The sequence below is a fragment of the Carettochelys insculpta genome, chromosome 12 (genome assembly GCF_033958435.1).
Source record: "Carettochelys insculpta isolate YL-2023 chromosome 12, ASM3395843v1, whole genome shotgun sequence".
NCBI classification, from domain to species: Eukaryota; Metazoa; Chordata; order Testudines; family Carettochelyidae; genus Carettochelys; species Carettochelys insculpta.
In genome coordinates, this window is record NC_134148.1 from 22,959,123 (window position 1) to 23,031,211 (window position 72,089).

The following is a 72,089-nucleotide window of genomic DNA, read 5'->3' on the forward strand; positions in this document are numbered from 1 at the left end:
ATTGGCATATTGTGATCAAGGCTGTTCCCCACTCTGGCACTTGGAGTGCAGAAGACGGGGCCCACAGGAGACTTTAAAATACCCTGCGAATAAAAGCTTTTGTTTAAAAACACTCCCCAAAGTCACAGATTCCCTGGCCTTGGATTGGTACCATGGCCACCATCCAGGTGCAAAACCCCCTTTGAGAAACATTTGGGAATTCCTTCCTGTGGGATACCCTCATGCTCCTCAATCCTCCCTCTGGAGAGACCTTGAAAAAACCTTTTTTTTCTTAATAGCTGGCCTTCAGTCTCAGGCACACACACAGAACAGCTTGCCTTCTGGGATACAGATATTAGGGCATGGTCTTGAAATGGGATTTTTATAAAGAAAACAAAACATACTTGCGGGAACATTGCTTGGTTGCTAGATGTTACAGAGCAAAGGAAAAAAGAAAGATTAAAACACAGAGAACTGCTTCTCTGGAAAGCTACAGTGTAAAGCTACATCTACACTGGAAGGTTTTGTCAACAAAATGGGTGTTTATCTACAAAACCTGGGGAGTGTCCAGATTCCCAAGGCAGTCTGTTGACAGTAAATCAATAGAACATGGCACTTTTGTCACCATTCTTATCCTGCTTCCCATTACGCATAACTCCGCAATCAACAGAGATTTGTTGACAGAAAGCCGGTCTGGACGGTCCAGGGGGCCCTCTGTTGACAGAAGAAAGTCACTGCTTGCAGTTCAAAAACCCACACTCTGTTTTAATTGGCTGTCCTGGCTTCCTACCAACTTGCTTCCTGCTTCCCTAGCATTGCTGAAGACTCTCTAGGACTCACTGCCTGCGGTTTTAACCCTTACAAGCAATTTAGTCAACTGAATGGCTGGAATGTTCAGAAAATATGTTCATTCATCACAACCATATAGAACAAATTCCTCTGGGATATTTAGGACAAGATTCTTTAGTAAAGTTACTGGAGCTACACCAATTTTCAGCAGCTGAGATCTGGCCCATATCCTGTAAGTAAATTATAGATGCAGTTGCAGTGTTTTCTGGTCAGTTATACTTTCGCTATAAATGGCCTTGTCCTGCTTCCACTGAAGTTGGTTGAGATTTTGCTATTAACTTTAATGGGCATGGTATAGATGCCTAAGGAATAAGCAAACTCACTTGTGACTTAAAAACAACAAGAAAGTGAAAACAAAAATCCACCCCCGTACCATGGTTTGACAGTCAGCTTGATAACAGAGTTGTCTTGAGCAACCTTGGTGCTGATTTTTATCAGCTGTATAACTTGTGTACAAGAATTAGTCTGCCTAAAAGTAATTGTTGTATCTTAAATGAGTCATTGTTCTAAGCACAGAGATATTGCACCTATTCAGCTAAAAAAGAAATATCTATTAATAAACGAGAATTAACTGAAAACAGTTAGCAACTACTTCTCCATTCTCTTAAATTGTCTAATTTAAAATAACCTTACAGTCTGTCTTAAATAGGCTGGGACTTAAGCAGATGGTCTCCTAATTTTATTAATCTTCTTTTAACGTCCCAGTCCTGGGCTCCTGCTGGATCTCCACATAGATGGAGATAAGTCATTACATGGTTATCTCAAAATCTTAGCAAAATGTATTTGAGTTCAGGAGGGAGTAACATATGGATTGACTTATTCCTTCTCAACTATTAGGGAACAGCCAGCATGGATTTGTAAAGAACAAATCATGTCAAACTAATCTGATAGCTTTCTTTGATAGGACAACGAGCCTTGTGGATAGGGGAGAAGCGGTAGATGTGGTACACCTAGACTTTAGTAAAGCATTTGATATGGTCTCGCATTATATTCTTATAAAAAAACTAGGCAAATACAATTTAGATGAGGCTACTATAAGGTGGGTGCATAACTGGCTGGATAACTGTAGCCAGAGAGTAGTTCTTAATGGTTCTCAATCCTGCTGGAAAAGTATAACAAGTGGGGTTCCGTAGGGGTCTGTGTTAGGACCAGTTCTGTTCAATATCTTCATCAATGATTTAGATATTGGCATAGAAAGTACGCTTATTACGTTTGCAGATGATATGAAGCTGGGAGGGGTTACAACTGCTTTGGAGGATAGGGTCATAATTCAAAATGATCTGGATAAATTGGAGAAATGGTCTGAGGTAAACAGTATGAAGTTTAATAAGGACAAATGCAAAGTGCTCCACTTGGGAAGGAACAATCAGTTTCATACATACAGAATGGGGAGAGACTGTCTGGGAATGACTACTGCAGAAAGGGATCTTGGGGTTATAGTGGACCACAAGCTAAATATGAGTCAACAGTGTGATGCTGTTGCAAAAAAAAGCAAACATGATTCTGGGATGCATTAACTGGTGTGTTGTGAACAAGACACGAGAAGTCATTCTTCCGCTCTACTCTGCACTGGTTAGGCCTCACCTGGAGTATTGTGTCCAGTTCTGGGCACCACAGTTCAAGAAAGATAAGGAGAAATTAGAGAGGGTCCAGAAAAGAGCGACAAGAATGATTAAAGGTCCAGAGAATGTGACCTATGAAGAAAGGCTGAAATATTTGGGCTTATTTATTTTGGAAAAGAGAAGATTGAGGGGAGACATGATAGTGGTTTTCAGGTATCTAAAAGGGTATCATAAGGAGGAGGGACAAAACTTGCTCTTCTTGGCCTCTGAGGATAGAACAAGAGGCAATGGACTTAAACTGCAGCAAGGGAGGTTTGGGTTGGACATTAGGAAAAAGTTCTTAACTGTCAGGGCAGTCAAACAGTGGAACAAATTGCCAAGGGAGGTTGTGGAATCTCCATTGCTGGAGATATTTAAGAACAGGTTAGATAGATGTCTGTCAGGGATGGTTTAGACAGTACTTGGTCCTGCCATTGGGGCAGGAGGCTGGACTCAATGGCCTCTTGAGGTCCCTTCCGGTCCTAGTGTTCTATGATTCTATGATTTTCTTTCACTGTGTTTTCTTGGGATAATATCTGATATCCAATCAAGTGGCTTGGAATTGTGTTTGGTTTATAATCACTTGCACAAGCACCTTCATTATGCATTTGGCCGTGCTTCAACTCTAGATCAATAGTTGGATATATGTGCTACTTGAAAACCTGTAGCATAAATTCACTGAAATTCTTCATTATAGATGTGCTGTCTAGATCCAGCTGTTGATTGGTGCTATGCCTTAAGGTTATCAGCACATTGTATTTGGCACAATTAATTCATTTTCATTTCTGTACTTGCTACCATGCCATGGCTAAAAAGCATTGCAATGGAGGCAGAGTATACTTCAAAGGTCATTTAACTGTTTGGCCATGTCTACACTTGGCCAAAATTTTGAAAGGCCATAATAATGGCCAAAACGGAGAATACTAATGAGGTGCTGAAATGAATATTCAGTGCCTCATTTGCATGCTGCCAGCCATGGCACCTTGAAAGTGCTGCATTTTGATCGCACACAGCTCGTCTTTTCGAAAGGACCCTGCAAACATCAAAATCCCCTTAGTCCTATCAGCTATCCAGCCAGATTTCCTGGACTCCTTTTCCCCTCACATTAGCCTCCCAGATAATCATGCCCCTCAGTTCTTTAATGGAGTCAAAGTTCTTTTCTGAAGTTCAGGGTCAGCTGATAGGAATAAGAGGATTTCGATGTTTGTGGAGTCCTTTTGAAAAGGGCCCTGTGTAGACGAGCCATGTGCAATTGAAATGTGGCATCAGCATGCTAATGAGGTGCTGAATATTGATTTCAGAGCCTCATTAGTATTCTCCGATTTGGCCGTTAGCACGGCCCTTTCGAAATTTTGGCCAAGTGTACACACGGCCTTTCAGAAAAGCTCCTTTTAAGGTTTTAAGTTTTCAGTGTACACAGTTTTAAGTCCTGAACAAGAATGAGTGAGCTAACAGGTTTGGGTAAAATAAGAGCCCACTTGAATGTGAGACCAATCTTTGAACTGCACCAGAATCATAGAAGCATAGAAGATTAGGATTAGAAGAGGTGGTCATCTAGTCCAGCTCCTTGCCCTAAGCAGGACCAAGCCCAGCTAATCATCTGAGTCAGGGTTTTGTCAAGCTGGGCCTTAAAAACCTCTGAGGATGGAGATTCTACTGCCTCTCTAAATAACCTATTCCAGTACTTAACCACCCTCCTAGTGAAAGAGTTTTTCCTAACATCAAAACGAGAGCTCCAGCACAGTTGATTCAGGCAGTTGCTCTTTGTTTTGTTATCCGCCACCACTAAAAACCACTCCATCCTCTTTGGAAACCCCCTTCAAGTAGTTGAAGGCTGCTATCAAATTCCTCCCCTCGGTCTTCTTTTTATACTGATTAAGCCCATTTCCCTCACCCTCTCCTTATAACTCCCTACATTTGTCTTTTTCCAGTCATCCAGGATGTCCCCCAGTCACCATGAGTTTTCAAAGATAATAGCCAAGGACCCTGGAATCACATCAGCTGGCTATGTCAGAGCCCTCAGATACATTAGATCAAGCCCAATAGACTTGGCAATATCCAGCTTTTTAAAATATTCCTAAACCTGTTTTTTTCACCACTGAGGGCTGCTTGCCTTCTCCCCATACTGTGCTGCCCAGTGCAGAAGTCTGGGAGCTGACCTTGCCTCTGAAGACTGACGCAAAAAGCATTGACTACTTTAACTTTTTCCCACCTCATCTGTTACTAGGTTGCCTTCCCCAATCAGTAAGGCTCCCACACTTTCCCTGAGTGTCTCCTTGCTGCTAAAATAATGGTAGAAACCCCTCTTATTACCCTTTGCATCCTTGCAATTCCAGTTGCATGTCGGTCTTCCTGATTACATTCCTGCATGCTCAAGAAACATTTTTATACTCGTCCCTAGTCATCTGCCCAAGGTTTCACTTCTTGTAGGCTTCATTTTTTGTGTTTAAGCTCAGTGAAGATTTCTCTGTTAAGCCAAGCTGGTCACCTGCCATATTTGCTATTTTTTGTGCACATTGGGACATTTTTTCCTGTGCTCTCAACAAGGCTCCTTTAAAATACAGCCAGATTTCCTGGACTGCTTTTCCACTCACATTAGCCTCCCAGATGATCATGCTCCTCAGTTCTTTAAGGGAGTCAAAGTGCTTTTCTGAAGTTCAGGGTCCATATTCTGCTGCTCTTCTTTCTCCCTTTTGTCAGGACCTTGAATTTGGCTATCTCATGGTCAATGATGCCCAAGTTGCCACCTCCTTCTACTTTCCCTATCAAGTCTTCCTTTTTTATGAGCAGCAAGTCAAGAGGAGCATGGCCCCTAGTTCGTTTCTCCAGCATCTGCACCAGGAAGTTTTCCCCAGGTCTCTCCAGAAACTTCCTGGATTATCTGTGCACTCCTGTATTGCTGTACTAGCAGATGTCAGGATAATTGAAGGCCTCAAAGACCCAAGGCCTGTGATCTGGAAACTTCTGTTAGTTGTCCAGAGAAAGCCTCCTCTACCTCATTCTCTTGGTCTGGTGGTCTATAGCAGATGCCTACCACAATATCACCCTTGTTGCCCACACCTCTGTCTTAAGCCAGACTCAATATTTCTTTCTTACATACTATGCGACTCCACCTTTTCTCCCTACATCATTTTATACCCATCTATGACAGCGCTCCAGTCATGTGTCTTATCCCACCAAGCCTCTGTTATTCCAATTACATCATAGCTCCTTGACTATGCCAGGACTTCCAATTCCTCCTGCTTGTTTCCCAGGCTTCTCACTTTCATGTACAGGCACCTCAGATAACTAGCCAACAGTCCCATTTTCTTCACATGAATCAGCCCTCTCCTCCTTCTGTTTCCTCCAGGTATCACATTTCTCCACTCACCTCAGGGTTTGGGTATCCATTCCCTAGCAAATCTAGTTTAAAGCTCTCCTCACTTGGTTAGCAATCCTGTCTGCAAGGATTCTCTTCCCCCTCTTCATTAGGTGAATCCCACCTCTTCCCAGTAATCCTTCCTGGAACACCATCACATGGGCAAAGAAACCAAAGTCCTCTCTAACACCACCTGCATGACCACATCTTTACTTCTACAATTCAATGGTCTGTACCTGGGCCTTTTTATTTAATGGGGAGGATGGACGGGAATCTTTGAGATCTGGAAATATTCAATCATAATTTTTTTTAAAGAGGGGCTCGAACCAACCCCCAAATCTGAAAGTTGTTCCAATATGCCAGAGTTTGTAGTCCACCAACTTGTAAGTTCCAGGGCTGTTCTTTAAACACACTGGACTTCAGACTATACATGCTTTGGAATGTTTTATGACTCTTTTGAGATTTACATGTCACCAATACTGAATTCACAAATTCCAATATGAAAATAATGGACACAGAATTCAGCATACAAGTGTTTGTGTTCTCTGTCTACTCTAGTGGACTTTGTATAGAAGTGGGACCAAGCTTCACATTAATGATATGAGAGGAACTTCCAAAAGTTGAAGAGTGTTCTGATCTGGGATTGTAGCTCAGTCCAAAACAGAATTCAGAGTAACAACAGCATCTAGCTCTGGTTTTGAACATGCCTAAAGTTCGTGAATTTCTCCCAGCTCATCTCTAGTTCATTGTACATAAATGAATGTACATAGTATTTGTGGCACGCTACCAAGTAGGAATAATTAAGCTCAGAGCTTACAATTAAACATTTTTAACTAAATTTATTTCAGAAGATTTTATGATTTCTTTCCTTCACTGAACAATGTAACTTTATTGCAATTTAAAATATAATGCATAGCTAGTGGTACAACCCATTGGAAATTGGCTCCATCCCTAAAGCAAAAAGATATCTGCTGTAATCTTCAGGTTATATGTTGATTTTATCTATCACTTTCCTAGGCTGCACATTCATCCTAATGCATTCTTTGACTGCTGCCATTCACAGCACATTCTTATGTAAACCGGGGAGGCTTTCATGGATACTGTTCAGCACGACTTCCCTGAAACTAGGAATGTGTTTGTCTCTGCATTAGTGTTCCCCCTAAACTTTATCATCCATGCATAGATTTTTTTTCCATCCATGCGTGGAATAATTTACGTGCACTGAAGCATGTGTGAATGTACACCACCAATAGGAACACACAGTCCCGCTGCGGTCGCTCTGCTAATCAGCAGGGCAGCCTTTGAATCTCTACTGAGTGGCTGCACAAGCACACATCTTACGGGGAATGCTGCTCTGCATGTATTTCTAAGGACTCGCCATGATAGGTATATCTTACTAATTTGGTATTGCTCACATTTTTCATCTTGTTGCACTCTGACAGGACACTAAAAAGTTTTTAAAAGCTACAGGAAAATAATTGCTACAAGGATAAAGTGGAACTAAAAAATCTATTTGCACTCAGTATGCACAGACACACGGGAGCTGGAAGTAATTAATGAAGCAAATGTGCCCATTCTAGGATTGATTTTATTGGAAGAGAAAATAGGAATAGGGGACAGGCTAAGTAGACAGTAAAACATCATATTCCATGCTGATAACTGGTTTAACAGGTTGCAGGATCAATTTCTAATATGGACTGTAAGTAGGTTTCATGTAGGCATTGCTTATCTGTTTGGCTGGTCAAATGGGAATGTCTTTAGCATTCAGTTTTAAATCCATGGAGGGTACAGTTTTATAAAGCCTTTATTTCAGAAGTGACCTGGGCACTTAGGTGTTCAAGTCCCATTGACTTTTAATGAGAGTTGAAAGACCGGAATGTGACCGAAAGAAAACCTGAATCAGACACCGCGACTTTGATGATTACATGTCTTACTTTGTTCTGTTCTAAAGCCTTGCCCACAATTTGTAAGATCAACTATAGTTCTTTGCTGGCCTGCCAATGGGAGGTGGGGAAAAGGGGCAATTGCCCCAGAACGTAGCGTTTCTAAGGGGCCTGGAGCTCCCGGCTGCAGCTCCTGCTACTGTGGCAGTGGCAGTGGCCAGAGCCTTAGGCCCCTTTGAATTGCCCCTGGAGTAAGGCTCTGTGCAGCTCTGAGTGCTGGGGATCATGGTCTGGGCAGTGATAAGGTCTGACTGCCCTTGGCCCTACCCCATCTGCACTCGACCCCACCCCTTTGGCCCTTGACTCCACCCCTTCCAGGGCTTGGTGCCAGCCCTTCCTCACCTTTCCCTGAGACATACAATGACTGTCAGCCCCATGGGTTTTATGGACTGCCAAGGGCTTAATTGCTTACAGAGATAATGAATGGGATTCTAGTTCCTCTCACATCTAGTTCAAATCCAGCCTATGCTGGTAGTGTATCAATGGCCATCTCCTGTTCGATTGATAGGTTAGTGAACTCGCTTCAGCTCTTGTTGGATACATGTCTACATCACAGAAACCACCAGGCTATTTGGCATTTCCCCTCCCTGCCCACTGTTTTTGTAGCATCTTCTTTGGCAGTATCATCAGAGGCCAACAACTGAATATGACTTTTGGATCAATTTCTGCACTTGCACAAGGGGTGTCCTACCCCTGGAAGGGACAGCCAGCAGCTTATGTACCACCAGTCTGAGTGACATCAGGGAGGATCCTGGGGTTGGAGCTATGTTTAAGCAGGAAAAGGAATCTAGAACAAGCCAGCAAGAAGGGAACAGCAGTGATACTTGCTGCTGTGGGTTGAAGGCCCTTGTGGCCCAGTCTGCCTTAGGCCTTAAATACTTTATTTTTTTACTATAAGTTTGATGCTCCGATTCAAGAATGAGGTAAGGGCCTTATGAACTGGCTTAAGATGTACCTTGCCTGACCTGCTGCAAAAGGGAATGGAAGAAACCAGTCTGCCTCCTCCTAGAACAAGACAAGGAATCTTCCTGGGTGGTGTAGCTTTGAGTATAGGTCTCCTCTCCTTAGACCTTGTGCAGTAGGTCTTGTCACTAACTTTCCTGGGTTTATTCTGTGAAGAATTATCTGCTCTAGAGGGAACTTTATGTGCTGAATTCAGAGAAATTGAACCCATTGGATTTGTGTTTACCTGACCACAGCAATCAGGCTCCAACCAGAGAGACCACTAATATATTTCTAAATGTAAGCTCATGTATCAGACCCTTAGCTGAGGGTTTCATTAACACTAGCAATCAAAATGGTCCTCAGCTATCCCAGCTTTAAGGACTATTGCAATAGCATGGCTGTCTAGAAGGTACAATATTGGGAGTAAACTGCTCACCGATATTGCAACACAGCTGTCTTTATCCCAAAATAGAACTTTCTTATTAGATTAGTGCATCCAGATCTTCTTGCCAGGGTCAAGTTGTAGGGCTGCAGCAGTGAAAGTTCCAGCTCTGCTGGCAGACTTTTGAAATAGCTGGTTTGGGAGGCTTGTAGGAAATATTTCTTTCTCACTTCATTACCATCATCATGGTTCCCAATTAATTTATGTGTGCTCTTCCTAGGGCTAAATCCTTCTTTCAGGATAGCCGTTGTCCCACGTGATAGGGGGTTGCAGAACGTTCCATAAGTTTTAGTATTTAGTGTCTCTTCTTTCCACTAGCTCATGTTAATGGTTACATACATTTTAATAGATAATCATAGAAAAACATATATTTGAAATATTTAACTTGTAATTCTAAAAACAAAACAAAAAGCCCCCACAGATTCCTTGTTGTGACAGTTCCTACAGAGCTTTTCAGAGTTGGCTGATTAAAAAAACGCACAAACGTCAAACTCAAAATCCAGAGAACTTCAATCAGCTCAAGTGCTTTCCCGGAGATACATCTTTCCTGCTGTAATGAAAAGGACTGTTTAGTGGCTGAGGCTTGGGAGTCCTGATGCCTTGGTTAGCTTTCTATTTCTACTACTGAATAAACTGTGAGCTTGGGGCAAGTTGCTTTACATTTCTGTATTTCAAACTACCAATCAGTAACATGAGCGTAACAAGTCACCTACCTCCTAGCAGCATTATGAATGATGTGTAATTAACATGAGCAAGGTGCTTTGAGATCCTTAGAGGAAAAAATATGAGTGGGGAAAGTAACACCTGTGCAGTGTAAATTTATCTTTATCTCATTATTCTTCTAGCAGAAGATGGACAGAAATGTATATCGATATGGGGAATATGATTTCATTTAATTTCCATAACTGAGCTGGTGATATTTCTTGTGAAATCTGTAAGCATCAAACCCAAGAAGATCCACATGCAGCTGCTTTAATATTAATTCAGTAGCTGGACTTAATCTTTTCACAAAATATAACTGTGTGCTTTGTTAAATGGAAGTAAATGCTAATTTGCTTAATGCAGTTAGCGCCTTACCTGATAGTGTAATAAGAGTGTCTTTAAACTCTCAGCGTGTTTCTTGTTTGTGATTGTGCCACACCAAAAGAAATGATTGTTACAGTATTTGCTGGCATGAATTAAGGTGAATTTAAAAACAAATGTACTCTCATGCAGTTTTGATCCATAACTGCCTGTCAGGAGACCCTTATGGCTGATGAGTGCAGAGGATGAATTAAATTCTGTTTACATATTCAGTTCAAGGTTTGTGTAAGTTTATAAGCATTAGTTTTAGGAGAGCTGGAAAATTAATGAGGGCAATAAGGGATGGTGATTCCTCAAATTCAGAACTCTGATATTTCAGAGGAATCATCCAAATCACATAGGTTTTCAATTTTTATATATTTCATACATATATATATATATATATATATATATATATATATATATATATATATACTAAAAATGAGTATCCAATGCAACCTATAAAATCAAAGGGAATTGAGTTAACGTTAATCATCAAATTAGTCTAATTATCAGTTTCAAAGGGATAGCCATGCTAGTCTGTATCTGCAAAAACCGTACAGAGTCCTGTGATACCTTAAAGCCTAAGGCTACATCTACACAAGAAGCCTCCATCGACAGAAGTCACTGTTGACAGGGATTTCTCTGCAAAACTTCTGTTGACAGATTACATCTATGCATAAAACCAAATTGAAACAGTGATCTGCTCTGTCGACAGAGAGCAGCCAGACTGCCCAGCCCTCTCTCGACAGAACGCAGAGCTTCCATTCAGTGAAACAGGGCTGTCCGGTGAACTGGGAAACCTGGAGCGTCTACATGGCTGTTTTTTCAATAGAACGTGGTCAAGAGAGGCATTATACCTGAACAGGGAGAAGTATAACGCTGCTGGCGGATGTGCTGGGTTTTGTCGACAAACTGTCAACAAAGCACATTTTACATGTAGGTGCGCTGTGGTTTTTCTCAACAAAAGCCCAGTTTTGCTGGGAAAAGCCTCCTGTGTAGATGTAGACTAACAGATTTATCTGGGCATAAGCTTTTCCAGGCAAAAAACCAATTCATCATGATGCCTCTGCCAAATAAATCTGTTGGTCTTTAAGGTGCCCCAGGATGCCTCATTCTATTTATCAGAAAAGTAGTCATGTAGCACTTCAGAGACTAACAGAATAATTTAATAGGTGGTGAGCTTTCACGGGGCAGACCCACTTCTTCAGATCCGTACATATCCCACGAAAGCTCATCACCTAATCAATTATTTTGTTAGTCTTTGAGGTGCTATACGACTGCTGGTTTGTTTTGTTAGGATACTGACTAACACGGCTACTTCTCTGGTACTATTCTACTTATCAGGTTAATCAAACCATGTCAGATAAATCAGCCATTCATTATAAATCATCGGTGTCCAAAATGCTGTCACCTTCGCTGCATGTGGGCAGCCGGATGCGGTGAATAGAGCTCAGAAGAGCAGCACATGTGAGGCAGCCCTCCCACCGCTCCGCGAAAGCACCCCGCCATTTGGTGGGAAAAAGCACATAGCAGCAGCAGCGTGGAGGCTTCTCCTGCAGCTGGCTGGAGCCAGGACAGTTTGTGTGGGTTGGCTGGGTGGTGTGGCTTAGCGGCTTGGGTGGCTGGCTGGCGCAGCTTGGGGTCTGAGTGGCTTGGGTGGCTGGGCAGCTCGTGCTGTGTGGCTCCAGCAGCAGCCCTAGTGAGTCACCGGCAGTTTGTGGGGAGGTGGTTGGGGTGCCTACCTGGGGGTGAGGGTGGAGAAGGGTGCCTGGCTTAGGGGGGCGGTGCCTGGCTTGGGGGAGGGTGACACTGGGGGCGGGGCTATGGTAAGTGGTGAATTTCTTTTGGACTCTTCTGTTATAAATGGTAATAATGTGAGAAGGCAGCAATCTTGTCTCATTGCCAGCTCCCCAGAAAACAGGGTATCATCAATCTCAGTGCCAAACCGCATTTGGGCACCTGCTGACAAGCTGGTACAAGAAGGATCAAATCACTCCTCAAAGCTAATACTGAGATTACAGATCTGATGCCAGTTGAGTAGCTTGCCCACGCCAAGGGTGGCTAGGTGATCACCAGCCTCTCCTGTCCCTGGCGCTCCTGCAATATAGAGTTACAATGAAACATGTCATTATCATTTGAGATGACAGATCTTGTTGTCTGAATATTGACTGTAACACGTTAAGGCAAACGTTTCTCAGGATTGAACATACTACTCCTAACCAAAGAAATGTGTGTGATCGTTGATAGAGAGTGAGGTTATTTAACCTAGGGCTGCCTTTCAAATGCCCACCTTTGCCTCTCCTCCCCCATTGGTGGGTCTGGCTGGATCCAAGCCAGCATGGAACTGCAGTGATGAAAAGATGACTGCAGCTACTGCCTCAGCAGCCCCACTGGGTAGGGAGGCAGGCAGAGCCATGTGGCGTGGGATCCTATTGCAAAGTGAAAATAGCACATGTTTGCTGCACACCTTCCTCACCTATAGAAAGCTCATATACCCTAAAAACTAACATATTTTCACTCCTTCCTAGGCAAATTCTCACTGACTTCATGCACGCTCTCACTGTAGGTCTGAGTGATAACTGAATAAAATCCCTAGGCTGTGGCCGTTGCATTTGAGCTTCAATAATCAATGGAGAGTGTGTTAATTGTTTAAGAAGTGCTCCCATTGCATGTATACATTTTCTGTTTGTGCCATCTGCTGGAGTGTGATTACAACACAGTGCTCACTCCGATATCATTTCAATTGCCTTTGTATTAAATAACATTTAATTACTATATAAATGAAGAGAAGATGGTAAATATGTGAATAATACATCCTCTAGTTTTATGAAAGCACCTTTTAAGGGAACTGCAGTACATTCAGGGTAGTCAAACAGTGGAATAAATTGCCAAGGAAGGTTGTGGAATCTCCATCACTGGAGATATTTAAGAACAGGTTAGATAGATGTCTGTCAGGGATGGTTTAGACAGTAGTTGGTCCTGCCATTGGGGCAGGGGGCTGGACTCGATGGCCTTTCGAGGTCCCTTCCACTCCTAGGCTACGTCTACACTAGCCAAAAACTTCGAAATGGCCATGCAAATGGCCATTTCGAAGTTTACTAATGAAGCGCTGAAATACATATTCAGTGCCTCATTAGCATGCAAGCAGCTGCGGCACTTCAAAATTGATGCGGCTCGCTGCTGCGCGGCTTGTCCAGATGGGGCTCCTTTTTGAAAGGACCCCAGCTACTTCGAAGTCCCCTTATTCCTACAAGCAGATGGGAATAAGGGGACTTCGAAGTAGGTGGGGTCCTTTTGAAAAGTAGCCCCGTCTGGACGAGCCACGCCAATTTCAAAGTGCCGCGGCTGCCCGCATGCTAATGAGGCACTGAATATGCATTTCAGCGCTTCATTAGTAAACTTCGAAATGGCCATTTGCATGGCCGTTTCGAAGTTTTTGGCTAGTGTAAACATGGCCCTAGTGCTCTATGATTGTATGCCTTTCCCTATTAATAAATGTCAATGCTGCACATATTTTTAAAATGTCAATTTCTATATGGCTGTGTCTACACTACAAAATAATGCACCCTCCCTTAATTTGAAGGCTTTCCCCTACTTCGCAGTTAAATGTCTACACACAAATGCTCCCTGCTTCAAAGTCAGGGACAGGAAATGATGCAGGCAGGGGGTCGCATGGCCAACAAGCCCTTTTGGGCTTGCAGCCAGCCAACCCCTTAAATGGCCCCTCCCAGCACCCACAGCCCACACGTGCTCAAGGCTGACAAGCTTAAGACAGCAGCAGCATGTACACAGGGGAAGAGCCGGAGACCAAGCCAGCTCCCTCACTTGCCGAGGATGATGCCCTCACGGTCCTGCTCAGCCTGCTGGCTGTGCTGCTCACCATGCAGCACCAGCGGCACGGGCGGCTCACTCACTTGGGACCCAGCCTTGAGGCCCTTGCTACCCTCATGCTGCCCCTCCCCTCTTCTCCGCCCACCAACCCAGGGCTGATGGGCCTACGCCACCAGCACCAAATGGTGGGACCGGCTGGTACTGGAGGACTGGGATGACGAGTGGTGGCTGAGGAATTTCAGGATGACCCAGCAGACATTGGAGGACCTCTGCCACTGGCTCGCCCCAGTCCTCCAGCACCGGGACACATGTATGCATCCAGCGCTCCTGGTGCAGAAGAGGGTGGCCATCACACTGTGGTGGCTGGCCACCCCTGACAGCTACAGATCCATTGGCCACCAATTTGGTGTGGGCAAGGCCACCGTCGGAGCAGTGCTGAAGGAGGTATAGCCAGCCTCCACCATGGACCCACTCCGGGGAGGGGCGGCCAGGAAGGGGGCAGGGGGCTCCTAGTGGGGGGGCATGGAGCCCCCAGTCTGGTGGTCATGGACATCTCCTCCCACCCCCTGCATACAGGTTGTCCAAGCCATCAACACAGTGCTCCTGCGATGTGTTGTGACCCTGGGGGACCTGGACGCTGCCCTTGCTGGGTTTGCAGACCTGGGCTTCTCCAACTGTTTTGGAGCCCTCGATGGGATGCATGTTGCGATCCGGGCTCCAGACCATAGTGGGGGCACCTACATAAACAGGAAGGGGTACCACTCAGTGGCACTCCAGGTCCAGGTGGACATGAGGGTCTGTTTCCTGGACATGTGTGTGGGGTGGCCAGGCAGGGCCCATGATGCCCAGGTGTTCTGGAATTCGTGGCTGGGACAATGGATGCAGGAGGGCACATACGTCCCCCAGCTTTGTCCACATATCTTCTCTGGAAATACCATCACTGGACCTAACCAGGTTACTCACAGAATCACGGGCACTTTCTCATGCTCCTCTACTAATATCATATATGCCATCATGTGCCAACAATGCCCAGATGCTTTGTATATTGGACAGACTTCTAAATCCCTTAGACAAAGGGTCAATGGGCACAAAACAGACATCAAAACACTCCCGATCCACAAACCAGTTAGTCAACATTTTAATGGAATGGGGCATTCTGTCAATGACCTCAAGGTATGTGTGTTACTGAAGAAGAATTATCGCACCATTCTGGAAAGCGAAGCAGCTGAGCTGGCTTTTATATTCAAATTCGGCACATTAACACATGGTTTAAATCGTGATGGGAACTTTCTGAGTCACTATAGGGGCTTGTCTGCATACTTGGCTCAATCTAATTCTTGACCTTCCCCCCCTCCCCTCCACTCTCTGATTTGCTCACCTTGATTATCTTTTTCTGATTTGTCCTCCTTGCTTACTGTTTTTGGTTCTCTGTGCCTTAAATATTGAGTCTGTTCTGGTCTGGCTATGGTCTGAAGAAGTGGGTCTGTCCCACCAAAGCTCACCTAATAAACTATTTTGCTAGTCTTTAAAGCGCTACTTGACTGTTTTTTTGTTTTGTTATTGTCTGAAATGCTGGCCTTGTTGAATCCAATGGGAGCTTTGCCACGGACCTCAGTGGCTACGTCTACACTAGCTAAAAACTTCAAAATGGCCACGCAAATGGCCATTTCGAAGTTTACTAATGAAGGGCTGAAATACATATTCAGCGCCTCATGCGGGCGGCCGCGGCACTTCAAAATTGATGCGGCTCTTCCAGGCAGGGCTCCTTTTAAAAAGGACCCCGGCTACTTCAAAGTCCCCTTATTCCCATCTGCTCATAGGAATAAGGGGACTTCGAAGTAGCCGGGGTCCTTTCAAAAAGGAGCCCCGTCCGGACGAGCCATGCGGCGGTGAGCCGCGTCAATTTCGAAGTGCCGCGGCCACCAGCATGCTAATGAGGTGCTGAATATGTATTTCAGTGCTTAATTAGTAAACTTCGAAATGGCCATTTGCATGGCCATTTCGAAGTTTTTGGCTAGTGTAGACTTGGCCAGTAGGACCAGGGCATAACACACACTTGACTTTATCTCGTGTAATTTGAGATTATGAAGTAAAACAGACAATTTAAGACTTTTTGTATGCATAGGACTTTTATTTGTACTTTGTCAAACATCTTTTCCATGTTAAAGGTCTGTTCATCTAAAATGACACCAACTCGTTAAACATTAACAATTTTTTAAATGGAATTGACACTAGTGACGTAGTTACTGCACAACAGTAGACCCAATGTCATTCTGAAGTTCAACAATCTTTTCACAACACCTGATAATGAAACAGCATTTAAATCCTGAACAATAGCAATGTAAAATAGTGTATCCATAGCTAAATCAACTAATTTGCTTACATCCACACTGCAGACTTCAAAAAGTATTTTTGCTATTTGAAAATGTTGTGAGGATGGAGAGAAAACTATGGGCCTGATCCTGTAAACAGACTTACTAATAGCCCTAGATATACCAACATCTGTCTTGATTACTGTTTTGGAGGATTGGGGCCCAGATTAGCTGTTGATGGGTTCAGTCCTGAAGTCCTTTCATAGGTACAATCCCCACTCATACCAATAGGAATAAAGACTGCAGGATCAAACCCACTGTTACAAAGTACATAAGGAAAAGCCAAATTCAAAATATTACTGGAAATTAATTTACAAGTTTCTTTACAAATAACAAAACAAAACTCTCTTCATTCAACTAACATTCCTTTTGTCATATGCCTAAATTCATGCCTACAAACTCTCAAATGAATTATTAAAGGAATCATTACCATTCATTTTCCAGTTATCTACATGGTTTCATGTAATCCTTTTTTTAAAAAATTTGATAGGTATAGTCAAATATAATACATTAATTTCATTACAGAAGAAAGCTTCCTCTATTAGAGAATATTAATGATTACTAAATAGAAAATCAAAAACGGAGATACCTCTAGAAAAGTAATTTCCTTCCTGTGTTTCTCTGAACAGAAAGTGAATTCATATGTAATTTGTTTTCAAAGAAAATGAAGGTGAAATGATTTTATACCTGTGTAAAATATGTGACCATCAGAATACTGAATTTTACATTTCGAGGAATCAGGCATATCAAGGGATACTGTTGACAGGAAGATACAAATTAGTAAATGATCAAATCAAAGAAGACATAATCAAGGAAAAATGTATTTCTTTTGCTTTTTAAATTTATATTCATGGAGGCATCTTAGTCTTCTAGAATGAAGGTACAGTGATCTAGGGGAACAGGCATGCATCTCCTAATTAACAATTCCTCAGTTCTAATCCTGGCTCTGCTACTGAAGTGCTATGTGGTCTTGGGCAAGACTCTTGACTTCTCTGTGCACAATTCTGATCTTAATAACTCCATAGGGGTCTATTTCAACTTGGGTGCGAAATTTTAGTCCCAGTGAAGTCAATGAAGTCCTAGTGACTCCTAATGAAGTCAAACTCCCAGTGACTTCAGTAGAGCCAAGAATTCACCCAGGCTGTGTCTACACAACAAAAATAACTTCAAAGTTGCTTACTTCGAAGTACATCTTCGAACTAAGCAACTTCGAAGATGAGCATCTACACACTCCCTACTTCCAAGTTAAACTTCGAAGTAGGGCACTACTCCATTTCTGGGAATGGAGTAAAGACTTCAAAGTTGGGCTTCCTACTTCAAAGTAAGGGAAAATGTGTGTAGACTCTCTGCTGGCTACTTCAAAGTAGTGCCTAACTTCGAAGTTAACTTCAGAGTTAATTCCTAGCGTAGACACACCCCATGCATTTCTTTTTTTCCCTATCTGTGAAATGTGACTACTACTACTACTTACTTTCCCCATGTGGCAATGACTTACTGGCTACGTCTACACGTGAAGCCTACATCGAAGTAGCCTATTTCGATGTGGTGACATCGAAATAGGCTATTTCGATGAATAACGTCTACACGTCCTCTAGGGCTGGCAACGTCGATGTTCAACATCGACGTTGCGCAGCACCACATCGAAATAGGTGCAGCGAGGGAACGTCTACACGTCACAGTAGCACACATCAAAATAAGGGTGCCAGGCACAGCTGCAGACAGGGTCACAGGGTGGACTCAACAGCCAGCCGCTCCCTTAAAGGGCCCCTCCCAGACACACTTGCACTAAACAGCACAAGATACACAGAGCCGACAACGAGTTGCAGACCCCGTGCATGCAGCATGAATCCCCCGCTGCAGCAGCAGCAGCCAGAAGCCCTGGGCTAAGGGCTGCTGCACACGGTGACCATAGAGCCCCGCAGGGGCTGGAGAGACAGCGTCTCTCAACCCCCCAGCTGATGGCTGCCATGGAGGACCCCACAATTTCGATGTTGCGGGACGCAGATCGTCTACACGGTCCCTACTTCGACGTTGAACGTCGAAGTAGGGTGCTATTCCGATCCCCTCATGAGGTTAGCGACTTCGACGTCTCGCCGCCTAACGTCGAAGTTAACTTCGAAATAGCGCCCGATGCGTGTAGCCGCGACGGGCGCTATTTTGAAGTTAGTGCCGCTACTTCGAAGTAGCGTGCACGTGTAGACACAGCTACTTAGAGTTTGTAAAGTGCTAAGTAACATTAACAGTACATTTAAGAGGTCCTGGGAAAGGAGATGGGATTTAGTCTCTCTTTGTCATGCTCATTTATGTACAGTATTTCATTTCTTAAGCTAGTCTTTATAATATTAAAACCATGAGTTTTCTGGACTATTTTTTCAACTTTAATTATAGTGTCAGATTTTTTTATATCCAGTTTTTAAGAAAGTTGAATAAAAGTTTGTTTGTTTGAAGTGATAATGAAAGAAAAATAGTCGAATTATGTAACATACATGGAATTAGCTAATTAGTAGCCTTTGAACTCTTCCTTCAGTTATAAAGTCAAGTGCCTGTCCAATTCACTGGCTGACACAATGACATTGAAAAGGTAATAGGAACATGTTGCTGTCTGCCAAGAAAGATATTAAAAAATTGCATAGGGGTTAAAGAGGTAAACAATAGCATTCTTTTCAAGCCTCTGTTTTCAAAATGTCATGAAAAATTAGATTTAATATTTTGTAGCAAGAGCAAGATGGAAAAAAGATTAATTTCTCCATTGTAGCTGCCTGTTTCTCCTGAGTGCTTTATTAAAAATGCTTTTGTTCATGCAGGGTGTGGGTCGGCACTTCTGTGCAGAAACCCAAAGAGAATAAAGCAGTTCCAGTGAAAATTGTTACAATATGCTTTCTGCAAGCTTTTGAATAACTTAGCTATTCTCCAGCAAGACTGTCAATACGTTAATGTTTTATCTCTTAACCTAGGAATATGAAATTACTTACAAACAATTTTCAACTAAACCAATCTATAGCCAAATTCTAATTTATGGGACCGGATTTTGTTGTTGCTTTCCTTGTACTCACTCTACACAGGTTTCTGCATCAGGATATCGGGTGTGCCTTAGTAGCATAAGGCAGAGAATGTAACTAGTGCATTACCACTTCCTTTTCTTTTTTTCTATCCAACCCTGTGAGTATGACTTTTCCCTACGCTCCTGGGTGATACAGGCACACAAATCCCAGTGGAAATCAATTATATTCCTGCTCCTATATCACTTAGGCTCTTTTGAGATTAAATCTTGTTTCCATGGGAGCTCAGTGAAAACGTTTTTCTGGTCCTTATATTTAAGACCACGTCAGCATTGGATGTCTCTTATTGCTTAAACAGTTAAATGATAGGAATATATAGGGGCTGCACTTCATGAAGGTGTAATACTTAGACAACATTCTAATGGTTATAAGGAAAGTACTTTGGAAAAGTCTTATCTAGCTAGCAATAGTAAATTTATCTGCTGCCATTTTGACCTTGGAGTTCCTTTGTAGCACCATTTTCCCTGGAAGATTGCTTTCTTTCTTTTCCTTCCATTTCTACTTGGTGCTTATGAAACCTCAGCTGGAGTACTATGACCAAGTCTGGTGCCAACATTCAGGGGTGGTGTGTGAGTAAAATTGGAGGGTAATCCAAAGAGGAGCAATAAAATGATAACCTTTACCCCAGGTCAGGTTTTAAAAGAACTTGGCATGTTTAGTCTTGGGAAAAGAAGACTAGGAGCGAGGGACTGGATAACAGTCCTCAATTATATGTAAGGCTGTAAAAAAGAGGATGGTGTTCTCCATCTCTACTGAAGGTAGGACAGAGAGTAACAGACTTAAAGAAGATCTAGGTTAGTTAAACTTTCTACCTATGGGGGTCGTTACGCTCAGGAATAGGTTTCCAAAGGACGTTTGGAACCTCAATTAATGGTTCTTAAGAGCAGATTGGACAAACACCTGTCAGGGATGGGCTAGGGTAACTTGGTCATTCCTTAGCATAGAGGACTGGGTTTGATGACCTCATGAGAGCCCTTCCAGCTCTACTTCTCTTTGATTTTATAAGTCTCCAAAATAGTCAACTTCTCTTCATAATCATTATTCACAACTAAATCTGTTTCATTACTCATGGCTGAAAAGTCTTGTTTGTTTCTGTGATTGTCTGTCATACTCTTACTTTAATATTCACAACTGCATAAATCTTGCTGTTGACAGAGCTATGAGGCAGCAAACTGTCTGGTTTGTTTCCTGTAAAAAGACATGAGCTGGAGTTATCTGGTGTGGATCTAAATTTGCTATTCACCTGAGAGTCATGTACAGGATTTAGATATTTATTTGTTCTAGGCACAGACTGACGTACTCAGTTTGACAATTTATGGGCAGATTAACTAAGCTGGAGGAAAGGGCTAAATAAGAATGCTTCTGGTTGGTTGGTTGATTGGCCTTTATCAATATCAACATATTTAATTTTGAGGGCTCCCTTCACTGGAATACTTGTGCATAAAAACTGGAATTTCCTTGTCTAACCACTGAGTCTCATTTAAACTCCAACCTATATGTTTATGGCTGTCGCTATTCACCCACTTGACTGATACCTGTCAGCTTTTGATGTAAAGAACCTTGGGTTGCTAGTTACAGGAATATGCAATGAAAGCTGCTTCTGCACCTAGCCACATTTTCAGCAGGAAATGTTGCTCTGCATACAGAACTCTTGTTAACTGACTTCCATGTCTGATTTCTGGAAGATCAAAAACTGGTTTTAGACCCATTCTTAAAGCAAATGCTGATAAAGGCATACCTAGGTCTGAAAATTCCCTTTACGTTTTTCTGTATACATTTCTGCTTACTGCTTCAGGATGTTTCCTGACTGATCAATCAATACCCAAATCTGTGATCAGTCAATCCCCAAATCTGAAGATGGAGCAGATGAATGAAGTCCATTTGTCACCATCAAGAGTGACCAGCATCTATATCTTGAGCCCACTTCTGTTCTCATTTACAGTAGTGTAGCCCTATTGAAGTCAATGGGAGAGCACCCAACATCTTGGAAGAGGAGTGGTGAGACCTGTGAGGGTATTTTGGAAGTGGTACTCCTTCCTGCTGTGGACTTTTTAGCAGGAATGACCCAAAATATCACCTTACAAGTCAGAATTTCATTGAAGGTAGAAGCTGTAGTTAAAATAGATAGGGGCCTCCTCTATGATGAGGCTTCCTAGATGCCATGTTAAGTACGTAATAAATAATAATTGAAATAGGATATGTTTTCATTGCAACAACTGAAGAGGCAGGAGAACTACTCCCCAAGCTAGGAGATATGAGGAAGCTTTTCCTCATCTTCTAGCAAGTGGAATTGGGAATGATGCTCCACCTTTCCCCTTATTTCCTGAGTGTGGGGCTCCATACTTTCTGACTTATGACTGGGTATATGAGTGGTGAAGATGCTTATGGAGCCTTTGTGGCTCTGACTTTGGAGTGAAAACCTACTGTAGTCATCTCAAATGCTAATCTATTTCTTGATATCTTTAGAATTTTATATAATCAATAAAATATATCTAAGCTAATAATTCTTTGATCTTCTCCCTTTAATATACCAGAAGGAAAAGCACTGCAGAGCAAAAAATTGTTTCAAATTTCTCATTGTGTAAACAATAGATTGGTAAACTGGCTCTATCCTAAATAATTCAGAAGAATTTAATAATTGTTATAGCTATAGGTTTCATACATGTCCCAGTGTTTCTCATACTTTACATGAACAGTAGGACTATTCATTAATGTCTCAGATTACTGGTATTTAGAGCTCTTATATAAACAGCTGATGGTGCTTCTTGTGGGGCCCAGCACTGACAAACCACCACCAACAACAACAACCCCTATTCCCCTGAAGTGAGTCCCAACCATCCCACACATACCTGCAGGCATGAAGCATTCAGGACTTGCACAGTGTAAAGAGCAACAGAAGTCTGCTTGAAGCGGATGGTTGGAAAAGTAATGACAGCATCTGCTTGCAACATTTCATCAGCTGAAGATAGTGCTTGTCTATACACTCAAACTTATTTATCAGTTTTAAATAGTGACCAGAGTCTGATTTTGCACAAGGGAACACCTAGAGCACCAAAGCATTAGGAGCAACAAAATGTTTAGTTCAGAACATGCGTGACTGTAGGTAGGAGGGATGGATGCTTCTCAGAATTTGATTAGAACAGCAGATGCCTTAGAGCTCTGAGACCACTAGTGGTGCATTGCTAACCATCCTGACACTCATCTATGTTTCTTCTTGGAAAGAAATACATCTCCAGCAAGGGCTGTCTTTCATTTGGGTGCATGGATAAGTCATTGCTTTTCTGGATGTGGTTCAGGCCTTTTCCTTTTGTTGTCTGTACTCTGTACCGTGTCAGAAAAGTCACCAGAATTGCCTTCATCATCACCATGGCCATAAACTTTCCTACACAGCTCCGAGGGCCAAAACCAAAGGGCTGAAAGTAGCGATAAGGAACCTGTGTGAAACCATGAGAAAGGCACATTGTAAAGCAAGTCGAACAATTTCCAACCTGGAATTCTCTACAGTATATTTTAGGGAGTTTGCATAGCCATCTGTCTGTTTGTTCAAAAACTTCTAAACAGTAAGAGCTAGGACTACCCAATCTGGCATATAGCTTCCAATCATCATGACTTAGAGCAAGGCAGGGGCTTGGTTGTGCCAGGAAAATGGGATGTGCCTGAAATGGGTTTGTTTCTCTTAACACCATTCAGAAAAGAGACAGAATTACCAGGCAGGTAACTGGGCTGGCTGGGATGCACTCCCGCATCTCCAGCTGGGAACGTCCCAGCCCTAAGCCTCACACACACAGGCATTCTTTAGGGAGGGGGAAGTGCTGCCCCATCTGATTCATACAGGAGCATTATTGGGGGAAGGACAGCATAGTGCTTTGAGCATTGGCCTGCTTAAACCCATGGTTGTGAGTTCAATCCTTGACAGGGCCATTTAGGGATATGGGGCAAAAAGATAAAAAACAGGATGGTGCTTGGTCCTGCCAAGAGGGTAGGGGACTGGACTTGATGCCCTCCTGAGGTCCCTTCCAGCTCTACGATATGTGTATTGTCATATATTTTATTTATATATTATTGGCTGTTGCCCTTTGTCAGGGAGCGAGGGGAAAGTGCAGATTGCTGCATTTTTTACTATGGCTGGGGGGTGCAGGGAGTAGAGAACCTGGACCTAGCCCAGCCTGGGGACATGCACCCCTCCCCCAGATGTGCCTGCTGGAGCTAAAATGGTCATGGAGAGGTGGTTCTCACCTGGCCCCAAGCTGCTGTTGTGAGAAAGGGCTGGGGAAGTCCTTTCTCCCCTGGAGTGTCTGCATGTTGAACCCCTCACTGCCAGCCCCAGTGCAATGATTTAAATGAAGCTTGTACATTTTGATTTTATTTTCCAAAAAACCCAAAAATTCATTGAGTTAATGGCCTCACCAATGCCAGGTAAATCTTCTAGTTAAGAATATAATTGCAATCTCATGGGAAAAAAAATTTTAGGCAGATTCTTTTCCGATGAAGTATTTTCTCATATGCAGACTTCCTAGCCTTAACGTCATTTATTGGATTTGTTTTTATCCTTTTTTTTTAAAAAAAATCAGGCAGGCAGGTAAATTCTGCCCATCAATGGTGGCCTGTAGATCCCATTGACTACAGTTGTCTTGCACAGGGCATGAATGAAGGACAGAGCAGGTCTAAATCACTGGAAATATATGTTTGGATTACAGAGATATCATCTCATCAGTCAACTTACTGATTGATGCAGGTTGCTGTTCATTTAGAACAATGTGTGTTATGTGGCACACAGAATGCATCAAATCAGACTTTATTGCTTATATTACATTAGTTATGAATCCCCAGAAAATTTCTTTACGTACTTGGTCAAAGGGGAATATTTTAACACAAAAATGAATTTAGGAAGCACTCAAAAAATCTCCTTTTTGGTGTGAATCTTCACATTGAGGAGTTCAACATTAATTTATGGCAAATAATCCCTTGTATTTTCTCAACTGTTTCTACAGAGATCACCACCATTAAACACGTTTCCTAAAACGTTCAATAAAAAATAGCACAAAGTGGGTGTTAAAATGAATCCTTCTGTTTACTTTTTTAAATATTATGTGTGAATGTTTTTGGAGGTATTTGTCAGGAACTAAGAAAAGGTTTGAAGAAGTGACAAAACAGTACCTGCACACAGCTGAGTATACAACAGGCACTACTAAAACTCTGGGATCACGTTAATACTAACTTTATTCTCAGACTTTAGGATTTGGCAGGTTAGTAGAACATGGGGGAGGAAGTTTGCATGGTAGGATCAGGTTGGGGAGGTACCTGTTGTGGGATAAAAGAGTATCAAGCTCTTTGAGATTTCACAGCTTTTGGCCCTGTACCTCTTGAAGTTAAAGAACTTGAGACTTGCTACAACCCACTAAAAGCTGATGATGAAAAACTGCTTTGAAAATTTCAAAGTTTATGACCTTTATCACTGAGTGCACCACAGTTATCTTCTGCTTACCTCCAGTTAATGTGATCAAAAGCAGAGGAACAAAAGAATTTTTGTTATAAGTAAACTGATCCTACCTCTATTTTGATACATTTTTACCACTTAAAACTGCTCTTAATAGATAATCTAATTTCTGGTTGTGGAAAACAGCCATTTAACTAACGACAAGCCAAAATTCCGCATGGGAGAAGATGGAAAACCCAAGGGAAACCCCATAATAGTGAAAGATGATTACAAATAGGCTGTGCTATTCATACATCACTGTTAACACTGGGCCCAATCCTGCCAGCTGCTGAAGAGTACAGGCCTGATGGTACTCCTTTTGTGTTTCTACTTAGACCTGTACTGAGGCACTTTCTAGAATGCGCCAAAATGGTTAGTAACATGTATGACTGAGCCAATGAGAAACTGGCTTGTGACTGGAAATGACTTAATCCAAGAAGAAGACCCATTTAGCATCTTAACTAGAAATAGGAATCTATCTCCTACCAGAAACAAGACAGAAAACTTACGTTCTTTTCAAAATGTTTAAGGGAAAACTCATTAGGCTTTGGGAAATATTCAAACTTATGCATCCGTCCAATGTTCAGAATGATATTTGTTCCTTTTTTCACAGGGTAGCCATCAATTACATCATCTTGTAAAGCCTTGCGCATGACCAAATCCACAACTGGCTGGTATCTCATACTCTCATAAATAAAATTCTCCACCACCTTTAAGTTTGGCATGTCATTGCTCTGTATGTCTCTGTCACCTTGGGGAAGAAAGCAAACAGGAGAAGTTGATTTTGCTATTCTGCAATTATCTGCATGCTATTTGAAGTGTTACACTTGATGCTAGCACAGTTTTGGTTTTGGAAGCACCTAAGTTCAGAAAAAATGTTGGCGTCGTTCATGGTACATGGCGACAAAAGGTCTATGGGTTCTCATGACGTTGTGTAGCTTCATATACTACAGAAGCCAGACATGCTGTTTACCTGTCTGGATGCTAAGTTACTAATCAAATGATCTGCCCCAAATCCAGATCTCCTCTGTCCCACATTCTGACTTTAATCATGCTGATGTCGAAGACAATGAAAAACTGCTTGAGTTCAATGGAGCAGGATCAGGGTGTTGTGCGAAATTGCTTTATTATAGCACAGAATTCTTAATTCATTGACATGTGGCACAGGCTGTGCATGTAAATTACACCTCCTGTGCACCTGTGAGGCCCTTTGCTGAATGATGGGGACACATACACAAGGAAGCTAACTGGCGTTTCCACTGTCTTTCTCTGAGGAGGTCACACTTGTTGGTGGGAGGGCAGAAAACAGGGCTAAATGTGAAAGATTCTCTAAACTGTGAGACTATGAGTGCTATGGATGTGTGATCTCAAAAGTGCACTAACATGTTGAGCACTAATTGGTCCTTATAGATGCTGCTAGGTCACGCTAGAAGTTCTCTAGTGGGCTTACATGTAGCACTATTTCAAGGTTTTCAAATGGTTAGATATTGCTGCACTGTGGAAAAACATCCATTTAAACAGACTTTAATTCCTGCTTGGAACCAGGATTTCCATCAGAGGTACCAACTCCACTTTTGGGCCATCCACTCTTAGACAAATCTACTTATTGCTCTATTTACATGACAGTAATGAGGCCCATATAAGGGTCACATATGAGATCCTTCCAAACACCTCCAGGATGCCTACTATGGCTGGTCAGAAAAAATGGCCAAAAATGATGAACTTGCAAACTGTAACTAAATACAGTTGAAACCTGTCATGGTGATGGTGTGATTAAAATGAAACTCCAGGCAGGTTTCTGATGGAAGCCAATGTGCCATAGGTTTCAAAACAAGCCTTTCAGGTAGATTTCCATCTGAAGCCTTCTTGGTTTCCTACAAGCTCATCTGTCTGGTTCCTCAGGAATCTGGGCTTCTAGGCTCCCGGCTCCTTGACAACTCATCTAAGAGCCAAGAATCCCTGATGCCCAGTATTTCAGCTTCTTGACAGCCCAGACTCCAGGTGCTCTGCTCTGGAATGGGTCACCAGGCAGACTGTCTCAGAGTGGGTGCTACCTGTACAGATGAGCAAGAGAATGTTTCATGGAAAGAATTAAAAATTTTGGGTTTCATTCTGAATCGTAATAAAACCAGACTTTGAAATCTCTCTCAACTTCCACAAAATTGGAGTAACCTTTTCCTCCCAAAACAAAAAGCAGTCAAGTAGCACTTTAAAGACTAGCAAAATGGTTTGTTAGGTAATAAACCTAACTAATTATTATAAATATTACCTAATAAACCATTTTGCTAGTCTTTAAAGTGCTACTTGTCTGCTTTTTGTTTTGATAGTGTATAGACTAGCACGGCTTCCTCTTTGTTACTTTTCCTCCCAGCTCTACTTGTACTCTCTGAGTGCATAGGAGAGTGAATCTAGCTCAAATTTTACAACTCACTTATGCTGAAATACTTTTTAAAAAGTTAGCTAACTGTTGAAACTATTTGTCATCTTTGTGCTCTTCCAGTACAGTTTGGTATCCTTTTCAGTGAATTTGAATAGTCTAAAAAGACACGGAATTTTCTGAGTTCCTGAAACTATTTGAAAGCTAAATTTTGGAGGAGTAAACTTTTGGTTAATTGCTCAAAGGAAACAATTATTTTTGAAAGTTTCCCTACTGACTTGACTCTATCTTTTGCTCTCATAAATGAGACTGCCTTTAAAACTACAGGTCTTTTTGAAAAATAGAACAAGGCAAGAATGGTTAGATCTTAATATGGGAGGAAAAACACTGTATTAGTAAAAGAAAAATAATTAAATTTAGCATCCAACCAAGGTGCACAGCACTGACTGGAGAAAGCACTGATGTGTATATTATAAGAGACCATTTACTTTAGTAAACTCAGCAGACTGATACATTGTGGCACATGTAGGATTTGCTGAGGCATTCTCTAGCTGATAGATAAGAGGCTGAGTTTTGGCATTAAATTATAGCTGACTGCTTCTTAGAACCCAAGTACAGTTGTGAGAAGAGGCTATTCAGCTACATATTAATAAGCTGTTCTTACTCTTGCATGGCCCGTGGGATTCAACACTGTGATATCATTGTGCTGATTTTAACACACAAGTCCAGAGTTTGCTGGATTCATTTGGGCTACAAGGCTCCTTGCCAATTAGAAAGACAGATACAGCCACATAAAGAAAATGAAGAGAGATACAGCTTGCTAGGTAGAGGAAAGAAAGGTGAGAGGTGCTGTTCAGTTAAAGTTCTGGAACAACCCTGAAAGTTGTCTCAAAATAGCTTTGTAAAAATATCATTTATTACAGATCTAAAACTTGACTTAAAAATTAATAGAAGAGCAGAGTGCCTAGAGATAAAGGTGGATGGAGGTGAATGCAATAAATATCTATACTGTTCAGGTTGGGGAGAGAAACTAAAGAAAGGTTAGTCTAGAAATTGAGGGTCTTCCATTCGTTGGCACCCACAGAGGGGACCAGAACATAGATCAGAGTTTTTAAAATTCTCAACATTCTCTTTAGCCATTAACCATTTGTGTTGGTATTGTCTCAACTTATTCTGAGTTGGTCACAACCTTCCATGACTGAGTTGCTCAAACTCGGGAAAACACATAAGCTCATGTTTAAATCCATATGTATTCAGTAAATATTTAGGCACCTACTTAAATCCCATTAACTTATTTGGGACTTAAGAATAAGATTGAAGTTAAACATTTGCTAACGTGGGCTCTGAAGAGGGATGCTTTCCAGCACTAGGGCCTCATTTTCAGTTATAAATGTGGCTTCACCAGTATCTGACAGAGGGACTTCTGCAGTGCAAGTCATGCATTCTTTGGTATGTCCATATAATAAATCTCAATAACATAGCATAGCCAAAATAAAATAAAAGATTAAGCTTATGACTAGGAGATCAATTTCTTAATTCTGACTTTAACTCCTTTTTCTAAATGTTTTTGATTGCTTGAACAGTTGTTATTATTATGCATAGAATATTCACATGATCAATTTCTTATTTTCACATTTTCCAGAAAAACTGTAGTATTTTAAAACAAATTTTTACCTGATGTGCCATGTATAGAGGATAAAAAAATTTTAACAAGATATGAATAGTTGTTATCTCAGCTAAAGTGATCACATCTAATTTCACAATTCACTACCAGGTATTAAAATCTGCTTCCATTCTGTTACACCTGTGTAAATCCAAAGTAATTCCACTGAGGTCAGTGAAGTGATTACAGGTTTACACTGGTGTAACCAAGCACTGAATTCGGTATCATCATTCTAGCAAGTTGCCTATGATTCTAATTTATTATTGCTTCAGTAGTTGTGTATCCGTTAGCATTTTTTCCATTCTGTTTTGAACGCTACTTCAGAAGATATTATTTTACAATAATATGTAGGAAAATACTGCAAAACTTTACATTTTTCTCTCTGAAAAGATCAATACGGAAGCATAACAGTCTTCCAACATCTCTGGCTTTATAGACGGTCCTTACCTATAACAGTTTGGATTTCCTTCATCATTTCCCCTTCCACCTCAGGGTGCTCTGCAATCAGTACCAGCATGAAGAAGAGAGTCACAGACAGTGTGTCAGGTGCTGCAATCATCATTTCCAGCACACACTGGTTTACATTCTCACCAGTCAGCTCTCCACGGCTCTACAAAATTCAAGGGACAAATATTGAATGCAGAACTTGAGCTCCAGCGAAAGTTCTCAGGTCAATAGGAAAGGGAGAGTGTAGAACATGTAGTCCTCTGTGCTGCTGGGATTGATAAGTGATATCCATGTCATGTGTCTCTCACACGAAGCACTGAAAACCAATGTCCTGCCTGGTGTATATGATCTTGGGGTTGGGGTTTGTGCTTAACCCAAATGCTGTCTCCACTCACTGTGCTGCAGCACACTGGGCGCCATTCATTTGCTATACTTCATCAGAGCATGCCTGATTGCCAGACAATCTGCATGGGTATAATTTCTTAAGCACTTGGGGATCCTTTGGAATAAAACGTGTTTATATAAATGGAAAATACAACAGTCAAGGATCAGAGGGGCAGCTGCGTTAGTCTGTGTCTTCAAGAACAACAAGAAGTCCTGTGGCACCGTGTAGACTAACAGATATGTTGAAGCATAAGTTTTCGTGGGCAAAGACCCGTTTCGTCAGATGCATGAGTGGGGCAGGTCTTTGCCCACAAAAGCTTATGCTCCAAAATATCTGTGAGTCTATAAGGTGCCACAGGACTTCTTGTTGTTTTTGAAGGGCCAAGGAGACACTGTGGGCAAGACCTTTAGAGCCTTTGGCATGTGAATGAACCTTAAAGAAGGTCAGACAAGCAACCAAACATTTGGATGCAATTATTCAAGCCTGGAACCTTACTGAGGTGCTCCAAAAACTCTTATTTTGCATTAGTTCCAAATGACATTATTTTCTACTATATCAGCTAAGTCAAACTCTGTTACAAATCCCATTTTGTGCTCAGTGACAGCAGCATTTTGGATAAAAGCGTATTTTTAATGTTCTCTTTACCTGTGCAAAAATCAGTTCTGATGCAAAATCCATGTGCTCTTCCAATTTCTCAACAGTGGCAAGTTTCTGTCGTTTCTGTTCAATTAAGATTTCAATTGCATCTTTCAAATCCTTTCTGAAAACAGATAGAACCCAGTATATCTCTACAAATCTGTGATATTTTAATGCTTAGTAGTTCAGGATGGAAAAATTTAAGACTATATTGGACAAGAAATGTAACAATAAAGCGCAAAAATTCTTCAGATAGTTCTGTACTGAACCAATAAGACAAGGGTGATTGCCTATAGAAAAGCGACTGCTGTTCTAATAGTGAAAGAGCATAGTTTTGCCTTGCCAGACCAGATTGGTCTGTCAAATAATACACTTCTAGCAATGTCCACTACTGGCTGAACAAATGTTCTCTTTTTAGGGGATAACAAAAGAAGAAAAGCTGTGCTCTTCATCTGAAAGACTAACTGTTGTTTAGGACAAAAAGCAGTCAAGCAGCACGTTACTATTGACATTTCCCAATGTTTTGGTGGATTTCTTCTATGGCTGTGTCATGTTGTTTTCATTATTAGACCATGATAACACATTCGGCATATAAAAGGGCTCGTGCTAGTTTGGGTCACAAAGTGAGGGGCAATAGCCCGTTTTAATTACAGCTGGTCAAAATCCCCCCAATTTAATTGTTTTTCAAAAAGTTGTGGGTTTTTTCTTCAGTAATAAACAACTAAAAGAACGTCAGCAACATTGTCATGAAATTTATTGTGGGGTTTTGAGTGGTTGTATGATTGGTTGAAATTCTTACATTTTTGAAAAAATGTTGATATATTTAGGATATGCCCAGTAAAAAGTATTATAAAAATCATTACAACTTCTATTGTGGGTGGGTGTGTTTTGTCAGCACTGTATTTGGTGCTTTCCATTGTGAGATAGGACTGCCCTCTTCATGACAGAGGACCCCTCCAAAAAAAGCATAGTCATTTTATGTGTAGTGATATAGCCATTGTAATAACAACCATCATAGACGGATTAAAATTTCGGTAGTTGATACCATTTGTGTGGAAATACTATACGCAGAAAGTCCTTATAATGCATGATCTTCCCTTCCAGTGGATTCAGACACCTATGGGAAACCATGGAATACTACAGTTCTCTAATTCAGTTCACTTTAGGTTCATGACTCTGTCACTTTCATAGTAATAAGCAGTGGCCATTAAAATTCAAGTTACATATATTTGCTATCTAGTGGTATCTGAGCCACCACCATCATCTGTGTAAGGCATATTGGCTGTGTGTACATGTGCTGCTTCTTCCGGAAGCAGCATGGTAATGAGCCATCTGGAAGACGCTAATGAGGTACAGATGAAAGTTTTCAGCACCTCATTAGCATATGGGCACATGATTCGAAGTCTAGTGGAAGGTCTTCCAGACTTCAAAATACATGTGCAGATATGCAGCCCATGGGGATCTTCCAGAAGGAAACCCTCCCTCCGGAAGCCTCTTCTTTCCCAAAATTTTGAGGAAGAAGGGGCTTCTGAAAGGAGGTTTCCTTCTGGAAGATCCTCGTGGGCCACGCGTCTGCACATGTATTTTGAAGTCTGGAAGAGCTTCTACCGAACCGCGAATCATGTGCCCCTATGCTAATGAGGCATGGAAAATTTACATCCGTGCCTCATTAGCATCTTCTGGATGGCTCATTATCGTGCCACTTCCGGAAGAAGTGGCACATGTAGACACAGTCATTGAGTAAACCTCTGACATTATTCATAGCCTTGTGTAGTGACTAATGTTGGCATTTAAGAGATTTACTGGAAACAGGATTTCATCTACTATACAATTTTTGCCATTGACTTCCTTGGGCTCCAGATTTCCATGAGGGTGGATGGGCTGCCTTCCTTTAAATCCCATAAGTTCTTTGTGACACAATAGTATGAAGAGTACTTATTACACATTTGATAATGAGTATTTCATCAGACTAGTCAAGGATGTCAGTCCAAACAAGGACAAAGTTAATTTCATAATCAATCACCTTTTGGTAGAGAACAAAGGAAACCATGAAAGCTCATTGAAAAAGATTTTGGTTACTTTTGTGTTTTATCCAGCCAAGATGACAATGAGCATGACAAATGCTGAGCCTAAATCTGAACTGTTAAGTTTTGGCAAAGATATAAGCAACTAAAAAGCAGGATTTAATTCTCATACAAACTACCTTTGTTATATTTCCGTGACTGTAAAAGGACTTGTTGACTCAAGGAATTGCCAGTCTTCTGGATAGCTATGGGAGGACTGCTAGGTGAGGTAGTAAGTGAAAGTGGATACCCTAAAATGGCCTTCCATTGCCTGTGTAAAGCGAACTGATGATTTTCAGTTTTACGCCTCAGCAGCAGTAATGGGTGTCTCCACAGAGAAATGAAGACCAGATTGGCAAACAAAAAGAATGGCCCTCTCGATAAGAGAGCAGACACCCTGGGACAGGCACCTGCAGCACATAGACTCTCAGACCTAAAGGCTAGAAGATGCCACCATGATCCTCTAGCCTGACCCGTACATTATAGGCTGAGAGAGGAGTTCCATTGCTAGGGGTCACGGCCCATCCATTCTCAGAAGCACTTCAATCCTTTTTGAAAGCAGAGACAGAGAACCAACAAGCAAGAGTGCCTCTAGAAAGGATGGACGTATCTTGCTCAGATAATTTGTAAAATCATTGCTACTTACACTGCCTTTACATATTTCTTGTACAGCCAGGATATCTTAAAGAAGATGTCAGGTTTCAGTAAAAGTGCTTGCCAAGCATCAAAGTAGTCCTGAATTTTAAGTACAATGGCATTTTCTGAAAATTAAAAATAAAAACAGCAGTGTAAATTGTACGCTTCAGTAGTAGGTTCACATAAACTACACAATAAAGACTTGCTCCTGCTCCTGCTGAAGTCAACAGGATTCTGATCAGGCCTTAAAAGTAAGATTTCTATATGATTGTATTTCTCTCTTGCTGCCATGGCATTGTCTCCACTGATGTTCTTATATTTTATTTTAATATTTGCTAAATAATAGCATGGACTATTTTTAGGCTCTTGGACAGATTGTGAGGTTCTTTGTAAAAACTCAGGCTCCTCAGCTGAAAGGAGGCTGCAATGTGATAACCAGTGCCAGCTCAACCCCCACACAAGTGGTGTGATGGTGGGCAGGAGATTACAAATGAGTGGAAAACTGGCAAGCAAAAGTTTTGCTCTGTAGAAAGTTTATTCTGACTTTAAATGCGTATAATTTTGGGATATGTGCCTGTTAGGTATATAGAAAGCTTGTTTTGGAGATTTCTTAAACTTTTGTCTGACAACAAATATTCTGCAGCCGGCAATTTCGTACTTCCTCAATTGAGGGCACATTGCAAACATGGAGCAAGGATTACTTGGTTGACGATATTCAGGCCCACCAACAAGGGAGGCAATGGGGGCAAGTCAGCAGGGCTCCAGTGTTTTAAAGGGGCCTAGAGCTCCGGCGGCTGCTGCTGCTACTTTCCTAGCAGCAGCAGCCTGAGCTCCAGGCTCCTTCAAAGTGCCACAGCAGCACCATTCTGTGTGGCTGCGAGGGTGGGTGGGACCCAGCGCCATGGTCCAGATGGTGCTAAGATCTGACTGCCCTAGGCCCTGCCCCTTCTGCACTTGTCCTTGCCCCTTCCAGGGGCACAGAGATGGCTTCTCCTCCCACTTTTGCCCTGGAGGCCATGGTGATTGTCAGCCCTGCTGGCTCTGTTGTGATTGCTGGGAGCATTGGAAAGGTAGCCTAACTATCCAGGCTTACAAATTGAATACCAACTTGAGCTCTCACTCATTATTAGAATTAATTGCAATCATATCTGATAGTGTTATTAAAAACTGAACATTAAAGGCAGACCCTGATGTACTTTCTCAGGCAAAACTCCCCATTCATGTCAATGGGAAATTCTGCATGAATATGCACCTTAAAAGTGGAGCCTTTCAGCGTTCCTTCTAATTTCTCCCATCCACAGGAGAAAAAAAATTGGTTATGTGCACCAAGGCAGGTGTGGATGTGCACTGCCAATAGAAACACCTGATACCCACTCTGGGTGGCTGTGGGTGCTCTGCTAATCAGCTGGGTGGCACCTAAATTTCTCTTGGGCAGCTGCCCAAGTGCTCAGCTTACAGGAAACACTGGACCCATTGTAAGATGTACAAACGTTATCTGTACCATCCAAAGGGATCCCAAGAAAGAGTTTATTAGACGTGTCCAACGTGATCTGTCTCATAAAGTTCAGCATATTGATGTTTCCTGCTCCAGCAGTCATGTCCTTCAAATGGTCTTTCGTTGATTCAACGCAAATTGCTATCATACGCATGAGACCTGGACCAGACAAAGCTGAAATGTGCATATAAAATAGTCAGAAGATGAACTTTCATGTTATTTGTAGTATCCACCGACAGGCAATAAAATCGTAACAGATGATGGTGTAGCCAAAATATCTGGAATACAATATTTTTATAGCTTTTGTAACATACCTCTGATTAAAAAAAAAAATCACCTATTGGAGACATTGATTAAAAAAGCAAAATGTAAAATCAAAACAAATATAGTTTCCCATTCTCTGCCCCGACTTTTAAAATATTTAAAACAAAGGTGAAGCGTATTTAAGCTGAGATTTTCAAACCTCTGTGCCTATGTTAGGTACCTGACTGAGGCTGGGTCTACATGGAGCTCTACTCAGCGCTGCTGCCGGCAGAGCTATGCAAAGTGAGCTTCTCAGGATTTCAAATGGCAGCTTATTTGCATACTCCTGAAACTCGTTACCATAGCCACGTGAGAGTTCAGTGCTCGCAGAAGGGGGTGCCGGCACTGCAGAGGCCGTGTGGACGTCTCTCTGCTGGCTAAACCCACCCCCCTGCATTGCCAGTCCCTTATGCCTGAAATAGAGGCCTGAGATAGGCATAAGGGACTGGTGATGGAGAGGGTTTAGCCAGCAGAGGCACATCCACACGGCCTCTGCAATGCCGGCACCGACTTCTGCTGGCACTAAAATCTCATGAGGCTATGATAATGAGCTTCAGGAGTATGCAAATAAGCAGCCATTTGCAATCCTGAGATGCTCACTTTGCATAGCTCTGTCAGCAGCAGTACTGAGCAGAGCTCTGTGTAGACTCAGGCTATAGAGTGACCTGTCTGTCTTACTACTAAATGCTATATTGCATTAAAAGAACATGAGAATGGCCATGCTGGCTTAGACCAACAATCCATCTCTCCAGGCATCCTGTCTCAGTGGTAAGTACTATATGCTTTAGACGCAATAAAAAGAACCTGGCAATTACTGAGCGATCCTTCTAGTGGCAGTTTATGGCAGTTTGAGGCTAAGGGACACCCAGTAGGAGGGGTTGCATCCAGGAACTTATCTAATTCTATTTTGAACCCAGTTATGCGTATGGCCTTCACCACATCCACTGGCAATGAGTTCTAGAGGTTAACTGTTGCGTGAAGTTGCTTGTTTTAAACCTGCTGCCTATTAATTTCATGGGATGTCCCAGGTTTCCCATGTTATGTGGTGGGGTAGATGACACACTTTCTCCACACCATGCATGATTACACAGACCTCTATCATATCCCTCCTTAGTTGTCTTTTTTTTTTTTTTTTAAGTTGAACGGTCCCTGTCTTCATGATCTTTCCTCATACGGATGTTATCCCATACGGTTAATAATTTTATTGTCCTTCTCCATACTTCTTCCACTTCTAATGTATTGCAATAATTTTGCAAATTCTTTATTTCTTCTTAGCAAATCCTAATTATGTCCCACGAGCTGCAGATTTGAATGTATTTACTGCTGTGGCCCAGTCTTCTTCTTAATTCAAGTGGCAATTTTGTAAAGAGTATTTACTTAACTGAGCTGTTACGACAGTACCAAATGCTGGGGCGTAGATCTGCAGCAGTATTTAGATGCTTAATATCCATTGATAGCAATTACTTGGAGAATCCGAACCTGAAGGGTGTTTAAGGGATACGTAGTCCTTGTAGTTTGGAGCTCATATGGTTTCAACAAACCTAATCTGGAAGTTTTCAGTTGTAGACATTTATATAATATTTGCGGTCATTTGCGCCTAACAACTTTAATGATTACAACAAAACTTGCAGGTTGCACAAAACAATCACTGGGTTACAATAGCCCATCATGACTTATTGCAAGTCCTTCTCTAGTGCCATGAGAATCAGGATGAGTGAGGAAGGAAGACTGAAATACTTTGGGTGGAGTCAGAGAAGGGAAACCTATCTCCCTATACTTAAACAAAGCACCACTCTCACTGTTTCAGAAGCACAAAATATATGGTAAAGTAGGTATGTGGTACAATATAGAAATACATAATAATTTACCTTTGGTGAAAAAAGGTCGAATTTCTTTCCAGAGTGCTGGATTATTATTAAATATAATACCATTTTCATGCATGCCAATGCACTGTAACCCAAGCTTGCTTCCAAATCTGGAGATGTATGTCCCATGTTTCATTACATGAAAGATACTGGAGGATCTGGGAAAGGAAAAAAGATAATTTTGCAAATAGATATCTTTAATTCGACTTACACTATTTCAGGCCCAAGCTTCTAAGGGGCTGATCACTTGTGAGACAGAGCACTTCAACTCAAAAAATCCTGTGCGGGTAATACTGAAGTTATTCCTAACATATGCAATCTTTAAAAGCCAAGATTTGATTGATAATGTGATGCATGGTGTTATAGTTATAAATATACTTTTTTTAAACATGGGCCTAGACATGCAGTGTTCTCAGTAAAATTGCATCTGAGTGCCACAGAAATTCAGCCCGAACAAACAGAGGAGATGTACAGACTTCTGTAAGAACGCAGACTGCCACCCTGCCTCTGACAGGGGTCAGCATCAGATGTTTGAGAAGCAGATGTACAACATTGGATGGCAGTTATGCAATAATATGTCTATTGAGGAAGTTCCTGCTTCAGTCTAGAGAATTTTGGTTGCCTTTTACATGGAATCATGAAGATTGATATCCTTTGTACATTTTTAATTTGGCTGCTGTTTAGTGTAATTGAAAATGATGTTTTTATTCTTCCTATGCTCCTAATCCTTCAATGATGTCTGTTAAGATCTCTTCCTCAATATTCTCTACGGGCAGTGAGGTCCCCAAGACAAATATTAATTACCCTTGGAATGTGGTGGTATTTTATTCTTTGGGAGTATTGTGTTCGTGAAGGTTGAGGCAGGTACTACAAATACAACCTCCTACATCTATCGCTAGCCCCAGACATGTTAGCAGAATGAGATTTTCTAGGCCACCAGTTGAAATCCAATCCAATAACTAGAAAGTGTTACAATTTAATAGCTTCTCAGTTATCTCAGTGAAATGAGCAAGTGTTCCATAGTGGGCATGCTTTCACATTTAAAAATTATCAGCAATATTAACACTAACTAGCTGCAGGAAAGATTAAAAACAACCAAAACCATTAAATCCAAAAGCTTTGGAAGGGATATAAAGCCTCATGTTTCAGAGTATGAGCCAATTTCTGTTAATGGGGTTTAGGAACAAACAAAAATAATCAGTATTGATAAAAGTCTGTTTGGTCACCTAAATCACATATTTATCTGTTTTCTGAGTACATGATCCATCTTTTATGAACTACTACTTCTTTCATCCAAAATTAATGGACACTTGTGACCAAAATCATTACCTTCAAGGCAAAATTTGTTTTAACTACTCACCCCCCTCAAACTACTGACTTGCTACAAATAATTGTCCAGACCAAACCAAAACAAAAAAGCAGTTCTGTAGCTCTTTAAAGGCTAACTCAATGATTTATTAGCTGATGAGCTTTCCTGGGACAGACCCACTTCTTCAGATCTGGAAATTCTGACCTGAATAAATAAATCATCTTGTTAGGCTTTAAAGTGCTACAGGACTGACTTTTTGTTTTGTGAAGATACAGACTAACACAGCACTTCGTACCATGACCATACCTCTACACCACTCCTTGTCCCAGGCCCATCCCCTTCCATATTCTCTGTGACTGTCCAAACGGAAGTTTCTCTGTTATGCAAGATGGGAATGTGGCCATATTTTAACGTGATTTAGAATTCAGCATCATGGTTCTGAATTTTTTCTACTTTTCACTCAGCTCTGTTTAGGACCACAGTCGAGTTGTGATCCTTTTGACATGTTCAACCTATAAGCTATGGGCCTGTATACTGTACCGCCTGCCTTTGATGGATTAAAATGTGCAGATGTTAAACACCATTAATCATAGCAAGCATGCACTGCCACCTAGAGATGATGATTTCCCCTCTAGCTGTGGGAGTGCTGGTCCCCACTCCTCCACACCAGGCCATGTCTCCTCTCCACTCCTTGCCCCAAGCCCTTTCCCTGCCATACGCCCATTTCACTCCTTCTCCCAATCCCTCACATCTGCCTTCTTCCACCTATGCTTTTCCCCCCACCTTGCCCTATTCCATCCACTTTCCCCAAGACCTGGGGTCGGCAACAATAAGAGCCATTTTTTTTTCAAATTTGGTAAAAAAACCCTCAATAATCCAAGAGCTGCAATGCATGTGAATACGAGACAGTCCTTAATAATAAGATCAAACCATACTTTTTGTAACCCCTCTTTTGCAACCCACATTATCCCATAATGCACTGCCCATATTGAAGGGGGAATTATTCAACATTTTGAGATCACATACCCTTTGCTATTTAGATATGAGTTGCTCATTGTTGGGCTTTTTAGATGTTCACTGAAATATAGAAAATAATCGGGGGGGTGTTTTTTACTTTGCAATTATAGTGTCAGGGGCCACAATGAAGTCCTTATAGAGCTGCAGGTTGCACATCCCTCCCCGAGACCCTCTCCTGCTCCATCTTCAACCTTCCCCAATTCCACTGCTCGGACCCTGCCACACCTTGTCCCTCCTTCCTGCTCCTCCCCATTTAGGGCTTCCTGAATACAGTGACTCAGCTGTTCAGAGCACTCCAGAAGCACCAGGAAGGCCAGGGCAGGAATTAGTCGGGGGGTCACTGGCGAGCAAGAGGCATTGGTGCGGGGGAGAAATAGAAGGGGGAGCTTGGCATTGATGGGTGCTCGGCACAAATTAGCTTTTCCAGCCCCGGAGCGCCCATGGAGTCAGCGCCTGTAGATATTTGATCATTGGCAAATCTACTATGAAAACACAAACAAAGCAAACACAAACAAAAGCAAATTCATTATGAAAACACAAATAGGGATATGTAAATTAATTCTGCTTCCTGCATGTGAGCAGGACCCATTGGCAAATAAGGGCAGTCTCTCACAAGAATGCTCCTTTGAGGTCAGCAAACAACCTCACTCTTCCAGTTTCACAGGGCTCAATCCTGCAAAGTTCTGAGCCCTCTGGACCTTTAGCTGCTTTGCTGGACCAGAGCCAAGGTACTCATTGCTTTGAAATATCAAGCCCATAGAGCACAAGACACAGTACTTGATCCAGTGCCTGGTCTAACTGGGTACACATGGGCTAGGGCTACACTGGGCCATAGTGCCGGCAGCTTGATGCAAATGAGCAGTCTCAAAAATGCAAATGAATACTCATTTGCATATCTGCGTGGCCAATTTGGATATTCACACAAAATCACCCTGTTGGCAGAGGCTGCTGCTAGCAGAGAACAAGCAGCGTAGATGTGGTTCTGCTGGCAAACACACCCTTTGTCAGTAGCCCCATTTGCCTGGAAAAAATCAGGGATAAGGCTCTGCCAACAAATGGGGCTTTTACCAGCAAAGCCATATCTACGCTGCTTGTTTTCTGCCAATAGCAGCTTCTGCTGGCTGGGCATACAAATTATACATATGCATATGCAAATGAATATTCATTTGCATTTTGAGACAGCTTATTTGCATATAGCTGCTGGCACTATGACTCAGTGTAGCCCTAGCATATGTGAATGCACGTTACATCAAAGACCTCACTTTACCAGTATGTGATAGTTACATTACAATTCTTTGCCTTCGTAAGTTTAATATATATTTTCTATAAAATTACTAATTAATCAGTACAGATTAGTTGCGTTCATATATATAAAACCAAAGAAGAAATACTACCAAAAAGTTTCAAGAATAACCCTAAACTACTACCACCAGAATATATCCTCCTCTTTTTCTGTTAACCAGGCTTATTCAATTTACAATCATACGCTGGCAAACTGGCCTGGATCAGCATTCCTATGTTAGAACCTAATTTCCTTTAGAGGGAGCTAGCAACTTAGAAATGCTGCTCCGGTGGCTCAAAACAATCAGATCAAAGCCACCAAGGAAAAGAGGAGAGAGACTGGCAGAGATCTACAGTCAGCTACTTTACATGCCCTGCACATGTCAGACACCAATCCTGAAAGCCTCACTCCAAGTGAAAGAGGACAGAACTCTCACAGAAAAGGGAAGTCAGTGGAGTTTTGCTATTGCCTTTCATGAGGCCTGAATGAAAAGATCTTTACTTGGGCAAAGATTCAGTGAACACTAAGGATCAGAAGTCCGGGTTAGTGCAGAGGCACATCCTCAGGGAGGAATTTGCCTCAAGGGTTTTGCCAGGGGGTTGTGTACAGAGCCGCAACCCTTCAGGGAGTGCAGCACATTTCCCCTTGTCCCTGCTGCCCTGGTCTCTTTCCCTTCCTCTCCACCCTTCCCAGGCTTCCCCTGTGGCAGATTGTGCAAGAAAGGAACAGACCCTGTACTTCCATGCTTGCGGGGAATGAAATGCGGAGAGTCCCATACCAGGAGTGCAGTGATGGGGAGAGGATCTTTATTGCTTTGATGCTATCCATAATGCACCCAAGGGCCAACCACAAGTGGCCCTTAAGTGAGAATTTTAGGATTTGCCCATGTCTGAGCAGAGAGAGAAATTGAAGACAGCTATTAAACTGTGGCTGGATTTTGCTGATGGAAGCTATAAAATAGTAATATTTCATTACAAAATTATGCAGTCAAGGCTGGGAGGGGACAATGTAAATTGTACTGCAGACTCTGCAAATCCCTGTGTGCATCTGCTCTTAATGGAAGTGGCGTTGATGGCAAAAGTCCAATTGACTTAAATGGGAGCAGGGCTGTCCCTACATGTTTACAGAGTTCAGATCTTGCTGTTTAACTGTGACAGCCCTAAGGACCACTGTGAATGCTCTCCTGACATTGCAAAGGATTTTTAAATATCAGTTTTCCATGTCCTGCCAAGGATTTTACGTGAGAGGAGATCCGACCAAAGCCGAAGTAAAGTCTGCATAGCCTGATTCATCTGCTGCATTGATTTGTAAATCTGATTATTTCTTATAGACCTGAATCAAACAGTGAAAAAGAGCAGTAAGAATACTATGCATCTGACATGTTTTAAGTACTGTGTAGATGTTAAGTAATTAATCCTTCGTGGGGGACCACAGCCCACAGTAGGCGACAGTAACCTTATGGTGGGCAAGTATGTGGGCAGTTGGGTCAGTGCCTTTATGTTTCCCAGGGACTGAGGCTTATCCAGGATCAGCCTGCAGCAGTGGGAAGGGACTGGGTTCCCTCCAGATCACCCCACCCCCTCTGGCACAGCTCGGAAGAAGTGGGAGGAGACCTAAAACGCATGGGGGACCTTCCCTTTTTATGACTGTGCTGATGATGAGAAGAGCTCAATAGGCTGTGCCCCACCCCTGGGAAAACTGAGGGGCAGAGCCAAAGGGGCCCAGCAAGCCTCTGAGGCAATTCTTTAACTGCCATAAAGTGCAGGACCCAAAAGGAGTTGCTCAGAACTTTGTCACACCTCATTACACTATCTCCAGTCAGGAGAGCAGGTAGTATTCTAATTGTTGTAACTAGTTAGGCAGAAACTGAAAAGAAAGGTGAAATGTCTTGTCCAAATTGGTGCAAATTCAGTGACAGCACGAGGATTGGGGCTCATTTCCCTGGACTGCAATGTCTTTCAACAACCTGGGGCTCCCTTTTTTACGATAGACATATCAGAACTCAGCACAGTTAGAAGGACTAGTCCAGCAGTTGCTTTTTATTGTTCTTTCTGTGTGATACGAAAGAATTCATGTGTGGGAAAAAATCCTCATCCTTATCATGACTGCCCAGAATGTCCAGTGAACAAATCATCCCCTCCCTCGATAAACAAAACAAGAAGCCAGCCTCTATATGCTCTAATTCAGCAATTGCATTTAAGCAAGTGTGACTTAAGTATATAAGTAGTCTCACTGATTCCACAGAATTACTCTTCTTCCTGAAATTTTGCATGTGTTTAAGTATGTTACTGAATTGGGGCCATAATCTTAAACTTTTACTCCCTTTCTGAGAAAGATCTCCATGAGGCTACATGAAACTGCATCTTGGCTTGATCCTGTAAGCTGTCAGTCAGTGAATGCTCTTGTGGAGTGTCTTTATACTCAGTAATCTAGTATAGTAAGTGCAGTACAAGTAAGAGTGACTGCTTGCCGGATGGGGCATTCAGGTTTGATTCTTGCTCCACTGAAATAAATGGCAAAACTGCTGTGTGCTTCAGGGGTGCCAGGTCAAGCCTCTAGTATGGAAGTACTGACGTGCAAGAAGCACATACAAAAAGAGAAGCGAGCAAGTGGCAGAAGGCAGAAGATTTCTGCTAGTGAGAAACAATTTTGAAAACTATGAAATAATCTTAAAATAGCAAAGTGCCCGACAAAAAAAGTATTCTTTCTATTACTAGAGAGAGAGAGAGAACAAAGATTTACTTGCTAATAATGAGTGTTTCCTCTCCGCTGATCCAGACTCTCACAAATTCTCCATACATATTATTGTAATAGTTGCAGGCACTGCCCACTCCCATCCAAAGGAATCTCCCATGTGAAATGAGGGGACCAAGTCCCATACAGAAACCAGGTCCTAAGAAAAAAGGTTAAAGACATATGACTCTTTAACAGTTGATTAGAAAATATCAGTACCACTCTCTGGAATGGATCTTTAACATCCAAGTAACAGTCTATTGGACATTTGATTTCACATAAAATTGGCTTATGCAACCCTGACCTAGGAACATCCCACCTGCAGAGTTGATAGTTCTATATCCACAGCAACTTGTTCCTGAAGCCTGTACTTTCTATCTACATGTAGTAAACTAGACTCTGAACCTTTTTTGATACTTGAAGCAAATGACTGGTGTTTTTCACTTTTAGAGGTAGAGTGGATAAGGATCAAGGGGAAGGAGTAATAAATAGTTCAAAGAATTATGACATAATACTATTCTTTATCTACTTGCAAATTTAACAAATTGTTTTAGTGACAAGGTCCAAGACTCTAATAGCCAGTGCCTTTATTGGTTAAAAAAAAAAAAAGAGGAGCTGATACTCAGCTGGCTCCCCATCCTACCCCTTCCCCCAGCCAATCTTGGGGTCGGGGCAGCTGAGGTGCCAGTACTCAGTATTGGCGAGTACTAGCACAAAAAACCCCTGTCAATATCACTTCTGAGCTTTTTTTAAGATAAAAATAGCAAATGAGGAAAATAGTTTTAAAAGGTGTTTTGTATAAGAGTATTCTACTCAATGTGTTTAGAGAAGTAATATTCTAATGCAATAACTCAGAACGCAAGTATCTCAATTATTGAATTGCGAAGCTTCTAAACTGAGTTCCACAAGCATAAATCTAGAATAACTCTGCTGATTTCAGTAGAGTGATTCTAGAAATGTACTAGTTTAACTTGAGCAAAATTTGTTCCCTTGGGGGGAAAAAAGCAGGGGGAAGGACCCTGTTCTAAATGGAACCCCTCTCTCCTAAGCAGTCAGTGTGGTTTGTCTGCTCTAACGTCTTGGTATTTGTTCAGAGACATGAAAAAAAGCAAGTAAAGTACTTACAGAAAAGTATGTTCACAAAATGTATAAACAGCTCAAGACACGTTTATGAAGAGGAATCAGAAGTGAGGGTTATTTAACTGTAAGTTTAAGGCAGATGACTGCTGTTATCTATCCTGATTAATCCCATAAAACTTTCAGGCTGGACGACATAACCTTCTGCATATGCTTTCTCAGTACTCTCTGAACTCTCTACTAACCAGGGTGATTCAAAAGTAGTTTGACTGGCTCTCCTGTCAGTTAGTTTTACTCAGATGTAACCCCATTAGGCTGAGTAGCTATTCTTTGTTTACTCCAGTATGAGAAGTGCACTATATTCTACTTTATGAAGAGTTAATTATCCTGTACCTAATGGAGAATAAACTGACAAATGACAGCTACCTATGTTCCTGCAAATGTAGCAACAGGGGTCACCTGAATGGGAGACCTTTGGATGTGCGACAATATATGGGTGGTTCTCTAGTGTTGGACACATGAGAAAAGGTGGGTAACCAAAAGGCTCCAGATTGACCCCATACCCCCAAACTAGGCTTGCACTGAGTAGAAAGCATCCTCCAAAGCTCTGTTTACAAGAGTAACAAAATGTGGAGGTGTAAAACATCCACAAAAACAATCCAGTTGATTCATGTCTAGATACCATGTTACAAATTATATACGGATGTATGCACAGTAACGAGAGAGATGTTTTGAAAGAAGCAAATAAAGTGTTACTTTTAGCTGACTAAACAAACTTCAGTGCAAAAGTTTGGGGGAAAATAGAGCTCTTCAGATTTTAGTTTTCCCTGTCATTTAACCTTCCTATATTTTATACAAACTATTTCTTCTGTTTCCTTGAGATGCACTTATGACCCATCACACCCCTTTTCACTCTAGTGTGAACAACAAAAGAAACTCATTGTAGCCTTTGGGGGATACCATGTCTAAAATCACTTTACCTGGTATTGATGATGTTTCTTCGTAATTCCACATTAGGAAAAGAAAGCACATGAGGAGGAGTATGGGCACAGTGGCAGCTGGCATCACTTCTGGTACCACGCTGGTGATTTTGTAATTCGTCAGATTCAAGGTTTCCAGCACCATCTTTTCTAAAAGATTTACTTTGCCTTTAGAGGGAAAAAAGTGGAAAGGGGCAGAAAGTTTCGAAGCGCTAAGACACCTTTAATAGGTATCTTACAACCCCTTTGCAGGTCCTGTAACTGAGCAATTTCACAGCCGTGGGAGCTTTGTTTTATAATGAGACTGGCTGCTTAGACAAGACAAGCTAAACCACAAGTCAAAACAAACATACAGCTGATTTATTTTTTGCCCAGAAATAACAAAGCTTTTCCGACCTTGGTATTGAAGCTCAGGTTCCTTTGGATGCTTTGGCCAATAACCCTTTTATCTTTGATATTGCCCTTGGCTGGCCAAACAATGACGTTAACTCCAGACAGAGTGCCAAATTTCTAACCATAATAAAAGAAATTAAACTCTCAACACATGTGGAGGGGTTGAATGAACTCATTCGTAGGCTTTTATTGAATATACTTATCCTTTTCTCTCCTCCGTTTCACTAGCATTTGTGGATGCTCTTGGATTTCCAAAATAACCAAGTGTATTTCCCAGTACTCAAAGGTAGCTTGCCTCAGGCATCAAAGTGAAAAGTATATGGTCCTTTATTTTTATTGAGCACTGACTGCCATGTAAAGCTTTGCCTTTCTTTCTTTTTTTTTTCAAAATTTTATCCAAAGATAATAGTGCTTGTCTTAGCAAACAGACAAGTTCATAGAGGCCTAGTGCCACATTTTAACTTTGACAGTGACCACTACTTTACTCAAAACACAACAGACAACCGTGTTGTAAACCAGGGGAGATGAAAGCTTTATGCCATAAAGCTTGGGATTTGATTGTCCCTGTGGAGTCAGATACTCTTACCTGAAGAGAAGGACGGGGGGGAGGGGGGGAGGCAGAGAGGAAGCATTGTGCATCTTGCTGGGGAAGAAGAAATCATGCTTTATGGGCAGGGAGGAAGTGGGGTGGGGCAGAGGGTCAGCACAGTGACACTTTGTCCCCAGGGACCAGAGAAGCTATGTCTACATTAGAGCAATCTGTCCACAGAAGTTACTGCCAGAAGATATCTTCCGACAAAACTTCTGTTGAGAGATTGCAGCCAGACTACAAAGTGGATTGAAAGAGCGATCCACTCTCTTGATAGAGGGTGGCCAGACTGCTTGGCCGCTCTATCAGCAGAAAGGCAACCTGGCAGTACAGCAGACTGGTCTGTCCAGTGTCCTGGCAGTCCTGTCTGTCAACACCTGGCCTCCCACCCCAGGGCCCCCCTCCCCCCGGGATGTCCAGACTGGCTTTCTGTTGACACATCTCTGTTGACAGAGGCATTCTACCTAATGTGGGACAGGCAGAATGCTGTCAACAAAAGTGCCACGTTCTGTCAATTTACAGTTGAAAGAAGGCATTGGGAGTGTGGACGCTACCCAGGGTTTTGTCGATGGAATGCTAGTTTTGTCAACAAAACTCTCTAGTGTAGACATAGCCAAGGACTGGGGAGTTTCATTGATTCCCCAGGTTTTGCTTCCAAGAGGCTAAAAGCAGAGTACTCCCTCACTTGGGCTGCATCTACACTAGCAAGCTCTTTCGAAAAAAAATGGTCCTTTTTCGGAAGAACCTGGGGAGTATCTACACACAAAATGCACTCTTTCAATCTGAAATCGAAAGAATTCAGCACTTTTTCTGGCAGCCCTCTTCCAGATGAGGAAGCACAGCTTTTTCTGAAAGATTCTTTTGGAAAAAAACATAGGTAGATGCCCCAGGGACCCCCCTTTTTTTTTTTGAAAGAGTAGTCCTCATGGAGCCAGATTCTTTGACCCCCAGCCAGTTCTTTTGAAAGAGCAGGGGCAGTGTGCAGGCTCTCTATCAAAAGAGTGGATCCATTTTTTTGATCCACATTTTTGTGGGTGGACGTGCTCTTTTGGAAGAAGTTTTTCCTGAAGAGATCTTCTGGAAGACTTTCTTTTGAAAGACACCTGTAGTATAGATGTAGCCTAGGAGTTTAGATTTACTACCACCTCCACCCTTGAAACCTGAATGATAGGTGGGCAGCTTGGGTTTACAGATACTGATTCAATACCCATTTTTTAGTTCCTCCAGCCAAATCTAGAACAGTTTTGATTCCCTTTCTTCAGGCCATTTGCCACCTGTTCAGCTGTAGGCACACAGCTCCTAACCGTGGAAGGACCTGCATTTTTTTCTCTTTGTTTATTGAGCAGACTTCACTAACCAGAAGATTGACCTGGTCAGTCGATCTTCTGGGTTCAATTTTTGTGCACCTAGTAAGAATACACAACATTAAATGATAAGGGGTCAGCAGTCAACCCCTGTACTCCTCAATATTATGAGGAGTAAGGGAGTTCTACAGGAGAGTTTCTCCCATCAACCTCCCTCTGTGAGAATAGCCAAGAAAATTGACTGTAGATAAGTTGATTCCGGCTACCCAATTGCTGTAGCTGGAACTGTATATCTACAATTGAGTTTAAGGTCTAGTATAGTCCTGGCTTTAGCCATCAGAATTCTGGGTCCCTCTGTCCATTCCAGGGCTGGACCTGCCCCCTGCTGTTGAACAAATCCCATGGGGGCTAAACAGTAACTTAGAGCTTAAGCTTGGTTTTTCCACCCCTCCCCATTGTTCCAAATTGCCAGGCGCAGCTTGTTAAAAATGAGAGGGAGACTCTGTTTCCTTCAAAACCCCTGTAGCATTTTCCTCCTCCTCTGGAATTTTAGCACAAGGCTTCTTGCTGTTAACAATTCCTGAGGTATTTACAGCCATGTTAAAAAAATATATTTTTTAAAATGAATGGTGCCATTTGGGGCGGGGGTGGCAAAGCAGCAACAGTTAATTTAGCCTGTTTCTGCTCTGTTTGTACCTGTACTCTGGCCAAAGGTGCAAGAATTTATGACCACCAGCTTAACTAGGTTCCCAAGAAGAATATGTTACTCTTTAAGAAAGTCCCTCTGGAGGACAGAAAAATCTGCCCCAGCATTCCTTCAAGCAGGGATGATTTGTTCATTTACCCTGACAGATGTTATGTGCTTGTAGCCTGGCTTTGAATTAGTCAACTTTACAAACCCAGGGTGAAAAGTACCTGCTGTGTGTGATGCAGCACTTGCATTGGCTACTTGCTGCTTATTTACCCTAACAATGGGCACTTGTTTCTTAAGTGATCAGTGGAATTGCAGTGATAACATGGTTTGCACGGGAGAACTGAGACAAGCAACAGGCAAATGAACTTGGGAAGGACACTCAGCCTTACATGCACGCTCCTTTTTTCCAGAGGTAAAGTTCTTCCCTCCTCTTTGCCTGAGTTTTTTCCTTTCCAGGTGTTTGTGATGGCTTCAGTTGGTGAGCAAATTTAAACAAGAATTTTCACATTTTTGACTGTTTTGTCCCACAAACACTGCTTTACATTATCATTAACCATATTCAGGCACTCTTCCTGAACAATCAAATTACACATGCCTCTAAAGCTTGTGATCCCTCTTCCCATCATCAGTTGTTTAGCAGATCTTTTATTTGGCTAACATAAAACCACATTACTTATCCCAGCCCCATTTTTCAAGGTTTTAAATTTCCCTCTATAAGTTTCAGATGTGGTCTGCAGCTGTCTTAAAACCAAACATTTGAGTTTACCATAGTTGGAAGCACCAGCAATAGGCATTATATTGAATATGTTCAAGGCTTTTCCTTTCAGTTTTGCAACCAGAGTGGTTAGTTTTTGATTCTCAGGAACTGAGTGGATGGTGCATAGTCTTTCAAAGGTGAGGAAACCTTTAGCGATGTTTTCAGATTTATAATAAGCTAGTCACAGTCTATTCAACATGTGGAGTTTTGGAGAGGGGGGTTTTGCAGCACTGAGGTACGTACTTTCCATTTTATTAGCCCTGATCTCACACTCCCATTTTCGTATGCTGGTTTTTATTTCAGCGTCTAAGGGAGTGAGGTTTGTCTCATGAAAGTTTATGCCCTAACACCGTATGAAATGTGTTAGTCTTTAAACTGGCAGCAGACTCATTTTTGTTTTTGCCTAAACAAACTGACATGGCTACCCTTCTGACCCTGTATGAGAATGTTATCCCTAGTATTGACTGTTGGGAGTTTGTTGCGAGGCAGAAGACTGCCACCCCTCCCTACCCTCTTGGAGAGTGAAGAAAGATAGCCAAGAGCTGGGCGGAGAGCAGTTTTTTGAAAAGAGTGGGAGACTGCACAGGGCGGTTCAGAGAAGAAAGAACAGAAGCCCCAGGCAACCCTATAAGCCGCTGATTGTACCCAGTCAACATTGTGGGGAACAAATGCTGATTGCTAAAGCTAGGCCATTTGCAAGTCACTTGGGTGTAGGGAGAACTTAACAGGCTCAAGAGGAATTGCTACTGGCCGGGAATACAGAATGACATAGGGCACTAGTGCCGGTCTTGTGCAGTGCGTCAGGAAAAGGAGAAACCTGTGAGGCCCCAGAAGGCTCCCCTGTGCCCCTTGACTGTCCTATCGAAACCTTTCCTGAGGGTGGCAGTGGAGACTAGGGGGCCTTGAAAAGAGAAGGTTAAACGCTTTGTTCAAACCAAGGCTACACCTCTTCTGGGGGCATGGAGCCAGCTTCCCCACCGCCCCTTACTTTGCCCCTCAGCCCAGCTGATTGCTAAGTTCATTGAAGACGTTATCTTCAAAGTGGTCAAACACAGGCAAAGAGGCTGTGCAGAGGACATACAAGGTTTTGCCATGATAATCTTAGTTAATTAGGGTGCAGTGTTACAGACTCCACACGTGAATATTATACCCATTGCAACACCTGGTGTAGATGTATCCATTCTGAAGTGATTGATTTGAAGATAACCTCATTGTCAGGTTACTAAGGATGACATGATTACATTCACTAGCTTATAGCTGAAGATTACGTTTTCACCTGATATGTCCCTTGATAATATGTCCTTTTCAATGTACATTTTTTGGTTCATATACAGATACGACAACAACAGTTTAGGCAATAAATTCAATACCGTCCATATCCAGTCTTCCCCAGGGTTTGCATACTGTCCTCTGGGATTAAGATTATATTACCCCAAAAATGATGCAGAAGAGGGTGTCCTTGCACCAAAGAGTGCCTTTGCAGCAGTGCACCAAGAAGTGTCCTTGTTCCTTGGTTTCAGGCCAAAACTACTACAGTGACTGCTCATCATGTGGAGGTTCACGCCAGAGTCTGTTTGCTCTGTTGGCTTCATGTGGTACAAACACCGGAGCTTAGGAGTCTATAATTAGTCAGGTGTTTTTTCAAACCAAGTATTAGGACACTGCAGCTCTGGAGAAGGAGGAACAAAGATGTCAGCTGCCTGATGCAGTAGACTGGTTTTGGCTTGTATCCCTTCTGAGGATTTTTGTTTTGTTTCTGAGTACCTGTAAAGTCATACCGTTCTCTGGGTGCAACATTGTGGGACCTGATGTAATAGGCATTTACTAATTCTGCATTTGCATTTAATTCCTTTAGCTATTTCTAAAGAAAACTCAGAATGACTCAAGTTCTACAGATTCAAAATTAAATCAGTTTTGTCGCAGTATAGACATATACAGCTGCCCTTGTTGTGGGGGTGGTAGTCTTGATGACTATCTCCCAACTCCCATGTTGCTTTAGCTAAAAATTGATTTTATATTTCATTGTTTGATTATGAGAACCAAATGATATTATTAATAGATATTATAGTATAGTATTGTGGATCTCCATCACTGGAGATATTTAAGAGAAGGTTAGTTGGATATGTATCAGGTATGGTCCAGATAGAGCTTGGTCCTGCCATGAGGGCAGGGGACAGAACTCGATGACCTCTCAAGGACCTTTCCAGTTCTAGTGTTCTATGATTCTAGGTTTCTTTGGAGATGTTTTTTAACTTTTGTTTTTTTATGGATAGGGTTCTTAACCCTAATCCAACCCCTTTTACCTTGGGGACAGGTGATTCAGATTTGTCTGGTCTCTACCCTTTGACCCGTCCAGTTTGGGTGACCCTTCCAGGAGCTGTAGTTCTGACTGGCATAGCTCTCCGGGTCCTTGAAACACACAAGCCACCTCAACAGGACAATGGATGGACCATGAGGTAGAGTATTCTACCTTGTGGTCTAGAGTAATATATGATACTGTTACATTAATTATAGCATTATATTTTATATTATATTTAATATATTATATATGTATGTTATATATTAACTATAAATTATATTTTACTACAGAATAAGCCTAGTAGCTGTAATGTAGCTATTAAAGATGGAATTGTACATTAATAGCCCCACCCAGAGCACAGTATTGGGCCCCTGGCCCCTCAGGCTTCAGAAGAGATGCAGAGCCACAGAATGATGCTTGCGTGTAGCCATGGGCACTTCAAAGTACCAGTGGGTGAGGCGTGGGTACACGCGAGTCGGCACTTTGAAATTTAACATTTCGGAGTTGCCATGTGGGAGCATTAGTTTAATGACATGCTGCATATGCAGCGCAACACTTCTTTAACAATATTCCGACATCCTACTTACCATGCTCCCTTCAAAGTAGGGAGCTAGTGTAGACAAGCCCATTGAGAGCTCTTATTTCTGTATAGTTTGAGTATATGATTCTGATCATGGATTAGAATAGGTTTATACTGAAGTAATTTGGCCGTTACGTACGGTATGTACAAACCACGCCCTGTATGTTGAGCGAAAGCAAAGCTGGCTTCCATATTCAGGATCTTTCACTTAGATGGCAAAGTCAATGTGTATCAGTTCAGAACCTTTCATCTACATGAAGCAAGCATCAGTGGCCTAGGGGTTTCCAAGAATACTCTCAAACTTAATATGCACATCGCAACTTGGAAATATCCCAAATAAGTGGTTAAGACCAGACCAAATAACCAGGTTGGACAGGAATAACAGATTAGTAACAGAGAGAAAGCCATGCTAGTCTATATATTATCAAAACAAAAAAGCAGTAAAGTAGCACTTTAAAGACTAAAAAAATAATTTAGTGTTGTGCTTTTGTAGCTCACCTAATAAATTATTTTTGTTAGTCTTTAAAGTGCTACTTTACTGCTTTTTTGTTTTGATAGAAATAACAGATGTGCTATTTAATGACAAAAGGGTCATGATACGATGATGCATATGATATTATATGTCACGTATATGATAACATACATGATATATGATGATAAGTCAAGATCAGTGATATATTGACTTATAGGAAAAAGACCATTAGTAAAGGGTGCAAGTACAAATAAGGAGAAAAGGAAACATCCCCTACTGAATATGCATTGAACATAACAACGTCTATGTAACATATTATAAAAATGGCATCCCAGACTAAGAGTATTAGGAGGAGAAGTTATAGTCCTTGGGATCTATCAGAATAATAATCACCTCATGTTAATGAGGAAGGTGATGGTTGTTCTAGAAGGAGTGGTGTGAAGATATGGAAATCAGAGATGCATGTTCTCTATTAATCTTGCGAAGTTGGGATGTGTGTGACTACTGTATGCTAAATGTATTAATAAACTCTATTTGTAAACATATAAAGAGTTCCTACAGTGTGAGTGCTGCCAATCAGCATTCCCATCTAGAGAACAACTTAAATATTGGGCCTAATCCTGGGATAAGGACCTGCCAACCCTAAAGGTGGTAACTAGAAATGCATAAGTAGTATATATAATTGTACACAATCTAAAGATCAAGCAGTAGCACTGATGTTGTTTTTCTACTTTAATAAAACAGTCTATTTCAGAATGGCTTCAGAAATAAAATGGAAAATTACAGCTTTTTTCTTTTGTGCATTAGACATCACAATATATGCTTCAGTGTTTAAAGGTGTAACCTATAAGCTATCATCACTGATACAAACGCATTTATGTGTTTGTATCTCATAATTGTTAGTTTGCCATGATTTTCATTTTTTACTTTCAACTATGGGAAATAATATGGACCTGATGCACAAGATTTTATTGGTAGAGAGACTTTCCTATATAATGGGTCTTGCTGCAGAGTCTCTTCTTTTCTTGACCTATTATGTATCATTGAAATCTTCTGAGGAAAGACTTAGAAACTGAACAAACCAAAGAATGAGGATTGAATTAGTTATATCGGCTTAGCTAGGATTGGTAGTTTTTTCCTGTAATGTGTGTATATTATTCCTTGCATAAATAAGACAGGCTGATATGTGCATTTGTTAGAGTCTAATGAGCTATATCTATGTATCTTTAAGGAGAAAATGAATAGATTTTCAATTTTGGGGGAGGCACATGCTACAAGGTAGTTCAAATAGTTAATGAAGTGAATGGAGAAGCAATGGTAAAGTCATCCAAAAAAAAAAAGTCATTGCTTTCTTCCCTTGATTTGTAGTTTGAGTATTAGATGCTTCAAATGTGTTAATTCACGATGCCTATATCTTGGCTAAGAGAAGCCCATAACAAAAATAGGAAAATTAAATTCTGGAGTGCAGGGGGCAGTGGGGGACCCATCTCTATTCAAAAGAGAAGGTTTTGTGAGATAGAATGTTTCTATCAATGCAGAGCTGTGAGTATTTGCTGTAAGTTTCAACTGTTGCGAAAGTATTTGCCACGAGAGGTCGCTGTTGATTATGTCTCAAAGGTCTGCAGTCGAATATATTAGGAAACTTCTAGATTGAGTGAAATTCCTTAAAATAGATGTTGCGGTGAGTGATTCCATGGTCAGCAGTCCAGAGTAAGAATATCCAAGTTTTAATGATTTTGGTTTTGTTTTTCTGTTAGGGTTTGTAACTATACAAGCTTCTAAAATAAAATTACTGAACAACAGCCCTTCTGACCTGGCTTACAGAAGATATGATGGCATACACTAGGGGGTTAGATCTCAGTGTGGGACACTAAGGGACACTAAGCACATCTATACTTACAGGAAGATTGACGCTCTGGAGGTCTTCCAGGGTTCAGTTTAGTGCATCTAGTAGGGAAGTGCTAAACTGAACGTTGAAGACATCCTCATCAACCCCTATACTTTTCACAGTAAGGGAAGTCAGTGGGCGAAACTCTCCTGTAGACCTCCCGCTATGGGTATGGTGGAGAAAGTCCCTCTAAGGTACATCAGCTCCAGTTAGGCTATTTTCATAGCTGGAATTGCATATCGTAGGCTGACTTTTTCCTAGTGTAGACCTGCCTTAAGTATGGAGGAGTTTTATGATTCTCCCATTGAGAGAGTGACTGTTCCCAGAGGGCTCTTCACGGAATCCATCTTGGTCTGTTGTTCTCTAACCTATATTCCAGTGCAGGATTTTCATAATTTCATATGAAGAGGCTGCAGAAACTGGTTCTACCCAATTGCAATGAACACTATGAGTATTCTAAACGTGCTTTTTTTTTTTTTTAAATACGAAGGCTGTGATGTGTTTTTCTGGCAATAAAATCCATAGCTTGAAGACAGTATTTACAGTAAAAGCTGTGTTATCTGGAATTTGGATAACCAGCCTTCTCTATTAACCAGTATTTGCTTTGCTGGGGCTACCTGGTCAGAGCTGGTGGCCATGGGGCTGGTTGCCCAACCAGGGCTGGCTGCCTGGGCAGTGGTGGCAGTGGGGCCTGGAGCTGGCAGCCCAGATGGGATCAGCTGCCACGAGGCCAGCTGCCTGACAGGCAGTGGCAGTGGGGTCTGTCCAGCCAGGGCCAGTGGAGCGGGGCTGGTGGCCCCACTCCAGTAATTTGCAAATTTGGTTATTCAGCACTTCCTGTTCCCCAGGAGTTCCAGATAAAAAGCTTATACTTTACATAGATTATAGCTTGTCTAGAAGTCAGGTGCAGAACTCCATCAGTAATGCACTGAGGTGAACAATATGATTTATAATTTATCTTGTTGTGGGCATGCTCCTGCCAAGTGCTGAGCATAATAGCCCAGTCCTGAAAAACAATCACGCTGACAACTGAGCACATGAATAACCCCATGGAAGTCGGTGGGACTCTTTCCATGCTCAAAGTTAAGCAAGTGCCTAAGTATTCTACTAGGTTGATGTAGAGTACTTAGGTCCTTGAAGGCGCAAGCCCTATAGCAGGGGTCCTCCACCTGCTGCTCTGGAGCTGCATGCAGCTCTTTAAGGACTTCATTGTGGCTCCTGGCATTATAATTGTGTAGTACCCAGAGGTACTGAGACCTCCTCTGGGGTGAGTGAAGTCTCTGCTCTACAGCCTTGACTGAGAGCCAGCTGGCCTTTAGCTTATGTGGTAGAGTGCAGGGCTTTAGACCCTGTGCTCGCAGGTTCTATCTCTGGTGCTGACAACCCCAAGTCTGTCGGTGTTACAATTGCAAAGTAATAAAAACCCTTCTGATTATTTCTGATACACACTGAATGTCTAAAAGCCCAAAACTGAACGACTGATCTCTAAATAGCAAATGATATGTGATCTCAAAATCTTCAATAACTCCCCCTAGCATCCTCCAGAGAGAGAGAGAAGGTTCAGGAATGAAAGTCAGGAAGACAATTGTACAAACACACACAAAAAGTGTGAAGAAATAGAAATGTAAAAAGTTTGTGATTGTCCTGCAGGACACATGTATCACATTACAAATCACTGTGTGAGCACTGTTCTTAAAACAGGGGTTACAAGTGGGTCTGTCTCATGAAAGCTCATCACCTAATAAATTATTTTGCTAGTCTTTAAAGTGCTACTTGACTGCTTTTTGTTTTAAAAATATTGTGTGACCTTTTTTAAGGACCATCCCTCATTCACATGCACTGTGACTCTTGAATTATTGTTTGGTTTTTTTTTAAACAAATTGGAAAAAATGGCTCTTCTTGCTCTTTTGGTTACCGACCCCTGACCTATAGCTTTCCTCTTCGTTTCCAACTCCAGAAGGATATTGAATATGGTCATGGAAATTCCCCTGGTGATATGTGCATAGTTTTTTCTCTAATGCTTTAATCCTTACTAGATCTGGAGGCATGGCGTTCAAAGAATTCCTTCAGGGTGTACCATCAGTAGTGGAAGAAGTACCCAAAAAGTTACTTAAGTGAAAGCACAGCTTCTCTGCAAAAAATAAAGTAAAAGTCAGTACTTGGGTAAAAGTATAGAGGCATCACATCTTAACTGTAAGTGTGTGTGTGTATACACACACCCACAATATGTATATATATATATACACACACACACACACACGTGTGTGTGTGTGTGTGTATGCACATGTGTATAATATTTGCTGTTTTGTTGTAGTCATATTGGTGCCTGGATGAGAGCCACAAGGGCTATGACTACACTAGCTCCCAGCTTCAAAGGGAGAATGGTAAGTAAGGTGTCAGATTAGTCATAAAAAATATTACCTCAGCCACATTATCTCTCTATGTTTTAACAGCTTTAAACTTGAACTCCTTGCATCTCAACTTCATCTGTCATTAAAAAATTCAGACCTCCCTCCAAAATCTCCCACAACTTTGGAAATTATAAAAAGACAAAAATCTTAAAACATATTAGACAAAGTTATAAAAAATAAAAAAGTGTATTCCACCCAGCCTTTTTATAAGCCAGACCAGCAGGGGTGAAACATTGCAGAAAGGATGAGGCAGAGCCTATATTCCCACTGAGTTTCTCTGAGGTTAAGTGTCTCGTTGAAACTGCAAGTCACAACAATCACACTTTATATGCAGATTCTCATGGAGGAACCCCAGTGACATCCAGCGCAGGAAGAAGGTATACAGATTAAGATGTGATCAAAGAAAAATGCCTTATTCTTAATCTTGATGCAAGAACAACACTATAACTTGCTGATATTGCTCAATCACAAGTGTGCCTAGGCATGGGGGCCAGCCCCAAAAAGAGGTACAGTTGGGTCCGGCCCCTCAATTATGCAGGCTTCTGTTGACATGGTGCAGTCAACTGGTTTCTTGTGAGCCATCCCCCAGGCATGTGTTGCTTTACAGGGGCTAGCTAGCCCCTGAAAATCTTTGCCTTGGAGGGAGCCAGTGCTTGGTGAACCACCAGAATATGTGCAGTGCAGAAGCCTTCACCCTGCACAGGCAAGGACCTGTTGCTGTCTGGAAGCATGGTCTCCACTGCACAGCTGGAGCTTGGGGCAGTGGGGCCAGGGCTAGCCACGTGGTGCGGTGGGGTGGGAGCTAGCCCACCAGCTGCATGTCACATATAGGGCAAGGAGACTGTCCCATACAAATATGAAGTGCAGAAAAAAAGTTTCTGAGCTTCTCCTACAAGTACAGCCCCCACAGCCCAGCTGCCACCTGGTGTGGTGGGGCAGGGCTGGCCTGCCAGCCTCATGCTGCCTGGAGTGGGGAGGGGGCCTAGTTATGTGGTGCAATGGGGGGCTGCACCCCCAATTGCATGTTGCCTGGGGACGGGGTTGCTCCACACAAATGTGAAGCACAGAAAAGAAGTTTCTTGGCATCTCCCACTACATCCTGTGCAGGGAAGAAGCCTTCACCTTCCTCCCTCACTCCAGACTGCAGCCAGCCAGAACAGAGAGAAGACACACACTTCTTCAATCCCCACCAAACTCAGCTGCCCACCCCAAGCCTCTTCCAGCCCAGCCTACCCCACCCTCTTGCCACAGGGCCTCTACAGGGGCCCTCTGTCCCAGGGAGAATGGGGAGCCCCTGCCCTGGTCACTCACCTTGCTTCTGGTCCCACCAGAGCAGAGTATGAGCCACGGTACTACCTGTGCTGAGTTTGCCCTACTATCTAGCTGACAGGGCACAGGTAAAGTCATGTGAGATTATTCATAAGCACCTTCTTTAGCACATTGCCCTGGTTGCTCAGGTCTAGGGCTGGTAGTGCCAGAATAGATAGTGGTTTTTGAATGAAAAGGTGTTATTAAAAGCATCTATTAAAAGGTTTCTTCTTTGGCTGGGTCATTGTGCTTGTGGGTTATTTAAAAAAAATTGTCACCTCTGAGGATAGGACAAGGAGCAATGGGCTTACACTGCAGCAAGGGAGGTTTAGGTTAGACATTAGGAAAAATTTCCTAACTGTGCGAGTGGTTAAACACTGGAATAAGTTAGCTAGGGAGGTAGTGGAATCTCCATCACTGGAGATATTTAAGAGCAGATTAGACAGACACCTACCGGGGATGGTCTAGATGGTGTTTGGTCTTTCCAAGAGGGTAGGGAACTGGACTCAATAACCTCTTGAGGTCCCTTCCAGTTCTAGTGTTCTATGATTCTGTGATGATTGGATAATTGCACAGGCAGCTGTGCTTTAGCAAATTGGAATGCTGGCTTGCACAGCTGTTAGTAGGGCGATGAGAGTAGAGATGAAAGCACTTTTGGAAATGGTAGGTGAATAAAAAAATACAGTATTTTCTTTTAAAATACTTGAGTAAAAGTACAAAATAAAGTCACGAAAACCCCTACTTGAGTAATGTACAAATCCTGGAGAAAGTTCCTTGAGTAGCATAACACAGTATTTCTGCTAGTCACTTTCCATCTCTGCATGCACCTGATATCTTTGTGTTACTCCTTCCTGATATTTTGTTTTGTATTGTTTTCAGGAATTCCATGATACTTACTTATCTTTTACTTAATTGTCACTTCATTATGGCAAAGCATATACTTTGCCATAAATGAGGCTGTCTGCATTTTCTGACATGCTTGCATTTTATAAGCAGATACACAGCTCTGTCTTCCAAGAGTTCCTTGTTTACATTTTTTCCACTCCAGAAGAAGAAAACTTGGGTGTGTATCATGGGTTTGTTTATTTATTTATTTATTTTTCAGTCTGCATTCCAGATCAGGAAAACAAACAATTCCCTAATTTGCATTCTTTACCATAATTAATACCCAACACCTACAGTTAGTTCTTCCATAATGATTTCTAGCGCCATAATCAGCACATCTAAAACTAGGTTAATCACATAGATCTGAGTTTCCAATCAATTTTACATAAATGCATGAGGTTGTATTCCAACAACTTAAAAATGTTGCAAATTTGGTGTCTTGTAGCTAATCCCACAGCACTTTGCAGAATGTGAGCTCCACCACAGTTCCCCAGCAATTCCTTTAAACTTTATTTTGCTCAGTGACAAGATGTTTGGAGGGAGTAGGGAGAAAGTGAGTGCAGTAAGCAATACACCACAGCTGTCGCTGTGGGGGACCTGGGGGAGGCTGAGTTGGGAGCAGGGGACTTTATATCAAACCTCTTTGCAATTTCACAGAGATTCAGCACTAACCTTGATTAATGATGAAAAGTGGATGAATGTGGAAAAGTATTGTGATTTGAGGTAGAATGGCTGTGTGGGCAGGAGGGGGATGTCAACAGAGACGGTAGAACCTAGAAGTCCTGGTCAAACTCAGGGTGGCCCCAATGTGTCAAGCACTGAACAAAGATCTAGCAAGAGGCAGTCCCTGCTTTGAAGAAACTGTAATGAGTGAAGTAGTTTATCCCCACTTTACAAATGAGGAATAGACACACAAGGTAAGTTTAAGTGGCTTGATCAAGGTCACATGGAGGGTCTGTGGCACAGTAGCAATTGACCCAACATCTCCTAAATCACAATCCGGTACTATAAGCAACCCCTCAGGTCTGTCAATCCTGGCAAAGAAGGAGAAAGTTTAACTTGAGTGGGTCTCTTTTCTCTATTCTGAGAGGACCCAGAGAACAGTACTGGGACAAGCAAGGAATTGTTATCACTCCTGTTCAAAGTATCCTACAGGTTGGTGCTGGAGATGGGCAGGGAGTCAGAGTTGCAGTATTGTCCATCAGTGACATGTTTTTCATTTGACCCAAATGGTCTGATAACTTACCTTTGAGTGGCAGGTTAAGATTGGGGTACAGGTTGAATTTCTCTCATCTGGCACCCCGGGACCTAACCAGTGCTGAATGAGAGAATTTGCTGGCCCACAGGAGGTCAATGTTATCTAGTAGCATTACTAACATTTCCACTTCTTACCGGGCTCTTAGAAGACATGTGGGAGCAAGTTACAGCTAAATAACAACAATGAACATTGAGAGCTAGGCTTGGTGGCTGTAAACAAACTTTATGGAACTCTGGGAAATTTGGCCACACCCATGATAAATAGTCATCCAGCTAAGTAAAATCATGCTGGATTACAGATGTTGCTGCTCTCGACAGCTCTCGACAGCTCTCGATTAGAGAGGCTCAGCCTGTACCACGGAGAACTAGTTACTGTAATGAGTGGGGAAGGTTGGAATAGTGGGGTGGGTGGGTAATGAGCAAAAGGAAGCATTTTCCCCTTTCAGTTGAGTGGATCCACCCTTTTGTGACCAGCGAGTATAGAAGTCTTACTGTATTCTTGGTTCTTTTTTATATGTCCAAATAAAAGCTGTACATAAAATATGAACTTTCCATCTTTGTTTAGCAGCGTGCTTATGACCTTGCCATTATTTGTGCTTTTGTTATCTCCCATTTTGATTATTGTCATGTACATTGGGTTATATCAAAAGTCAGGACATTTACTGCAAAATATAGTTGTCACTTGTCATTCGGCAAATGCATTATAGCCTTGACCCAGAGACTGCTGGCTTCCTGCTTGCTATTGACAATTCTAGTTTTGAGCTGCAGTGCCCTGGAAGATTTTGGTCATGATAACGAATGTAATGTTTGACCTAATGATCCATAGCTTTAGATGTCAAAAGTTAGGTGATAGGCTTTTCTCGCGAAGTTACTTCCTTCCCATCCCCTTTGTAGTTCAAGTTTATTGAATTTCCAAATAGTTAACAGGTCTTCTCAATTGATTCATGCAATATCTGAGGAGGGGGTTGGGAAGTATCTTTTCTTAAGATGTTTTGTTCATTTTCATTATACTAGCTATTTTTGAAAGTCTTATTGCTCATGCATGCAGAGAATTATAGGCAAACAACAGAAGTCTATTAAAAATATTTCAGCAGCTGAAGTTGCAGAGTCAAGAGATCATTAGTCATAGACTTATAAATATATACCTGATAGGACACTATTAGTAGTAGATCTTTTTCCCAGAAGATATGTAGTAAACAGAAGACAAGAGGCCTGGACTTAATTTCACTATGTGAGTAAGTTTATTATCAACACCCTACCTATACACCACAAACACTGGGATAGTAACACCCTTCTGAAACCCATAGAAATGAATACATTAACAAGGCAAAAGGCATCTCTTAATTTTACTATATTTGTATTAGCCTTTTAAAACCCTGTTTATTAAAAAAAAACCAACCATATACATTCAAAATATGTTAACATGGTGTTTTTCATTTCTCCCTCCCGACACATGTGCACATCAAATCTATGAAAAATAAGTGTGACCATAAGTGAAAAGAATGTGACTATAAGTGGATATATGTGACTATCAAGCAGCATTCAACATTACACACATAGGACAAAGCTAAAGGAAAGAGCATTATGAAATGCAATCAGAAGGGACAACTGAATAAACAACCAGCACAAGGAAGAAAATGGGCTACACTCGCTCAATTTTCTGTAGAAAAATTGAGCCACTGCTTCTGTGTTCCCTAGTAAGGGCTGAGGACAGAAATCTCAGGTCCCCTGCAAAATATGGGGGTCAGGGGGTTGGGGTTAGGCCCTCCTGGAAGGGGCAAGGTCTCAGTTGAACAGAAGGAGCAGGCTAGGGAGGCTAGCCTCCTCAATGAGCCCTTCTGTGCTGCCCAGACTGCGTGTCCAGGGTTCCACCAGCTATTTAAAAGGACCTGGAGTGCCAGCTGCTGCCACAGCTGTGGTCGTGGCAGCCATGAACCCTCGGCCCTTTTATATTGCCAGGCTCTGGGGCTGTTGACCCCTTTACTGTGCCCTGGCCGCATTCTTAATCCAAACTCCACCTTTACACTCCACTATGTAGTTTCTCTCATATCCTAGATTTCAGACACACTCCAGCAGGCAGGTCTGTGGAGTGGAAAGCAGTATCCCTTTAAATTCTCCCAATTATTTAGTAATATCGTGGGCCACCACTTCAGCCTGCATGTTGCCCCATAGCTCTTCCTTCTTCTGTTTTGCAACATGAGCATGCATAGGAACACTACAGATCTGGAAGTGATGGGAAGGACATGCTATGTTGTTGTGATACCTGGATATTGAGTCAACGTTGATGGTTACTGTGTTTCTTACAAATTAAGGGCATTGCACCATAGCGAACAGCTAGATAAAAAGCCTGCCTATAGAACACAGATGTTTTGCAGACAAATTCTACAATAGCATGCCTTAGCAAAACTCATCTACTTTGTGATTCGTGATCAAATGAGATCCTGATTGTCAAACCTGAAATAATATAAAACTTTACTTACAGCCTGGGAGGAGCTGGATCCACAGTTGGTCTCCACAGACAGTTACATGGTGGTGTGAAGCCTATTAAAGGTTAGCAATTCTTCCTGGGTCTTTTGGGAGTGCTACTTCGATGGTTGATTTGTAGCTATGCATGAAACGTGCGTTATTTATTTAGATTTCTGAAAGGTGCCTATCTAAAATTGTAAGTGCCAGTGCAGTAATTAGAGTACGAATATATTCCTGGATCAATATAGGAAAAAAACACCCATGAAGAATAAAAACTTCAACCCCAGTCTGCGCAATCAGCTCTTCTCTTCCTACATCAGAAGGAATTGCCTATGCTTTGGAATGTGACCTGGAGATCAGCACATTAGATCCCTGATACATGAAAGGGATAGGAGTGAGGAGGGAATTTCATAACTGCTGACCTCTTGCAGAAAATGCACCTCTTTCAGCCCTTTCCTGTTTATACCAAAGGGCTGTGATCGGCAATGCTGCTTGTGATATTGCCACATGGGTCACACAGAGTCCTTAATGTACTTACCATTCTTAAAGATCAGCCCCCACCCACATATCGCTAAATACATCCAGAAACTAATTGGAGGCCAATACTGAGTATTGGAGTGATGTGTTCCCTGCAGAAGCATCATTAAACATTAAATGTCTCCCATAATTGAGATTCTACAACCACCCTAGGCAATTTATTCCCATACTTAACCAGCCTGGTTGTGCTTTGGGTTGCTGCTTAGACCCAGTTTCCTGTCTGATTATGGAAATGCCAATAAGACCTTCCAGCTATAAATGTGATTAACAAAGAACAGGAAAAGGCTGTCTTAGAGGGGATAACTGTAAACTCTGTTTGGGTTCTTCCCTAGCTAGCAGTCCCCCTCCATCAGCCTCACCTGATAGAGCTTCAGCAGGTAATCCTGCTCTATTTAGTGTACATAGTTAGTATGCACCTTTGGTCATGGGAAGTCACCATAGTCTACTTCATCAATGTCCTCAAACACACTGATCCTCCTTCCTTTCCCAGGCATTCTTATCATTCTTTTATACGCATTAAATATCTGCCTAGGTAGTGGTACAAGTTTATCTAACGTATGTATGTTAATCCATTTCTACAGTATCAGAGTGCCTCCCAATCTTAAATATAGTTATCTTCACAACACCTCTGTGAGGCACTGTGCTACATGCAATATTTCCTGTATCTGACTCAATCCACAGTGTGCCTTTTGGTTGGTATAAACATATGCAATCAGTTCCCCAGAACAGGTGTATTTTTGCAGAAAGTTCAATTGCTTTATTTTTTCACTGAAATTGCAGTAGGGTGACCATATCTCTCTGTCCCAAATATGGGACCGGGAGATATGGGGGGAGGGGGGACCTCTCCTGGCTCCACCAAGCCCTGGGGAGCCATGAAGGAGGTGGCAGCTGCAAAGGAGGTGGCAGCCGTTAGCCTTCCCCGAGCTCCGGGGAAGTAGCGGGGATGTGGCACCTGCCCACACTGGCCCCCGCTTCCCGGAGGCTTGGGGAAGTGACCTACCTGCTCTCCAGCAGCAGCACCTGCTATTCACAGGAATGAAAAGTTGGGCCCTGGGACTGTATAATAGGGCTCTTCACTTCCACAAAGATTTGTGATTGATGAAATTACAATTTCCATGAAAAATAAGAATATTACAAAATTAGAATTTGGACAGTGTCCCTTTCTGAAATTGTAATTACATTCTGATATATGGTTTGAAAAAAAAGTCTTGCCAAGTGTGTCACTTTTACCCAAGGGCTTATTGTTGCTTAGAGCCCAATTGTTGTTCATGATAAGTATCATCCCCATGATTTTGCACTGAACCTTTTAATCCAAACCAGTTGCTGGTGCAGAATGAAAGGGTATCAATTCGTGCCAGCCATCGAAAGCAGATTCTAACAATGTTCAATTCATAAGGACACTTGCGCTGCCACATTGGAGATTTTTGGTTTTCCTGGTTGGAGAGTCTTGTACACCATATTTTTCCATGTTTTGCATAAAATAAACTTTTAGGACAACTTAAAATGAAATAACACCTTCAAAGGTGACAGGAAAATTAGTGGAGGATGCATGATCAGTATTTCTCTAATTTTTATCTCAAATTTTCTTAGTTTACACATTGACAGCTATTCTTCTTAACTTCTTGCCACCCGACAAACTTCTGTTCTCTGAAAAAATCCAGCTGTGTTCTTTTTTTCTTCTTACGTTATCACTAGTAATATAGATTCTGCAATTTTATTTCAGAAGAGAATTTAGTTTATTGTATATAGAGAGACTGGAATCTAGTTCTCTTTGCCATGATTATAACTTAACCATGGTAATGCTAATAGTAGTAAAAACCTGTTTTAGTTGGTAAACAGACATTATTTACAGACATATGGGGAGCTATTTTGTTAAGTCGCATCAGTTTTCACATACTGACTTTTCTGTCTGTAATCTTGCCAAATGTTATCTAAAATTTGTTAACTACTGCATGTATTCCAAAGAATGTGTTAATAGAATTTAGATATGCAAAAACAACTTTGGTGTGGAAATAACAAAACTCATTTAGAATACAGTTTTTCCAGACATAATTTTCTGTTCAAACAACTATATCTATCACACAAGAAGGAAATTATAGTAGTTTAAGTAAAGAGAGACCCTTTGCACAGACAACACCACCAATCATGAAACAACCAGCTCTCTTCCAGATCAGTTATAGATACATGTGTTCTACCTCATTTCTTCCTTTTCATCTCAGTCTTCATAATTTTGAGGGTTTATTTGTCTCTGCTTTGGCTACACTATTTGGAACTCCAGTCATTTCTTGCTTAGCTTTACTTTGAGAATACAGTTAAAAGTTAACAATATCCCTTCTCTCACAATTCTAGTTATGGTGCATGTGTTTTCTCATGAGCCGTGAGTACAGGCAGAAAAAGTTATTCTAGCTAGAAGGATCCCAACAGATATTGAAATATTAGACAGAAAGCATTTTTCCTACCCAGGGAATTTGTAACAAAAATTCAAGAAGTTCATAATTTGCTACTTCTCATGCCATCTAAGCAGTTTGAAACATTAAATAAAACTAACAATTTCATAATGCAATAGTTCTCCCAGTATGTCCTCCTTTTTTAAAAAAGTGAAGCATCCCATAATAAATACTTACACAATTAGTTTATATTATTTTGTTATAAATTGAAAGACATGTTTGAGTAAAAAAACAAATAAGCAGTCCCGGAGCACTTTAAAGACTAACAAAATAATTTATTGGGTGGTGAGCTTTCGTGGGATAGACCCACTTCTGAGTAAGAATGCTTTGTCCTGTGAGTCAGAAAACACATAAAGAGCTATACAGACATAAAGTTAGCCAGAAAACTAAGATCAAAGTAACTCTAAAATTCATCAAAAACAATCTGTTTCTCTTTCACAGTTGTTCTAGCTTCATTTCTAAGAAACAATGCTAAAATATGAATGCTAAATAAGTTACCTGTGCCTTTTGTTATTACTTCATTCAGTGCCAGTTGAGAGCTACCTGTGATAATGGGTATGCTCCTTTTAAAGATCAGAACAGGTTTTCTGATGACCAGGCTGTGTGGTATCTCTTACGAAGGTATATCTGGTTGCTAAGAGATTAGTTGCTTGGAGATGAAGGGTTTTTGGATTTTGTGTGTGTTTGCAATAGGTTGGGGATGGAAGGGTGTTAAAAAGAGTGGCATAACAAGGATTGGTGGGACGATGGCCATTCTGTGAAAACATGATAGTTTATACTATGCCTGTGTCTAAATGAGCCCCCAACTTCGAAGGAGACATGGTAATTAGGGTGTTGGGAGATTACTAATGAAGTGCTATGGTGCTTATGCAGCACTTCATTAGGCTAAATCTCCCCCGTGGCAACTTCAAAGTGTGAAACTTTGACGTGCCGGCTTGCGTGTAGCCATGGGTCAGCCGTGGGTACTTGGAAGTGCCCGTGCTACTTCGAAGCCTCTTTACTACTCAAAAGGCTTCGAAGTAGCACGGGCACTTCCAAGTACCCATGGCTGACCCGTGGCTACACACAAGCCGGCACTTCAAAATTTCACACTTCCAAGTTGCCGTGGGGGAGATTTAGCCTAATGAAGTGCTGCATACGCACCGCAGCACTTCATTAGTAACCTCCCAACACCCTAATTACCATGCCCCCTTCGAAGTTGGCGGCTAGTCTAGACACAGCCTATGAGGTAATAAGAAATCAAATAATTTACATAAATGCAAAGAAATGGAAGCTGCAGTACATTGGATATTTAAAACTGAAATGGACAAACCAATATAAAATATGTTGTATGGAGCACTCTGGAAATGGTAGCTGGATAACTAATGGTTCTTTTAAATATCTATCCTGTGTGGCTTTATGACTGTATGCAGATACAATATACACAATACATGTAGTTTATGCAGTCACAATGACTTTTCTGAGGAATTGCACATAGTAATGTTTGTTTCTTTAGACTGCTGATTTATAGTGCCCTTAGTTGCTTGTATAGTGCTTGGCCAACTTTGTAATTAATTTACACTATGGAACTACAAATGAAGTGTTTTGCAGTTGTACTGGATGGTACTACAAAGGACACAAAATGTCCAATTTGCTTTAGAAAAAGAGTGCAGCTTTACTAGAGGGCAAGATCAATAATAATTCCTGAGGATAAGATACCTATGGCAATAATTTAATGTTCCAAAACTGACACAGAGGTTCCCTCATTACTTTGACTGAGGCTGAATATGAATGGCAAATCCTTAGTCAGTTTGTTGCCCTGCCAGTAATCTATAGAAGAAGACTTCAGGATTCACTGTGGGGTATGTCGTTGTGAAGCCCAGAATGTCGATACAGTCAGCGTGAAGTGATGGAAATAACTGCAGGTATAAATCTTTTTCTTAAAAATATGACCAGATTCAGACATCACTGGGATTTGTCTTCTGTGACTGCCCAATCTTTGCTGTGAGCCATTTTTCAAATCACCAGCTTTCCCTGTTGGTGACAATGGACTGAAACCATCAAGATGGCGGCCGTTGCCCTATATTCTACCTCCATGTAGAAGCAAGGCTGCCTTTGATAAAGCTGGCTTCTACCTCCCACTGTTTTTTGTTAGACTGAAGACATGTCCACACACACAGAAGCTGCCCTACCATGGTTTGGGGAGCTAGACAGTACACAGGGACTTGATGAGCAGCATGAAAGCTGAAAGAAGGAGGCAGGACAGAGAGCAGGGAGAGCAGAAGACAGACTGAGGGGGCCACAGGGACATGGGGAACAAAGGAAAGATGAGGAAGGAGGGAGGCTGTGCACATGTGAGGACAGGAGTCAGAGTTAAGGGCTGCAGGGTCTATCGGTATCCAGAGTCAACACCAAACAGCCATAGGAAGACAGTATCACAGTGTTGCCAGCCAATCGTAAGTCATTGGATTGTGTTGTCTTCCTGAGTGTCAGGGTGGGGAACAGCCTTGACATCAATACAGTGGTATGCTGACCTTGGCAAAATGCACCTTTAAAGGAAATATGTTTTGTATTCAATTAACTAGGAGGGAGGTAGGCTACTTCACAGTCATCTGGTACAGAGACTAGTTTTGGCAACAGCTACATACCACGGGTAGTAATTCTGCAATATATTAGTTGAGTTCCTTTTAGAACTCTTGGGCTACGTCTACACGTGAAGCCTACATCGAAATTTCGATGAGTAACGTCTACACGTCCTCCAGGGCTCGCAACGTCGATGTTCAACTTCGACGTTGCGCAGCACCACATCGAAATAGGCGCTGCGAGGGAACGTCTACATGCCAAAGTAGCACACATCGCAATAAGGGTGCCAGGCACAGCTGCAGACAGGGTCACAGGGCAGACTCAACAGCAAGCCGCTCCCTTAAAGGGCCCCTCCCAGACACAGTTTCACTAAACAGCACAAGATACACAGAGCCGACAACTGGTTGCAGACCCTGTGCATGCAGCATGGATCCCCAGCTGCCACAGCAGCAGCCAGAAGCCCTGGGCTAAGGGCTGCTGCCCACGGTGACCATAGAGCCCCGCAGGGGCTGGAGAGAGAGCGTCTCTCAACCCCTCAGCTGATGGCCGCCATGGCGGACCCCGCTATTTCGAAGTTGCGGGATGCGCAACGACTACACGGTCCCTACTTGAACGTCGAAGTAGGGCGCTATTCCTATCCCCTCATGGGGTTAGCGACTTCGACGTCTCGCCGCCTAACGTCGAAGTTAACTTCGAAATAGCACCCCACGCGTGTAGCCGTGACGGGCTCTATTTCGAAGTTAGTGCCGCTACTTCGAAGTAGCGTGCACGTGTAGACACGGCTTTGGATGAATACCATCTGGTCCTGGTGATTTATTACTGTTTAATTTATCAGTTTATTCTAAATTTAATTAGTTTAATAAGTTTAACTTACCAGTTTGTTCCAAAACCATTTTTTATTGACACCTCTACATGGTACAGTACTTCAGATCTGTTACCTACATCTGACTATCTTTTTTGGGCATCTCCCCCACATCTCCTGCAGTGAAGATGGATACAAAGAATTCACTTTGCTTCTCTGCCATGGCCTTGCCCTACTTAATTTGTTCTTTAAAATATTTGTCATTTAGTTGTCCTTCTGCTTGTCTGGCAGGCTTCTCGCTTCAGATTTTTGGAAAGAAGTGGGCAGACTAATATTACAGCTGTAAACCAGCTTCTAAAAATAAGGATAGAACTATGTTCCTTAAACTGTGATTTTGGTATTAGTTTGTTAGACTTGCCTTGTATAACCAGTAAAGGACCTGATCTTTCATGCCTTACTTAAGTGGGCATTTTGCTGGATCAATCTCTTTGCCAGACATCTATGAAGTGACCTATGCTGAATGCACTGATTAAAAAGCACAGGCCTAATTCTAAATAAGGCCATTAGGATCTGATACTATGTCTGTATTTAGTGATTTCAACAACTTTGTTTTAAAGGATAAAGTGTTTTCATTCCTTCTTAGCTGAAGCCTCTTCCTTACTGATTTTAATATTAACAGATCTTTAAAAAAACAAAATGATTTAGATAAAGCTGGTTTATTAAAATTTTTTTGCTAATAAGAAAACATGTTTTATATCTGAACCACCATTCTTGCAGCTGGAACAAAGTTATTTAAGATTTATATTCCAGTGGTGGAATGTTTTTATCACAGTTGTGGCAGAGGGGGAGAAGGATAGGTTTGGATAGGGCTTTGACTTTTACTGAATGTAAAACATCTTTTTAAAGAAAACTTTTGAAAACCAGATGCCAGGCAGTTTGGGGAGAGTAAGTTCAGAAGTCATGGGACAAGCTCTTTGAGCATCACTATGACCTTGTAGAAAAAGATACAAAGCTTAAACCACCAGAAACAAAAGTGCTAAATGTAAATGCCTGCGAGCAGACTGGAACCTGGGACCTTGTGAGTTTAGGGCACGAGCAGCCATAGTTTGAGCTAAATACTAGCGAACTTTCAGCTAGGGCTGCAAAAGAGAATCATTCATTCTTTATGTAAGTGGTCTAGGTGTCACAACAAGGGACAGTGACTCACACCTAAGTGTGTGGGTTACATAAAGCCAAGATTTTAATATTTGTTCTTTCACACCAGTTATTTGCAAATGCCTACGGATTATTTAATCTATACATCTTCTTAGGTAGTTTTAGTTTCCTGAAATAAAAATAGTATTTGAAAAATATTCTTTGAACAGCTCCATTTTTGAATTTCAATCTCGATTCACTATTCAAGCACCAGTGGTTGGAAAAAAAAACCCATACACACCCCTGCTTTTAAAGTTCCTGTAATTAAGAAATTCTTGACCAGAATCATTGCAGTCTATACTATGAAAGAAGCAGCGGTGTCTAGTTTTACATCTTTTTAATAATCCCAGGTTTTGCTCTCAGAAAGTCAAGTATTAATATTTTGTGATTTAACATGTTGACAATGAATTTGATATTAATAATAAACCTGTCAGAGCTACTTATACTTCAGCAGTGCTGGTGTCTGCAGGCCACTAAGATGCAGGTAAATGTTTCCCTAATCTGGAGTGGAGGAATATTTAATGTTTTGCTGAGTTTTTATTCTAAATTATTTTCTAGTTTTCTTACCTTGAATGTGTAAGTGGATGTGAACCAGTGTGGCCAATAGTGTTCAGAGTGTGGTACTTCTCCTCAAACATCAGTAGATCCCACAGTGCTCTGAGAGCCACCGAGGGCTGAGTTTAAGGATTCTTGAAAAATTGGTAACTTTTTTTTTTTTTTTTTAAGGCAAGCCAAGTCAGTTCCTGGCTGTAGCCCATATGGGACATGTCATCTCTGCTACTGCTGATGACAGCAGGGATGTAACAAACTTCCTACCAGCTGACTTTCTATGGCTCTGCTAATTCCTCTGTGGGTCAGCTGGTATGATCTCCGTACACAGGGAGGGGCATTCCAAAAGCATGACTGGAAGATTAATCAAGTGAGCTAAGCAAGGGACTAATCCCCACTTTGACCTTTTGCACAGCCTTTGTTAGATCACGTAGGCCAGTGCTTTATCAGGCCTGTGAAAATAGGATAACACTATCCCTCTCACTGGGTTAATGCAATAATTAGGTAGCTCATCATAGCCAAGTCCTAAAATTCACCAGAATGCACAAATTCCTTCAGCGTTTGCCTGTAAAACTCTAGATTATTTGGGCAATTGTTCCGGGCAAAATTTGTAAATGTTGGCCAGCATTCACAATCTTCAGCTCAAGCAGCTGGGTCATGCTGCCCCTGCAATAAGAGGCCAGGGCAAAGAGGAGCTAAAGAGATTTCCCCATTCCCCTTCCCACTTTTAGTGAAAAGATTGAAACACATTTATTTGTGGTACAGTAAGGAACCCTGCCTCACACATGTTGACCAAGTCCCTGGCTAGCATTCAGGTATGGAAGAGAGGTTTTCTCCTCTTTTTTTGGTGGATTTGCTTCTGCAGGATCTATGTCAATAAAACACCCTGAATTTTTCAACTGCACATTTACACATCCCTAGATATAAACCCAATGATACAACATTCAACCCATTTCAAGACTTTCTTTGATCACAGTGTACTCTCCATTGGGAAAAGACCTAAACAAGCAAAAAGATTGAGGCCCTATTCCCACATGCTATCATGCAGGGTCAAAGCTGGAGCTGTCTTTCACTAACACGTCCTCTGTAGTTCATCAGTTTTTCTGCTGGTATGGTTGTGCTGCCAGTCTCCAGATAGTTTGAAGCTCTGGTTGTAAGCTGTAAAAACCCGCACCCTCTTTTCTTGAGAATGACGGGGTGGGGGGAGGTGGCAAAATCTGCTGGGAAAAAGAACATGTTATATTCAAACCTGCTTAAGTGTCCCTGACTATATATAACTTTGTGAGCCATTCCACTGATTTTGTATTTTCTAAATAAATTCTCACAATCAGGACATATAATGGGAACTGTCACCTCTGAGTTGACTGTCATCTCATTGCACATACTCAAAACTCAGAGTTTTATGTAGCATAAATACACACACAAAAGGATGGAAGAAAATACAGTAATCCCTCAATTTACACAGAGGTTGTGTTCTGGGCAACCTCCACATCAATTGAATTTCATG

The 72,089-nt window shown here is 41.8% G+C and overlaps 1 protein-coding gene across 1 annotated transcript; it reads right to left on the bottom strand.

Moving 5' to 3' along the window:
* Nucleotides 1-22,626: 22,626 nt before the first annotated feature.
* Nucleotides 22,627-45,333, bottom strand: CYP19A1 (cytochrome P450 family 19 subfamily A member 1). The gene is made up of 9 exons (XM_075007200.1): nt 45,189-45,333; nt 43,141-43,291; nt 36,794-36,948; nt 34,629-34,796; nt 33,138-33,252; nt 30,438-30,552; nt 29,408-29,570; nt 25,430-25,671; nt 22,627-22,878 (listed from the first exon to the last, which is right to left on the bottom strand). The coding sequence occupies exons 1-9, from the start codon at nt 45,331-45,333 to the stop codon at nt 22,627-22,629; spliced, it is 1,506 nt and encodes a 501-aa protein (XP_074863301.1).
* Between the last annotated feature and the right edge of the window lie 26,756 nt (nt 45,334-72,089).

What these genes read in the sequence shown, in the direction of transcription:
- CYP19A1 (XM_075007200.1), bottom strand. Translation starts at nt 45,333, where the DNA reads ATGGTGCTGGAAACCTTGAATCTGACGAATTACAAAATCACCAGCGTG. An exon ending in TCGACCTTTTTTCACCAAAG is followed by an intron (nt 34,797 to 36,793) that starts GTAAATTATTAT and finishes TGCACATTTCAG; the next exon opens with CTTTGTCTGGTCCAGGTCTC. An exon ending in TCTTGGGATCCCTTTGGATG is followed by an intron (nt 33,253 to 34,628) that starts GTACAGATAACG and finishes TTTAATTTTCAG; the next exon opens with AAAATGCCATTGTACTTAAA.